Here is a 72,089-nt window from a genome sequence, read left to right on the forward strand (position 1 = left end):
AGCTTTTACTACTTCTGGATGCCTCTTCTTGATGGTTCTGACTCCAATTTCCTGAGCATAACGCAAATCACAAAAGTTCCCTGTGGCCCCAGAGTCGATCATGACCGAGACTCCCTGGATTTCTTGTAGTCCGAATTTCACAGTGAATGAGACCGTAAGATGTGGGGCCGTCGACTGTAAGGTGTTAATCAATTGTTGAGATTCCTGAGTTGACTCATTGCAACATCCCACCAGGGCAACTCCTTCTACTGATGGGATCTGTCTTTTACCCCTTGACTTGTCTTTGGTCTTTTCGGGCATTCTTTCACAAAATGCCCCGAAGTACCACAATACAAACACAACTGATTAGTACGCCGCTTCTCCTTCTCTTCTCTTGACAAGGGCCCCCTGATGGAACCAATTTGCATAGGTTCTTCGCTCGCGTTGACTTCAGACTTATTGCCCTCCGACTTGATCCGGTCTAAACGAGGAACGTAGGGTTTAAAATCCTTCTTTTTCTCGGACCTCCTTTCGAATTGACGGTGGTCAAGTTGGACGACTGAGTCAATCAATTCTGATATGTCCTGCGGCCGCTTCGGTATCTGAGCCAAAGCGTCTTTCAGCTCGTCCTTGAGCCCTCGATAAAAAATTGCTAAGCGCTTTTCAAGGGAGAAACAGCGGCCCTCATCCTCCTAGACCTCTCCGCGGCATTCGACACGGTCTGCCACCGCACCCTAACACGGCGCCTCAGCAACATCGGTATCCAGGACAAGGCGCTGGAATGGATCATCTCCTTCCTCGACGGAAGAACACAGCGAGTCCGCCTACCACCGTACAAGTCAGAGGCCTCCGAAGTCATCTGCGGCGTCCCCCAAGGATCATCACTGAGCCCCACCCTCTTCAACGTCTACATGAGCCCCCTCGCGGCCATCGTACGCAAACACCACCTCAGCATCATCTCCTACGCCGACGACACCCAGCTGATCCTCTCCCTGACCAACAACCCCGCCGCCGCCAGAGCCAACCTGCACGAAGGGATGAAAGAGGTAGCCGAGTGGATGACGACCAGCCGCCTGAAACTGAACTCGGACAAGACGGAGGTCCTCATCCTGGGCTCTTCACCCTCCGCCTGGGACGACTCCTGGTGGCCTCCCGCCCTGGGTTCCGCACCCAAACCGACAGACCATGCACGAAACCTGGGCTTCATCCTGGACTCCTCCCTCTCCATGACCAGGCAAGTCAACAGCGTCTCCTCGGCGTGCTTCAACATCCTACGCATGCTACGAAAGATCTTTTGGTGGATCCCCGCAGAGACCAGGAAGACCGTCACCCAGGCCCTCGTCACCAGCCGACTGGACTACGGCAACGCCCTCTACGCCGGGACCACCGCCAAGCTCCAGAAGAGACTCCAGCGGATCCAAAACGCCTCAGCCAGACTCATCCTCGACATCCCACGATCCAGCCACATCTCCGGTCATCTGAGAGACCTTCACTGGCTCCCCATCAACAAGAGAATCACCTTCCGCCTCCTCACCCACGCACACAAAGCCCTACACGACCAAGGCCCGAGCTACCTCAACAGCCGAGTCAACTTCTACGCTCCCAAACGCCACCTCCGATCAGCCAACCACGCCCTCGCCGCCGTCCCCCGCATCCGAAGAGCGACTACAGGAGGAAGGTCCTTCTCCTACCTGGCCGCCAAGACCTGGAACTCCCTCCCGTCCGACCTGCGCCTGACCCAAGCCCACCTCTCCTTCAGGAAGAAGCTGAAGACCTGGCTGTTCGAGCAGTAGCGGCACCCCCCCCCCCCCAGCGCCTTGAGACCCTACGGGTATGTAGCGCGCTTTATAAGTGTCACTGATTGATTGATTGATTTTCTTCTGGCCAATCCGTTTCCACAATCAATTTGTTGAACTGCGCAATATAAGCCACCAAGTCACGATTCCCTTGTTTGAGGTCTAATAGTTTGTTGTCGATAGCTTGGTTTGCAGTTCTTCTGTCAAAGATTCTCAAAAACTCTTTTTTGAAAAGATCAAAATTGTACAGGGCTGGGACATTGCGGGAGACCAAAGGCATGGACCAGGCAGCAGCATCACCGCTCAAATACGACAGCATGAAAGCAACCTTAACTTGATCTTCTTTAAACACCACTGCCCGACATAGAACATGTAATGAGCACTGGGTGAGAAAAATCTGGGCCTTATGTGGATCCCCACTAAATCTCTCTGGGTTTGCCAATGGCACTACAGGGGCTACTGAATGAACTACTTGTGTGGCTACTTCCGAAGCTGAACCCATACTAGAATGGATTCCAGGCAATGGGGTAGTACCTGCCAACAACTCTTCCATTTTTAATTTAATTTGGTGAGTCTTCTGTTGGGAACGTTTAACCCCCTCTCTTAAAGCTCTATTCTCCTCAACTGAATGAGTTAACTGATTCTGCAACCCCTCCAGAATTCCTGCCAACGCCTTTAAGTCTAACCCCTCTGCCATGTCGACTCAGGTGGATGTTGTTTGGCACTTCAATCTGTCAGGAAGGCCTGATGAATCCACAGGAGTCGACGTTTAGTCCCAACGCCCCTCTGCCTCAGAAGCCACCCGACACTGCAATGTCTAGGTAACCCCTAAAACAGAAGGGAAAGGGGAAGTGGATAAAATAACAAAAGAAAAGAGAGACTGCCCTCGAGTGATGGTGTACACTCGTCGTATTGGTCTTCTGGGTCTTCTGGTAATACCTGTAAGGAAACCCTAATTAAATTTCATGCAATTTGTTTAACATTCATAGTCATATTTTATACTATTAAAACGCTTACCCTTGGACCATAGGCAATTGCTTCTCTCTCACTAATTTTCAACTGAACTCGGGTTTTCTATTGACCTACGTGAAACACAGTATCATTAGCTCTCAAGAATACTTTATGGGAATTGTTTTAGCGTGACTCTATGGTGTTTCTTATTATAAAGATGTACCTGACAGAGTTGAGGTGTGCTCTGTAACATAGTCCATAAAAGTAGTGTTCCGTAGTTCAACAACATAAATTTTGTAGTTCTATGAAGATTCAAAATCCCTAACTATGAGTAAACTATAAGGAAAGAAAAACAGCTTCTGGCGAATAAGTTCAGTCACTCGTAAACGCCTTGAACTGAGGACGCAAGACGTGTCAAAAGCAATACAAATACAGTCTAGAATGGAGCTTGAAGATTCTTACTTCTTGTCCCACGTTGCGCATGCGAATGCTGAATACCTTCAGGTGAAGAAATTGAAGTTTTCTCTGAAAAACTCAGAACTCCGGAACTTCACTCTGACTTCGTGGACGATTTCAGTTGAAGTGCGCAGTTCGTTATCAGAACGAGCGCCTCACCTGCAGCATCTGTTGTGAGCGGAGAAACACTAGACCGGCAACCTTGCACTCTGCCGCGTCCCGTTCCTTCCGCCATGTGTGCGCCGCTATTTTGGAGTTCAATCAAACACCGCTTAAGAAAAATTACTGGGATCACATGACGTCTTTTCAAACGCGAGTGTTTACATCGCGTCTGACCTCCTGACGTGATTTTAGGGGTTTTCCCACTACGTTGACTGATGGCTAGGCAAGTCTTGACAGTACCTCCCTCCAAAATAGGCCCCCCCCCCAGTTTTGGCTTTGTAGGGTACATTCTATGGAAGGTTTGGATTAATCTTGGAGCATGTACGTTTGAAGAAGGTTCCCAGGATCTCTCCTCTGGTCCATAACCTTTCCATTCAACCAAGTAATGTAACTTCCCTCTAGAAATGTTAGAGTCTAGAATCCTGCTAACCTCAAACTCTTCTCCAGATTCTACATCTATGGGGGAAGGAGCCACCTTAAGTCTAACATTTTTTGGATTCTTTTTAAGTAGGGAAACCTGAAAGGCTGGATGTATCTTTAATGATTTTGCAAGTTGTAACTTAACTACCAGTGGATTTATGACTTTTAACACCTTAAATAGTCAGATAAATCGGGGTTGAAACTTCCTATTGCCTTTTAATCTCAAATGTTTAGTGGACAACCACACCTCATCATTCACCTCATAATTTGACCCTGCTCTTCTTTTTTTATCTGCTTGTCTTTTGTATGACTCTTTAGCCTTGGTTAGGTTCTTCTGGGCCTTATCATATGCAACTCTTAAATCGGTTATGACTTCAGTGATTGCTGGCACTGTTTTATCCATTTTGCCCAAAACTAGTCTCGGGTGTCTTCCTGAATTTAGATAGAACGGGGAATACCCAGTAGAGTCATGCACAGCATTGTTATAGGCAAATTCTGCCGACCACAACAACTCGGACCAATTACCCTCCTGTTCCAACAGAAAGAGCCGAAGATACTGTTCTAGCTCCTGGTTGACTCTCTCCGTTTGACCATCTGTTTCTGAGTGGTAACTGGTCGAGTATCGTGTGTCGATTCCAAGACTATGCATGAATTTTCTCCAAAATTTGGATATGAATTGAGTACCCCTATCTGATATAAGGATGTGTGGAATCCCATGGGCCCGTACTATATTTTGATTAAACAGTTGAACTAACTGAGGAGCAGTGGGAACAGCCTTTAGGGGAATAAAGTGTCCCATCTTAGAAAAGGAATCAACGAGCACCAAAATGACCGTATGCCCCAAACTAGGTGGAAGATCTACAATTAAATCTAATGACACAGTATGCCACGGGCCTGGAGCATTAGGCAAAGGCTGTAATAACCCCTGAGGAGCACTTCGATTAGATTTCCCTTTAATACACACTTCACAGGTTGCAACATACTGTCCCACCTGAGCTGCCATGCCTGGCCACCAAAAATGTCGTTTGATTAGTTCCAGAGTCTTTTTGACTCCCTTATGACCAGCAAGACGATCATCATGAAAGCTTTTCAAGACCTTTTCCTGCATTTCTTTGGACGGTAGGTACAGCTTGCCATCATAAAAAGGGAGGCTATTAATCAAGGTTTTCTTGTCGTCGGACATAGACCAATTGGTGAGTTCCGTGGAGTGATTCTTCAAAATTTCTTCTGTAATTTCTTCCAGCTGGATAACTCCTATTACCTTTTCCAATGGAATGATTAACTCTGGACGTGGTGTTTTAGTTTCTTCAGGAGAATTCAATCTTGACAAGGCGTCAGCCTTGCCATTTTGAGATCCCGGTTTGTAGGTGATTACGAAGTCGAACTCCGAGAAATACAGTGACCATCTCAGTTGTCGTGGCATGAGGGTTTTAGTGGACTTCAAAAACTGTAAATTGCGGTGATCTGTGAATACAGTCACACAATGTTTGGCCCCCAACAGATAATGACGCCAATCCTGGAAAGCTTCTTTCACAGCTAACAACTCCTTGTCGGCTATGGAATAATTGCATTCTGGTTCAGACAATTTTCTTGATCGGTAGGCTACCGGGTGGAGTTGCCCAGTTAATTTATCTCTCTGAGATAATATGCCTCCTGTGGCGAAGTCTGACGCATCGGTTTCCACATAAAATGGTTCTTCAGAGTCGGGGTGTTTCAAAATTGGAGCCGTAACAAAAGCCTTCTTTAGAGTCTGAAACGATTTTTCTGCCTCTTCCGACCACTCAAACTACTTTCCCTTCTTTAATAGTCGAGTGATAGGTGATACCTTATCTGAAAAATTGGGTATAAATCTGCGATAAAAATTAGCAAACCCAATAAAACTTTGTATTTCCTTCACACTACTTGGAGAAGACCATTCTTGTATGACCTTAACTTTAGAGTCATCCATTTCCACGCCGTCGGCTGACAACACAAAGCCCAGGAATTCCACTCGATCAGCATGAAAAGAGCATTTTTCCAGCTTAACGTAGAGATGGTTCTCAAGCAACTTCTGTAACACCGCACGTACGTGCTGCACATGCTCCTGGACGTTGTTTGAAAAAATCAAAATGTCGTCGATGTAGACGACCGCAACTCGATCTAAGAATTCCCGCAGGACATCGTTGACAAAGTGCTGGAACGCTGCTGGAGCGTTGCTCAATCCGTAGGGCATCACTTTATACTCAAACAGGCCGTATTTGGTCCAGAAGGCCGTCTTCCACTCGTCGCCCTCGGCCACTCTTACCAAATGATACGCGCCCCTAAGATCAAGTTTGGTGTATATTTTGGCCCCTTTAACTTGATCCAACAGCTGAGTAATTAGGGGAAGGGGGTACCTGTTTTTTACGGTAACTTGATTTAGCGCTCTGTAATCAATGCAGGTTCGAAGACTGCCATCCTTTTTAGGACGGAAAAACAGAGGCGATGACACAGGGGACTGGGACGGCCGGATAAATCCAATCTTCAAATATTCGTCCAAGTATTCCTTCAGGTATACATTCTCGGCTTCTGTTAACGCATAAATGCGACTACACGGTAACACAGCCCCGGGTTCTAGTTCAATTTTACAATCATATTCTCTATGAGGTGGAAGTCTATCTGCATTTTTCTTATCAAACACACTAGCAAGATCACTATATTCCTGGGGAATTTCCTGAGTTATAGTGGCACAAATTCTGTTGTCAAGTTGGGCGAGCTGAGAAGCCGTTGATTCTTCACTTTTAGGCTTAATTCTCGAAAAGCAATTCTTCAAGCAATGTTCGGAAGTCATTTTCACGGTTCTTCGTTCCCAATCTATTGAAGGGTTGTGTTCCGACAACCATGGTAATCCTAAAATGAGTTGGAATTGTGGGGCGTCTATAAGATTGAATCTTATGAATTCACGGTGGCCCTGCAACCCAACCAATTCCAAAGTTTCTGTTTCGTTAATGATGGGACCGGAGGTGAGATTAGTACCATCTACAGCTTTTACTACTTCTGGATGCCTCTTCTTGATGGTTCTGACTCCAATTTCCTGAGCATAACGCAAATCACAAAAGTTCCCTGTGGCCCCAGAGTCGATCATGACCGAGACTCCCTGGATTTCTTGTAGTCCGAATTTCACAGTGAATGAGACCGTAAGATGTGGGGCCGTCGACTGTAAGGTGTTAATCAATTGTTGAGATTCCTGAGTTGACTCATTGCAACATCCCACCAGGGCAACTCCTTCTACTGATGGGATCTGTCTTTTACCCCTTGACTTGTCTTTGGTCTTTTCAGGCATTCTTTCACAAAATGCCCCGAAGTACCACAATACAAACACAACTGATTAGTACGCCGCTTCTCCTTCTCTTCTCTTGACAAGGGCCCCCTGATGGAACCAATTTGCATAGGTTCTTCGCTCGCGTTGACTTCAGACTTATTGCCCTCTGACTTGATCCGGTCTAAACGAGGAACGTAGGGTTTAAAATCCTTCTTTTTCTCGGACCTCCTTTTGAATTGACGGTGGTCAAGTTGGAGGACTGAGTCAATCAATTCTGATATGTCCTGCGGCCGCTTCGGTATCTGAGCCAAAGCGTCTTTCAGCTCGTCCTTGAGCCCTCGATAAAAAATTGCTGAGCGCTTTTCTTCTGGCCAATCCGTTTCCACAATCAATTTGTTGAACTGCGCAATATAAGCCACCAAGTCACGATTCCCTTGTTTGAGGTCTAATAGTTTGTTGTCGATAGCTTGGTTTGCAGTTCTTCTGTCAAAGATTCTCAAAAACTCTTTTTTGAAAAGATCAAAATTGTACAGGGCTGGGACATTGCGGGAGACCAAAGGCATGGACCAGGCAGCAGCATCACCGCTCAAATACGACAGCATGAAAGCAACCTTAACTTGATCTTCTTTAAACACCACTGCCCGACATAGAAAATGTAATGAGCACTGGGTGAGAAAAATCTGGGCCTTATGTGGATCCCCACTAAATCTCTCTGGGTTTGCCAATGGCACTACAGGGGCTACTGAATGAACTACTTGTGTGGCTACTTCCGAAGCTGAACCCATACTAGAATGGATTCCTGGATTCCAGGCAATGGGGTAGTACCTGCCAACAACTCTTCCATTTTTAATTTAATTTGGTGAGTCTTCTGTTGGGAACGTTTAACCTCCTCTCTTAAAGCTCTATTCTCCTCAACTGAATGAGTTAACTGATTCTGCAACCCCTCCAGAATTCCTGCCAACGCCTTTAAGTCTAACCCCTCTGCCATGTCGACTCAGGTGGATGTTTTTTGGCACTTCAATCTGTCAGGAAGGCCTGATGAATCCACAGGAGTCGACGTTTAGTCCCAACGCCCCTCTGCCTCAGAAGCCACCCGACACTGCAATGTCTAGGTAACCCCTAAAACAGAAGGGAAAGGGGAAGTGGATAAAATAACAAAAGAAAAGAGAGACTGCCCTCGAGTGATGGTGTACACTCGTCGTATTGGTCTTCTGGGTCTTCTGGTAATACCTGTAAGGAAACCCTAATTAAATTTCATGCAATTTGTTTAACATTCATAGTCATATTTTATACTATTAAAACGCTTACCCTTGGACCATAGGCAATTGCTTCTCTCTCACTAATTTTCAACTGAACTCGGGTTTTCTATTGACCTACGTGAAACACAGTATCATTAGCTCTCAAGAATACTTTACGGGAATTGTTTTAGCGTGACTCTATGGTGTTTCTTATTATAAAGATGTACCTGACAGAGTTGAGGTGTGCTCTGTAACATAGTCCATAAAAGTAGTGTTCCGTAGTTCAACAACATAAATTTTGTAGTTCTATGAAGATTCAAAATCCCTAACTATGAGTAAACTATAAGGAAAGAAAAACAGCTTCTGGCGAATAAGTTCAGTCACTCGTAAACGCCTTGAACTGAGGACGCAAGACGTGTCAAAAGCAATACAAATACAGTCTAGAATGGAGCTTGAAGATTCTTAGTTCTTGTCCCACGTTGCGCATGCGAATGCTGAATACCTTCAGGTGAAGAAATTGAAGTTTTCTCTGAAAAACTCAGAACTCCGGAACTTCACTCTGACTTCGTGGACGATTTCAGTTGAAGTGCGCAGTTCGTTATCAGAACGAGCGCCTCACCTGCAGCATCTGTTGTGAGCGGAGAAACACTAGACCGGCAACCTTGCACTCTGCCGCGTCCCATTCCTTCCGCCATGTGTGCGCCGCTATTTTGGAGTTCAATCAAACACCGCTTAAGAAAAATTACTGGGATCACATGACGTCTTTTCAAACGCGCGTGTTTACATCGCGTCTGACCTCCTGACGTGATTTTAGGGGTTTTCCCACTACGTTGACTGGTGGCTAGGCAAGTCTTGACAGTACCTCCCTCCAAAATAGGCCCCCCCCAGTTTTGGCTTTGTAGGGTACATTCTATGGAAGGTTTGGATTAATCTTGGAGCATGTACGTTTGAAGAAGGTTCCCAGGATCTCTCCTCTGGTCCATAACCTTTCCATTCAACCAAGTAATGTAACTTCCCTCTAGAAATTTTAGAGTCTAGAATCCTGCTAACCTCAAACTCTTCTCCAGATTCTACATCTATGGGGGAAGGAGCCACCTTAAGTCTAACATTTTTTGGATTCTTTTTAAGTAGGGAAACCTGAAAGGCTGGATGTATCTTTAATGATTTTGCAAGTTGTAACTTAACTACCAGTGGATTTATGACTTTTAACACCTTAAATGGTCAGATAAATCGGGGTTGAAACTTCCTATTGCCTTTTAATCTCAAATGTTTAGTGGACAACCACACCTCATCATTCACCTCATAATTTGACCCTGCTCTTCTTTTTTTATCTGCTTGTCTTTTGTATGACTCTTTAGCCTTGGTTAGGTTCTTCTGGGCCTTTTCATATGCAACTCTTAAATCGGTTATGACTTCAGTGATTGCTGGCACTGTTTTATCCATTTAGCCCAAAACTAGTCTCGGGTGTCTTCCTGAATTTAGATAGAACGGGGAATACCCAGTGAAGTCATGCACAGCATTGTTATAGGCAAATTCTGCCGACCACAACAACTCGGACCAATTACCCTCCTGTTCCAACAGAAAGAGCCGAAGATACTGTTCTAGCTCCTGGTTGACTCTCTCCGTTTGACCATCTGTTTCTGAGTGGTAACTGGTCGAGTATCGTGTGTCGATTCCAAGACTATGCATGAATTTTCTCCAAAATTTGGATATGAATTGAGTACCCCTATCTGATATAAGGATTTGTGGAATCCCATGGGCCCGTACTATATTTTGATTAAACAGTTGAACTAACTGAGGAGCAGTGGGAACAGCCTTTAGGGGAATAAAGTGTCCCATCTTAGAAAAGGAATCAACGAGCACCAAAATGACCGTATGCCCCAAACTAGGTGGAAGATCTACAATTAAATCTAATGACACAGTATGCCACGGGCCTGGAGCATTAGGCAAAGGCTGTAATAACCCCTGAGGAGCACTTCGATTAGATTTCCCTTTAATACACACTTCACAGGTTGCAACATACTGTCCCACCTGAGCTGCCATGCCTGGCCACCAAAAATGTCATTTGATTAGTTCCAGAGTCTTTTTGACTCCCTTATGACCAGCAAGACGATCATCATGAAAGCTTTTCAAGACCTTTTCCTGCATTTCTTTGGACGGTAGGTACAGCTTGCCATCATAAAAAGGGAGGCTATTAATCAAGGTTTTCTTGTCGTCGGACATAGACCAATTGGTGAGTTCCGTGGAGTGATTCTTCAAAATTTCTTCTGTAATTTCTTCCAGCTGGATAACTCCTATTACCTTTTCCAATGGAATGATTAACTCTGGACGTGGTGTTTTAGTTTCTTCAGGAGAATTCAATCTTGACAAGGCGTCAGCCTTGCCATTTTGAGATCCCGGTTTGTAGGTGATTACGAAGTCGAACTCCGAGAAATACAGTGACCATCTCAGTTGTCGTGGCATGAGGGTTTTAGCGGACTTCAAAAACTGTAAATTGCGGTGATCTGTGAATACAGTCACACAATGTTTGGCCCCCAACAGATAATGACGCCAATCCTGGAAAGCTTCTTTCACAGCTAACAACTCCTTGTCGGCTATGGAATAATTGCATTCTGGTTCAGACAATTTTCTTGATCGGTAGGCTACCGGGTGGAGTTGCCCAGTTAATTTATCTCTCTGAGATAATATGCCTCCTGTGGCGAAGTCTGACGCATCGGTTTCCACATAAAATGGTTGTTCAGAGTCGGGGTGTTTCAAAATTGGAGCCGTAACAAAAGCCTTCTTTGGAGTCTGAAACGATTTTTCTGCCTCTTCCGACCACTCAAACTTCTTTCCCTTCTTTAATAGTCGAGTGATAGGTGATACTTTAATAAAAATGAGCAAACCCAATAAAACTTTGTATTTCCTTCACACTACTTGGAGAAGACCATTCTTGTATGACCTTAACTTTAGAGTCATCCATTTCCACGCCGTCGGCTGACAACACAAAGCCCAGGAATTCCACTCGATCAGCATGAAAAGAGCATTTTTCCAGCTTAACGTAGAGATGGTTCTCAAGCAACTTCTGTAACACCGCACGTACGTGCTGCACATGCTCCTGGACGTTGTTTGAAAAAATCAAAATGTCGTCGATGTAGACGACCGCAACTCGATCTAAGAATTCCCGCAGGACATCGTTGACAAAGTGCTGGAACGCTGCTGGAGCGTTGCTCAATCCGTAGGGCATCACTTTATACTCAAACAGGCCGTATTTGGTCCAGAAGGCCGTCTTCCACTCGTCGCCCTCGGCGACTCTTACCAAATGATACGCGCCCCTAAGATCAAGTTTGGTGTATATTTTGGCCCCCTTAACTTGATCCAACAGCTGAGTAATTAGGGGAAGGGTGTACCTGTTTTTTACGGTAACTTGATTTAGCGCTCTGTAATCAATGCAGGTTCGAAGACTGCCATCCTTTTTAGGACGGAAAAACAGAGGCGATGACACAGGGGACTGGGACGGCCGGATAAATCCAATCTTCAAATATTCGTCCAAGTATTCCTTCAGGTATACATTCTCGGCTTCTGTTAACGCATAAATGCAACTACACGGTAACACAGCCCCGGGTTCTAGTTCAATTTTACAATCATATTCTCTATGAGGTGGAAGTCTATCTGCATTTTTCTTATCAAACACACTAGCAAGATCACTATATTCCTGGGGAATTTCCTGAGTTATAGTGGCACAAATTCTGTTGTCAAGTTGGGCGAGCTGAGAAGCCGTTGATTCTTCACTTTTAGGCTTAATTCTCGAAAAGCAATTCTTCAAGCAATGTTCGGAAGTCATTTTCACGGTTCTTCGTTCCCAATCTATTGAAGGGTTGTGTTCCGACAACCATGGTAATCCTAAAATGAGTTGGAATTGTGGGGCGTCTATAAGATTGAATCTTATGAATTCAGGGTGGCCCTGCAACCCAACCAATTCCAAAGTTTCTGTTTCGTTAATGATGGGACCGGAGGTGAGATTAGTACCATCTACAGCTTTTACTACTTCTGGATGCCTCTTCTTGATGGTTCTGACTCCAATTTCCTGAGCATAAAGCAAATCACAAAAGTTCCCTGTGGCCCCAGAGTCGATCATGACCGAGACTCCCTGGATTTCTTGTAGTCCGAATTTCACAGTGAATGAGACCGTAAGATGTGGGGCCGTCGACTGTAAGGTGTTAATCAATTGTTGAGATTCCTGAGTTGACTCATTGCAACATCCCACCAGGGCAACTCCTTCTACTGATGGGATCTGTCTTTTACCCCTTGACTTGTCTTTGGTCTTTTCGGGCATTCTTTCACAAAATGCCCCGAAGTACCACAATACAAACACAACTGATTAGTACGCCGCTTCTCCTTCTCTTCTCTTGACAAGGGCCCCCTGATGGAACCAATTTGCATAGGTTCTTCGCTCGCGTTGACTTCAGACTTATTGCCCTCCGACTTGATCCGGTCTAAACGAGGAACATAGGGTTTAAAATCCTTCTTTTTCTCGGACCTCCTTTTGAATTGACGGTGGTCAAGTTGGAGGACTGAGTCAATCAATTCTGATATGTCCTGCGGCCGCTTCGGTATCTGAGCCAAAGCGTCTTTCAGCTCGTCCTTGAGCCCTCGATAAAAAATTGCTGAGCGCTTTTCTTCTGGCCAATCCGTTTCCACAATCAATTTGTTGAACTGCGCAATATAAGCCACCAAGTCACGATTCCCTTGTTTGAGGTCTAATAGTTTGTTGTCGATAGCTTGGTTTGCAGTTCTTCTGTCAAAGATTCTCAAAAACTCTTTTTTGAAAAGATCAAAATTGTACAGGGCTGGGACATTGCGGGAGACCAAAGGCATGGACCAGGCAGCGGCATCACCGCTCAAATACGACAGCATGAAAGCAACCTTAACTTGATCTTCTTTAAACACCACTGCCCGACATAGAAAATGTAATGAGCACTGGGTGAGAAAAATCTGGGCCTTATGTGGATCCCCACTAAATCTCTCTGGGTTTGCCAATGGCACTACAGGGGCTACTGAATGAACTACTTGTGTGGCTACTTCCGAAGCTGAACCCATACTAGAATGGATTCCAGGCAATGGGGTAGTACCTGCCAACAACTCTTCCATTTTTAATTTAATTTGGTGAGTCTTCTGTTGGGAACGTTTAACCTCCTCTCTTAAAGCTCTATTCTCCTCAACTGAATGAGTTAACTGATTCTGCAACCCCTCCAGAATTCCTGCCAACGCCTTTAAGTCTAACCCCTCTGCCATGTCGACTCAGGTGGATGTTTTTTGGCACTTCAATCTGTCAGGAAGGCCTGATGAATCCACAGGAGTCGACGTTTAGTCCCAACGCCCCTCTGCCTCAGAAGCCACCCGACACTGCAATGTCCAGGTAACCCCTAAAACAGAAGGGAAAGGGGAAGTGGATAAAATAACAAAAGAAAAGAGAGACTGCCCTCGAGTGATGGTGTACACTCGTCGTATTGGTCTTCTGGGTCTTCTGGTAATACCTGTAAGGAAACCCTAATTAAATTTCATGCAATTTGTTTAACATTCATAGTCATATTTTATACTATTAAAACGCTTACCCTTGGACCATAGGCAATTGCTTCTCTCTCACTAATTTTCAACTGAACTCGGGTTTTCTATTGACCTACGTGAAACACAGTATCATTAGCTCTCAAGAATACTTTACGGGAATTGTTTTAGCGTGACTCTATGGTGTTTCTTATTATAAAGATGTACCTGACAGAGTTGAGGTGTGCTCTGTAACATAGTCCATAAAAGTAGTGTTCCGTAGTTCAACAACATAAATTTTGTAGTTCTATGAAGATTCAAAATCCCTAACTATGAGTAAACTATAAGGAAAGAAAAACAGCTTCTGGCGAATAAGTTCAGTCACTCGTAAACGCCTTGAACTGAGGACGCAAGACGTGTCAAAAGCAATACAAATACAGTCTAGAATGGAGCTTGAAGATTCTTAGTTCTTGTCCCACGTTGCGCATGCGAATGCTGAATACCTTCAGGTGAAGAAATTGAAGTTTTCTCTGAAAAACTCAGAACTCCGGAACTTCACTCTGACTTCGTGGACGATTTCAGTTGAAGTGCGCAGTTCGTTATCAGAACGAGCGCCTCACCTGCAGCATCTGTTGTGAGCGGAGAAACACTAGACCGGCAACCTTGCACTCTGCCGCGTCCCGTTCCTTCCGCCATGTGTGCGCCGCTATTTTGGAGTTCAATCAAACACCGCTTAAGAAAAATTACTGGGATCACATGACGTCTTTTCAAACGCGAGTGTTTACATCGCGTCTGACCTCCTGACGTGATTTTAGGGGTTTTCCCACTACGTTGACTGGTGGCTAGGCAAGTCTTGACAGTACCTCCCTCCAAAATAGGCCCCCCCCAGTTTTGGCTTTGTAGGGTACATTCTATGGAAGGTTTGGATTAATCTTGGAGCATGTACGTTTGAAGAAGGTTCCCAGGATCTCTCCTCTGGTCCATAACCTTTCCATTCAACCAAGTAATGTAACTTCCCTCTAGAAATTTTAGAGTCTAGAATCCTGCTAACCTCAAACTCTTCTCCAGATTCTACATCTATGGGGGAAGGAGCCACCTTAAGTCTAACATTTTTTGGATTCTTTTTAAGTAGGGAAACCTGAAAGGCTGGATGTATCTTTAATGATTTTGCAAGTTGTAACTTAACTACCAGTGGATTTATGACTTTTAACACCTTAAATGGTCAGATAAATCGGGGTTGAAACTTCCTATTGCCTTTTAATCTCAAATGTTTAGTGGACAACCACACCTCATCATTCACCTCATAATTTGACCCTGCTCTTCTTTTTTTATCTGCTTGTCTTTTGTATGACTCTTTAGCCTTGGTTAGGTTCTTCTGGGCCTTTTCATATGCAACTCTTAAATCGGTTATGACTTCAGTGATTGCTGGCACTGTTTTATCCATTTTGCCCAAAACTAGTCTCGGGTGTCTTCCTGAATTTAGATAGAATGGGGAATACCCAGTGGAGTCATGCACAGCATTGTTATAGGCAAATTCTGCCGACCACAACAACTCGGACCAATTACCCTCCTGTTCCAACAGAAAGAGCCGAAGATACTGTTCTAGCTCCTGGTTGACTCTCTCCGTTTGACCATCTGTTTCTGAGTGGTAACTGGTCGAGTATCGTGTGTCGATTCCAAGACTATGCATGAATTTTCTCCAAAATTTGGATATGAATTGAGTACCCCTATCTGATATAAGGATTTGTGGAATCCCATGGGCCCGTACTATATTTTGATTAAACAGTTGAACTAACTGAGGAGCAGTGGGAACAGCCTTTAGGGGAATAAAGTGTCCCATCTTAGAAAAGGAATCAACGAGCACCAAAATGACCGTATGCCCCAAACTAGGTGGAAGATCTACAATTAAATCTAATGACACAGTATGCCACGGGCCTGGAGCATTAGGCAAAGGCTGTAATAACCCCTGAGGAGCACTTCGATTAGATTTCCCTTTAATACACACTTCACAGGTTGCAACATACTGTCCCACCTGAGCTGCCATGCCTGGCCACCAAAAATGTCATTTGATTAGTTCCAGAGTCTTTTTGACTCCCTTATGACCAGCAAGACGATCATCATGAAAGCTTTTCAAGACCTTTTCCTGCATTTCTTTGGACGGTAGGTACAGCTTGCCATCATAAAAAGGGAGGCTATTAATCAAGGTTTTCTTGTCGTCGGACATAGACCAATTGGTGAGTTCCGTGGAGTGATTCTTCAAAATTTCTTCTGTAATTTCTTCCAGCTGGATAACTCCTATTACCTTTTCCAATGGAATGATTAACTCTGGACGTGGCGTTTTAGTTTCTTCAGGAGAATTCAATCTTGACAAGGCGTCAGCCTTGCCATTTTGAGATCCCGGTTTGTAGGTGATTACGAAGTCGAACTCCGAGAAATACAGTGACCATCTCAGTTGTCGTGGCATGAGGGTTTTAGCGGACTTCAAAAACTGTAAATTGCGGTGATCTGTGAATACAGTCACACAATGTTTGGCCCCCAACAGATAATGACGCCAATCCTGGAAAGCTTCTTTCACAGCTAACAACTCCTTGTCGGCTATGGAATAATTGCATTCTGGTTCAGACAATTTTCTTGATCGGTAGGCTACCGGGTGGAGTTGCCCAGTTAATTTATCTCTCTGAGATAATATGCCTCCTGTGGCGAAGTCTGACGCATCGGTTTCCACATAAAATGGTTGTTCAGAGTCGGGGTGTTTCAAAATTGGAGCCGTAACAAAAGCCTTCTTTGGAGTCTGAAACGATTTTTCTGCCTCTTCCGACCACTCAAACTTCTTTCCCTTCTTTAATAGTCGAGTGATAGGTGATACTTTATCTGAAAAATTGGGTATAAATCTGCGATAAAAATGAGCAAACCCAATAAAACTTTGTATTTCCTTCACACTACTTGGAGAAGACCATTCTTGTATGACCTTAACTTTAGAGTCATCCATTTCCACGCCGTCGGCTGACAACACAAAGCCCAGGAATTCCACTCGATCAGCATGAAAAGAGCATTTTTCCAGCTTAACGTAGAGATGGTTCTCAAGCAACTTCTGTAACACCGCACGTACGTGCTGCACATGCTCCTGGACGTTGTTTGAAAAAATCAAAATGTCGTCGATGTAGACGACCGCAACTCGATCTAAGAATTCCCGCAGGACATCGTTGACAAAGTGCTGGAACGCTGCTGGAGCGTTGCTCAATCCGTAGGGCATCACTTTATACTCAAACAGGCCGTATTTGGTCCAGAAGGCCGTCTTCTACTCGTCGCCCTCGGCGACTCTTACCAAATGATACGCGCCCCTAAGATCAAGTTTGGTGTATATTTTGGCCCCCTTAACTTGATCCAACAGCTGAGTAATTAGGGGAAGGGGGTACCTGTTTTTTACGGTAACTTGATTTAGCGCTCTGTAATCAATGCAGGTTCGAAGACTGCCATCCTTTTTAGGACGGAAAAACAGAGGCGATGACACAGGGGACTGGGACGGCCGGATAAATCCAATCTTCAAATATTCGTCCAAGTATTCCTTCAGGTATACATTCTCGGCTTCTGTTAACGCATAAATGCGACTACACGGTAACACAGCCCCGGGTTCTAGTTCAATTTTACAATCATATTCTCTATGAGGTGGAAGTCTATCTGCATTTTTCTTATCAAACACACTAGCAAGATCACTATATTCCTGGGGAATTTCCTGAGTTATAGTGGCACAAATTCTGTTGTCAAGTTGGGCGAGCTGAGAAGCCGTTGATTCTTCACTTTTAGGCTTAATTCTCGAAAAGCAATTCTTCAAGCAATGTTCGGAAGTCATTTTCACGGTTCTTCGTTCCCAATCTATTGAAGGGTTGTGTTCCGACAACCATGGTAATCCTAAAATGAGTTGGAATTGTGGGGCGTCTATAAGATTGAATCTTATGAATTCAGGGTGGCCCTGCAACCCAACCAATTCCAAAGTTTCTGTTTCGTTAATGATGGGACCGGAGGTGAGATTAGTACCATCTACAGCTTTTACTACTTCTGGATGCCTCTTCTTGATGGTTCTGACTCCAATTTCCTGAGCATAAAGCAAATCACAAAAGTTCCCTGTGGCCCCAGAGTCGATCATGACCGAGACTCCCTGGATTTCTTGTAGTCCGAATTTCACAGTGAATGAGACCGTAAGATGTGGGGCCGTCGACTGTAAGGTGTTAATCAATTGTTGAGATTCCTGAGTTGACTCATTGCAACATCCCACCAGGGCAACTCCTTCTACTGATGGGATCTGTCTTTTACCCCTTGACTTGTCTTTGGTCTTTTCGGGCATTCTTTCACAAAATGCCCCGAAGTACCACAATACAAACACAACTGATTAGTACGCCGCTTCTCCTTCTCTTCTCTTGACAAGGGCCCCCTGATGGAACCAATTTGCATAGGTTCTTCGCTCGCGTTGACTTCAGACTTATTGCCCTCCGACTTGATCCGGTCTAAACGAGGAACGTAGGGTTTAAAATCCTTCTTTTTCTCGGACCTCCTTTTGAATTGACGGTGGTCAAGTTGGAGGACTGAGTCAATCAATTCTGATATGTCCTGCGGCCGCTTCGGTATCTGAGCCAAAGCGTCTTTCAGCTCGTCCTTGAGCCCTCGATAAAAAATTGCTGAGCGCTTTTCTTCTGGCCAATCCGTTTCCACAATCAATTTGTTGAACTGCGCAATATAAGCCACCAAGTCACGATTCCCTTGTTTGAGGTCTAATAGTTTGTTGTCGATAGCTTGGTTTGCAGTTCTTCTGTCAAAGATTCTCAAAAACTCTTTTTTGAAAAGATCAAAATTGTACAGGGCTGGGACATTGCGGGAGACCAAAGGCATGGACCAGGCAGCGGCATCACCGCTCAAATACGACAGCATGAAAGCAACCTTAACTTGATCTTCTTTAAACACCACTGCCCGACATAGAAAATGTAATGAGCACTGGGTGAGAAAAATCTGGGCCTTATGTGGATCCCCACTAAATCTCTCTGGGTTTGCCAATGGCACTACAGGGGCTACTGAATGAACTACTTGTGTGGCTACTTCCGAAGCTGAACCCATACTAGAATGGATTCCAGGCAATGGGGTAGTACCTGCCAACAACTCTTCCATTTTTTATTTAATTTGGTGAGTCTTCTGTTGGGAACGTTTAACCTCCTCTCTTAAAGCTCTATTCTCCTCAACTGAATGAGTTAACTGATTCTGCAACCCCTCCAGAATTCCTGCCAACGCCTTTAAGTCTAACCCCTCTGCCATGTCGACTCAGGTGGATGTTTTTTGGCACTTCAATCTGTCAGGAAGGCCTGATGAATCCACAGGAGTCGACGTTTAGTCCCAACGCCCCTCTGCCTCAGAAGCCACCCGACACTGCAATGTCTAGGTAACCCCTAAAACAGAAGGGAAAGGGGAAGTGGATAAAATAACAAAAGAAAAGAGAGACTGCCCTCGAGTGATGGTGTACACTCGTCGTATTGGTCTTCTGGGTCTTCTGGTAATACCTGTAAGGAAACCCTAATTAAATTTCATGCAATTTGTTTAACATTCATAGTCATATTTTATACTATTAAAACGCTTACCCTTGGACCATAGGCAATTGCTTCTCTCTCACTAATTTTCAACTGAACTCGGGTTTTCTATTGACCTACGTGAAACACAGTATCATTAGCTCTCAAGAATACTTTACGGGAATTGTTTTAGCGTGACTCTATGGTGTTTCTTATTATAAAGATGTACCTGACAGAGTTGAGGTGTGCTCTGTAACGTAGTCCATAAAAGTAGTGTTCCGTAGTTCAACAACATAAATTTTGTAGTTCCATGAAGATTCAAAATCCCTAACTATGAGTAAACTATAAGGAAAGAAAAACAGCTTCTGGCGAATAAGTTCAGTCACTCGTAAACGCCTTGAACTGAGGACGCAAGACGCGTCAAAAGCAATACAAATACAGTCTAGAATGGAGCTTGAAGATTCTTACTTCTTGTCCCACGTTGCGCATGCGAATGCTGAATACCTTCGGATGAAGAAATTGAAGTTTTCTCTGAAAAACTCAGAACTCCGGAACTTCACTCTGACTTCGTGGACTATTTCAGTTGAAGTGCGCAGTTCGTTATCAGAACGCGCGCCTCACCTGCAGCATATGTTGTGAGCGGAGAAACACTAGACCGGCAACCTTGCACTCTGCCACGTCCCGTTCCTTCCGCCATGTGTGTGCCGCTATTTTGGAGTTCAATCAAACACTGCTTAAGAAAAATTACTGGGATCACATGACGTCTTTTCAAACGCGAGTGTTTACATCGCGTCTGACCTCCTGACGTGATTTTAGGGGTTTTCCCACTACGTTGACTGGTGGCTAGGCAAGTCTTGACACATCCAAATCAGGCGGTCAGGACCACCGACCAGAGGTTGATCAGTCCCATTTAGAGATTGTGTTCCGACATCGTAATCGGCCTCTCAGTAGGCCTTATTTATGAAGGCCTTGCGTCAGTTTTGCGCCGCCGGTGCGTCACTTTTTGTGACACACCAGCGGTGTAAAAAATGAGCCTTGTTGCGCCATATTTAATAAGTGACGCATCTATGTAGATGCGTCACTTTTTAAACCCCTGCGCCACATTATACCTCCGTCAGGTATAATGTATGCAGGGGGGGAGTTCCCCCGCAAAAAGCCTCTTAATAGTGACGCAGTGAAATCTATGAGATTTCACTGCGTCACTTTTAGGACGCTGTTGCGTCAAAATCTTGCGCCTGCCTCACAGCAGGCGTAAGACTGATGCAGGCCCTTTCTGATGGGGCTTGCCCCATGTGAAAGGACGCATTGCTGGAGTTGCGTCACTTTTGTAACACACTCCAGCAATGCATCACTTTGCGCTTACAGATACGTCAGAAATACTGACGTATCTGTAACTCCTTGCGACATGATGCGTCATACATTAAATATGACACATCAGGAATGTCGTAAGGAGTGCGCAGTGAAAAGTGACGCATCGCTGTTTTCACGCAGCGATGCGTCACTTTTCATAAATGAGGCCCAGTGTTTTGAATCTATAGGCTCTCCATTCACCAGCACATAAAATCTGCAGTCTCCTGATTTGAAGGCTTTTGACCTTTAATGGGAGAAAGGTAGATGTTATTAGGTATTTTGGAACATATTTGCACTTTAAAAGAAGAATCGCATGGAATTAAATCTATGTTTCATTAAAAGGTGTGCGTTTTAGGATGGAGGTGCCAGACATTACTGAAAATCACATTTAATACGTGGTCACTGGATCCAGCCCTGTCCCTCATGGAACCTGATAGGAGTACCCAGCAGTTCAATTATTTCCCAATTCTTTACCACATATATTTAACAGTAAGGTAGGAAGTTTGAAGGGATTTGAGCACCTAATAAAGTTGAGAGAAGGGGCTGTCATAGTGAGGCAAAAAGTAAGGATATTCCTATTAGTGCTGGTAAAGAATTGCAGGTATTACTGTACGATTGACAGAATGGTGACATATTTGAAGAGACAAAATCTTCATGCTGGATTTCAGCTTTGGTGTTTGCTAAGACAGGCAATGAAGCTTTGCACTTGTATGTCAAACTTATAGCCTTGAATGAAGGGCTTGGGACACACCATATCAGTCTATGGTGTGGTTCCAAAGTAGTCCCAGGTAGGTAGAATTAAAGATGCACCAGCTCTGGAGGAGAAACTCATGACATTTAATGAATTGTGTGTGACCTTATTGAACTGCGTAGAAAGCAGGGGCCATATTATAGAAAATGCCCCGGAGGAGCAACCGGTGTTTGCACCTGCTTGGCACACCCCTGGGTTACTTTGGTATTATGGAGGGGCTACAGACTCTTGTGCAGCCCCTTCTGTAATATAGATAGTGCTGGCACACATGTAGCACCGGCGCTATCATTAAGGGGCATTCCCTCATTTGTATCGGGGTGTGGCCCCAAGCAAATGAGGGAATCTCTTTGCGTCTGCTCCCGTGCCATATTAAAGATGCGGGCGCAGAGGCAAAGAAGCTGTCAGGAGGCACTCTGACAGTGTGCCAACTAAAAGGTGGCACATTGTCAGTTGGCTCCCTGATGGCAGCCCTCTGAAGGGGTTAAGGGGGTCCTATGGACCCCCTGGACACCTCCTTGCAGGTGGATGCAGTCACTCACTGCACCCCCATGGAAGGGGATCTCTCCCTCTCTTAAAAGTACAGGCGGGTTGCTGCCTGCACAGTGAAACATGGAGCCGCTGCTTCAAAGCTGTTTCGTATTTCACTTGAATGCACTGCCCTGCGGGCAGGGCATTCAATAGAAGACAGTGCGCACTCCTTTTAAAAGGTGCACCCGGCAGCAACAAGGAAAATGCAGCGCAATATGCAATGTGGTCCCTGGAACGCAAAGGGAAAGAGTTTCTTTGGAAACAAGAACACCACAAGGCTTTTGAGAATTTAAAAAGACACATTATCGAAGTCCCTTCTCTGTGACCTTTCAACATTGCAGGATAGTGCATTATAACTGTGGATTCCAGTGCCTATTGCTTTGAATTCATCCTTTTACAAATAGTAGTTATAGAGAGTAACAAGGGTACCCCAATACTTGAACCTGGGGTGGTGAAGTGTTTTTAGGAAAACAATGGTTCTAGTGTGGCCAAAAAGTCCATATAGAAAGTGACCCTGCGGGGGCACTAGGTTTAAGATTAGGAAATAAATTTCCCAACAATAATAGAGACTCCTCGAAAACAAAGAGTATGAGGAGTTCATGATGTAGGGGGTCGACGGCATTTCAATCTAAATTATTCGAGATCATCTTCAGGACATTAACAGGTGAGCAAGCTGAATTGGGAAGGCTGAGTTAATCAGTGTCTTGAGGAACAGCTGCAATTTCTTCTACACTCGGAGCCGGTTAATTATTTTAGGACAAAACCAGGGTCATTCAATGAGCCAAGGAGCGGAGAGCGGAGCATGTCCTGCTGCTAAGACTGCCTGTGCTGAGTGCGAGCAGGGTCACTCTCTATATGGATCTTTTGGTCACACCAGAACCATTGCTTTCCTAAAACAAAAAAACAATCCTTTTACAAATGTCAGGCAATACTGAGTGGGTTGTGCATCAAGGATGTTGAACTTGCCTGAGAGGCGTTTTGCTGCTATCAAAAGAGAGTTACTCACATGTGTTTGGGTCATCACCCACTTCAGACACTTTGGGCTCCATTAGGATGGCGGGCGGATTGTAGTAGTATTGTAGTAGTATTGTAGCGGGCGGAGCACAGAGCTCCGCCCGCCACAATACTAAAAATACAGGATGTGCCCGCCACTGTGGCGGGCACAACCTGATGGTACGTGCGGGACCCCCGCCCTTAGGGCGGGCGGTCCCATTTGCGGTCCCATTTGCCCGCCCGCCGTCCTAATGGGGCCCTAAATTTGGGGAAGCAAGGTCATCATGAAGACTGACCAAAAATCGTGAATACATATTTCCACTCCTAGAGAAGGCTAAGTCTCAATTACACGAATAACGAGACCATGGTCTAAGTTACAAGAGTACTGTTATGACATTTTCTATGTACCAAGCAAAAGAACAAACCAGCTGACTATTTGTCACGTGTTCCCTGCCCAAATGTACATGAGTCTGATCATGTAAGGGGAATTGTTATGTTATGTTATTTATTTATTTCTATAGCGCACGGCTACTCAAAAAGAGTGTCCCGGCGCTTTATTGGAGAAAGAGACAAAACTGCAACAAAACAACATAACACCAGATAAAAGAAAAGAAGTGTGGGCCAGAGATTCACAGAAGACCGGCTACTGAGTGACCAGCCAAGTTTTAAGGCCTTTCCTAAAAGCCAACAGGCTGGTGGCTCCCCGCAGGGCCAGTGGTAAAGAGTTCCACAGCTGAGATGCCAGCAATCCAAAAGAGCGGCCTCCGAGGCGCGCTTTCTTTACCCGGGGGACAACAGCAAGGTGCAGGGATTCCGACCTCAGAGACCTGGTCGGATGATAAAAGACCAGTCTCTTTTGGAGGTACTTAGCTCCCTCCTTGTGAAGAGCTTTATAGGCCAAGGTCAGCGCCTTAAAGGCGATCCTCTTGCGGACAGGAAGCCAATGTAAAGTTGCCAACAGGCCCGAGGCCCTGGAGCGCCTACTAAGGCCAAAGATTGCCCTGGCAGCGGCGTTCTGCACCACTTGGAGCCGCTGCAGCAAGTACTCTGGAAGGCCCAGGTAAAGAACGTTGGAATAATCCAACCTGGACCCAATCAGAGCCTGGACTGTCAGCGTCCTATGCTCCACTGAATTGGATGTGTTTGCATGTTTTGGGTATGCAAATGTTGTGTATGAGAAAGGTCTTGGTGAGGAGAAAAGGTAAAGTTGAGGATGCTAATTATGTTTTACTTAACCTGGTGAAGAAGTATAATGTTGACAGGTAGCCACTAACCAAAGGTTTGACTGATCCTTAGCATTCTTTCCTCTAAGTTGCATCAGAATTGAGTGTAGTGAAAGACTATGTCTTACGTAATGAAAAATGCATTCCATCAGAAGAAATGTACGAGTAACTTCTCCTGCTTTTGGCACCAAAGACATATAGAGATGTCTGATCATACAAATCAAATGGGTACTTAGTTTTGGTGGCCAAGGATGAATTTAGAAGCAGACTGCTTGATCAGAGCGTGTGCTACTTGTTAAAAGAATTGTAAAATAGTTAGTCCTCCAATGCAACTGGCCCCATGGCCTGATTGTGCCTGCCAAAAGTTATATTGGATAAATCTTGGCTGTTTAAATGTCTTCCAAATTAAATGCAGCATGCTCTTGTCTTGGTTGACTATCACACAAAATGGAAAGGCAGAGGTCAAATGTGTAAAAAAGATTACCGTTAATGAAGCTCTTAATTTTCTTAGAGAAATTGTCAGTAGTGTAGCGGGAATTCCGTTCTCCTACAGAACTGTGCATAGAGACCTGGAACCTCGGTGAATTAGGATGGCCCAAAACTCACCTCAGTACCCAAAATCCCCTTACCGAGCTAGCTACAGTGTCTCATTGGTCATAACAAACTCCCAATGCTTAGACAGACCAGAACATGAACTTAGAGTACCTCAGGAATCGTGGAACACGTGAACATTCTTTCGTTATATAATCATCACAAACCAGAACGTGGAGTAAAAGAGGACATGTGTATATTTGAAATATTTATTTACTAATGCAAGGTTCTCAAATGCAGTATCTTGTATAATACTAACAAACATATTATAAGCAACAAAGTTATCAGCATAGTTATCAGTCCATAAAAGGCGAATGGTGAGAGCATACTAATATGCTGAAATGAATAGAAATTAACAATGTCTAATTCACACTCTCCATATTTAGCATTGTATTTTATATCTATGAAGGACTCATTTGGGTTTTAGCAGGGCGGGCCCATACCTTAAAATCTCAGTGGCAGGACGATCACATCACCTCCCACCAGCTCTCTGCATGCGAAGCATATTTAGTGTGTTTTTGTGCGTTCAGCATCACAATATAAAATTCTCCTAGAGCCCGATTTTGGCAGCAGCATGTGTATTATGTCTATAACGGTGCGAAGATCAGACCTTACAACAACACTGGGTTAAGTTATCCGTGTAGCCTTCAGCACTCGGTGTGCAGACAGAGTGCAGAACAAAACTGATATCAGAGAAATAACATATTATTTCTCTAGTAAATCACGAAGCTCTTCTGGGTTGAAAGCTAAAACAACAATTATGTGTCATGTTCAAAAGTGAAGCAAGAATGAAAAATGGCGTGCAAACATTTAATAAACTCATGCTAACTTAACACAATATGTAGAAAAGTAGCTATATGACAGTAGAGAAGCTTGCAACCGAAAATTGAGTTCAACTTTCCTCACATCTTCTGTGCGTGAAAGTTGAACTACATTCACTTTTGTCAAAATAACATTGATAATATCAGAACTGCACACTATGACCCTCAGATCAAGTTGAATACTTCAACAGATATTTGAAGGAATGCATATATCAAGGGCAGGACTGGCCATGGTGGGCATCTGGCTTTTTACCGGTCGGCTGGAAGGGTGGGAGACGGATCTTGAGCGTTGGGGGCTATTTTTTTGTTACTGTGGGTCGGTTTTGCAGAAGTGCTGATATATTGACCCCAGTAGCAAAAGCAGCAGTGCTGGGACCAGTTTAGTGCTTGACGCTTGCCCCTTCCCTGGCGGTGGGGGCCGGTACAACAAAATCGCCAGGGCTGCTTTGGATTCCCAGTCCGGCCCTGCATATATCTGGCTAGTCAAGGCACGATTCTGTTGATTGAAATAATCAGGGAACGGGTCTGGACCTACAGGATTTTCTCTAATTCTACTACTGGAGTTCTCCTTTCGACTTATTGCGAGGATGGTTCCCAACATGCAGTGTGTACACTGGTGGAACAATACATGTTTCCAGAAGCGAATGGAAAGAGCAAATCTAAAGAGATGGACGTATAAGATACTGAGTATGTTCTACACAACTGAAGTTAAAGCAACTCAATAGCTCTGTTCACTGAATCAATGTACCCATCTTTTCTGTAGGAGATCGGGTAAAAATCTGGTTACCCAGACATACTGGCAAAGGAAATGCAAATACTCTAGATCTGTCCGTGTTGTTAAATCAACATGAGATAAATAAACACTTAAGAGGGTAAATGCTGGTGTTCAAGGGGATCACTGACATAATATCGAGGGACATTATATCGACTATCAAAAATATTGTTGACAAAATATCGACGGACAGAATATCGAGTTGGTATCTACAAATAGGTAAGTACAAAAATATTGAGTAAAAAATATTGTTTACAAAAAAATATTTTATAAATATATTGACTATTAAAAACAATGTAAAATTAAATTAATATTAAAAATGAATTACTAAAATATACTTACAAATACTTAAATTAACTTATAATAATTAAATAATTAATGAAAGTTATAAAAAATGTTTTAAATCATATTTGTTAAAACATATATATATATTAACATAATATAATTAAATAATATCCAATATTATTACCGTACAATAGCGGAAGTGGAGAAGTGTGGCTCAGGGCTTAGAGGCGGCAGACCCGGAAGCTGAGATCGGCCCTGGACCAGTGTTCAATTCCCCGCCCCGACGGGGTTTGGGCTCAATAATTCCACGGACTCGATAATTCTCGCTCCGGTGCCTACTCGACTCACGGGTTCACACTCTGCGACTCTGGGCAATAGCTTGCTTAATCTCCACAACGGCCCCTTGCGGCGGGATGCCTGGCTTTCACCTTGTGGATACCCTGCCGGGGTATCTCACAGGGGAATACCAGGACGGGTTCCCTAAGCAAGCGCATAGATGCCTGCGATGTGGGCGATTTGCGCTATATAAATACATGTACATTTACATTTACAAGTGTAAAAATTACTATTCCCGCAACAGTAGGGAAAGCGTTGGATAGCGTAGGGATAAAAAATACTATTCCCACTCCAGTGAGTACAACAATAGGGAAAGCGTTGGATAGCCTAGGGGTAAAAATTACTATTCCCACTTCAAAGAGTGCAACAGTAGGGAAAGCGTTGGATAGCGTAGGGGTTAAAATTACTATTCCCACTCCAGTGGGTGCAACAGTAGGGAAAGCGTTGGATAGCGTAGGGGTAAAAATTACTATTCCCACTCCAGTGGGTGCAACAGTAAGGAAAGCGTTGGATAGCGTAGGGGTAAAAATTACTATTCCAACTCCAAAGAGTGCAACAGTAGGGAAAGCGTTGGATAGCGTAGGGGTAAAAATTACTATTCCCATTCCAAATAGTGCAACAGTAGGGAAAGCGTTGGATAGCGTAGGGGTAAAAATTACTATTCCCACTCCAGTGAGTGCAACAGTAGGGAAAGCGTTGGATAGCGCAGGGGTAAAAATTACTATTCCCACTCCAAAGAGTGCAACAGCAGGGAAAGCGTTGGATAGCGTAGAGGTAAAAATTACTATTCCCACTCCAAAGACTGCAACAGTAGGGAAAGTAAATACTTCATATATTATTTAAAAAAATATAAATTAATATCTATAAAAAATTAATTAAAAGTAATTACCTATTTAATATAATATAATAATTAATCTATTAAAATTACTAATTAACATTAATTATTACAATTAGTTACCTATTAATACAAATTAATTACAAATTAACAATTAATTATTTAACAATTAACAATTAATTAACAATTAATTCAAATTAAATACAATTAAATAAATTTAATTATTTAACTAAATATAAATAAATTACTTCCCACCCTATTCCCCTATAAATCCACAACCCGCTACAGAAAATAAATTAGTAAAATTAACATAATTAGCAATTAATCCATTAAATTAAATTAATTGGCAATTAAAATGTAATTAATTACCCATAACAACTTAATTAACAATGAATTCTAAATAAATACCAATAAATAATTTTACATATTTAATTAATTATAATTAAATTACTTCCCACCCAATTCCCCTATAAACCCACAACCCAATACAGAAAATACATTTGTAAAATGAATATAATTAGCAATTAATCAATTAATTAAAATTAATTGCCAATTAAAATTTAATTAATTACCAAATATAAATTAATTACCAATTAATTAAAAATTAATACCAATAAATACATTTACATATTTAATTAATCATAATTAAATTACTTCCCACCCTATTCCCCTATAAACCCACAACCCGCTACAGAATTAAATTACGCAAAAATTAAAAAACAAAAGTCATTAATGAAAATTAATTATAACATAAATACACACTTTTCACACATATAACAACATAAAAAACACTAATTCGATATTATTAAAAAATCGATAATTTTAATAACCTATATTATATAATTCGATATTTTAACTTTCTTTATTTTTAACATTCGATATTACAATACTTACCTTAAAAACGATATTTTTGATGTCTATATTCTGTCCATTAGATATTTTGTCCATTCTATATTTTAAACTCGATATTATGTCCATTCAATATTTTGTACTCAATATTTTGACTGTTTACCATTCAAGGAGAATGTCCTGGTGTATGTAAAGTCAAGTCTCTGTTGAACCTGGTGACGATACTGATTGTCACAGCACTGTTAGTGGGGGAACATTTATCCACTGACATCCCTGTTCAAGATTGTCTTCTGGAGTTGGTTTGTCTTTTAATGCTGATTGTGCTCAGGTTACACCTAAGTCTGATTTCCAAATGCCCTTGAAATCTGCACAGCCTATTGGTGAAAATGGCACTGTTGCTGAACATGTCATGTACTGACCTAGAAGTAGAAAGCATTACTGGAGAATTTTGCGGGAATGTATTTTATTCACAGATTTTCTGTCTTTTGGACATTTTCTTCTTTCACTTTTTTAAGGGGAAAGGTGTTTAATATATCAGTGTCACTTCCAAATGTTTTTTATTCCCTCCCTTTTTCCCTCTACTTTTCTTTCCTTGTTAGAGTGCCTTTGAACATTTACCCTAAACTTTGTATAGAGACCCTAGTCTAAGCAGTTCATCCTTTCCTCTATATCGTCTAGTGCTTCCTTTATCGACTGACAGCACTTGCTCTGTGCTCTCTGTGTCATCTCTCATCACTTCAGAAAATATGTACTAATGACACAAAAACTGAAGAGAGGAATGCTTGCAATAAGCCTAACTACTGTCCACTGTCAATCTGCAGAATAGAATTCCAGCCTATTGTTCATTTGCCCACCATGCCATCTCAGTTTGGAAACAGCCATATGCAAATCAGCCTTGACCTTGCTCCAATAGGAATAGGCCAGACCAAACTACTAAGTCAGGTCCTCCCCTGTCCGGGACACAAGCAACCCAAGACCGGTTTCAGTTTGGTGTAGCTTGGTTCTGGTGCCACAGTGAGCAAGGGATGCATATATCAAGGGCAGGACTGGCCATAGCGGGCATCTTTCTTTTTCCCGGTCAGTCGGAAGGGTGGGAGACAGATCTTGAGCGTTGAGGGCTGTTTTTTTTGTAACTGTGGGCCGGTTTTGCAACATTGCTGATATATCGACCCCAGTAGCAAAAGCAGCAGTGCTGGGACCAGTTTAGTGAAGTAGCAGTGCTTGACGCTTGCCCCCTTCCCTGGCGGTGGGGACCGGTACAACAAAATCGCCAGGGCTGCTTTGTATTTCCAGTCCGGCCCTGCATATATCTGGCTATTCAAGGCAAGATTCTGTTGATTGAAATAATCACCCTTGGCCACTTAGAGTGGTACATCAAACACACAAAAGATGATGGGAGGAATGGTTTCAATAAATCTAACCAATGGCTATCTCTCTGAGTAGCATTCCACCTTATCGTTCTTTTGCTCACCATGCATCCTCAGTTTGGACACAGCCCTATGCAAATCAGACTTAACCTACTCCAACAGGAGCAAACTAGCCTGAAGTCCTTGGTTGCTTGTGTTCTGTGTCAGGGAAGACATGTACTGGCAGTTCAAGCAAAACTGTTCCAATTGGAGCAGGGTCAAGAGTGATTTGCATATAGCTGGGTACAAACTGAGGCTGCATGGTGGCTAAAATAACAATGGGCTGCGATGCGGTCCAAGTAATTACCAGATGCTGAAATAAAATAAAGTATTCCATCCACTTTTTTATATACTTTCATATTTACTAATGGGCAATTGAAGTGGATCTGGTACCTGCACTATTAATTAGGGGTCCAAAACGTTTAGACTTTCTTAATAGTTTCACTGTGCACTTCGGTGTGTGAGTACCTGTTCACTTGTTTAATTTAATGAAACAGTCCTGAATAGAGAAGATATTTTTAGAACTTTCCTTGGACACTGTCCTTGAGAATTCATAGAAGGAAGACATAAAAAATCTGGCACTTGTGTCGGTAATGCCTTGGCTCAATGTAGTACTGGCGCAAAAAACATTTTGGGGTATATTTATGAAATTATCACACTGCCCAGAAAGTCACCTTGCTGCATTTTACTGCATGATAGGGAAAGGGAAGGAACACAGCATATGTAGCAATATATGGCGCATTCCTATCATTTCCCAGCGCTGGTGCACAATCTGCTGCCTAGCTCCAACACGGGTATCCTTGCAACATGGTGCAAGAGTGCCTGCATTGTAAGCAGGATTGTGTTTGTGCTAGAAGGGGCACCTTTTAACACAATAACAATCCCCTGAGGGGTAGTTTCCTCTTTCTATGTGTGCTGTAAAATACGGCACACATAGAAAGAGGAAGTAATGAGAAGAATTACATTTCTCCTTGTTACGCCTCACCTGGGAAAGCATAGCATTGTGACACATTTCCAGGTGTACCACTGGTGGAAAATCTGGGAATGGGCTAAAATCCATTGGTGGATGTGTGGGAATACCCACGCTCCACCGATGGAACGCCTTCCTGGGGCAGAGTAATGCAATGCAGTAATTTGTTCTGCGTTGTGGTACTCTGGATTTCTCAAGCCACACAAGGTGGCCTTGTGTGGCTTGACAAATCAAACTTAAAAGTTGCGTCACTCTTACTCCCCATTGCGTGGTGCAAGGACGATGTAACTCCTACATAAATATGCCCCTTCATGTCTTTCAAGCACTCAATACAATGGCGTTAGGACTATAACTGTCTGTCATTCCAGAGGATATGCTTGATGAGCCAGTGTAGGGGGCTGAAAGAGGCCAAAATGGTGATTGCAGTTTGGCAGGATCAAAAACCAACTTAGAGGGTAAAATGAAAGACATTGTAAAGGGCCTGTGTGCATTATTTTATTTTTTTTAATGATTTTTTTTAATGGTTTTCCAGTTTAAGCAAACAATTTGTATGATGCTTGGGTAGATACAAATAGTGATACAGCTATTCTCTCTTTAATATGTTTTTGTTTCTTGATTGAATAGGAAAGTGTTTCACCGCGGACCCCAGCTTTGAAAGCATCCCAGACATTTTGAATGGATGCACTACTTCTGTTAAAGAGAAAAAACTCTTTGATCCATTTCCTCATTGTTTCAATATACACTGGGTCTGCTAATAATTTCCGATCAAATGACCAGGATCTCACGATTAAGGCACACTTGCTCTCCGTCGCTATCTCTATTAATATTGGGTTATGGTCAGAAATTATATGGGGGAAAAATTTCAAATACGATACTATTAATTAATCCTGAGTTCACAAAAAAGTAATCTAATCGTACAAATTTCTGATGGGGATTAGAAAAAAAAGTAAAGCCAGGTGAGAGAGGATTTTTTGCATACCCCACATCTCTTAAGCCATATTCCGTTGCTAAGCCTTTGACTGCCTTATATGTCTTCTTTTTTAATCCTGGATATACAGAATCACTAGATATGTCTACCCCCCCTTCGGGATGCATATTTAAGTCTCCACAGAATATTACAGAGGGTGGCCAGTCAGCTAATTCTAGACTTAGATAATTCAAGATCTCGGGATCATCCGAATTTGGGGCATAGACTGAGCATATTGTCCATAACTTAGCATCTATCTGAATCTCTATTATCACCCATCTCCCATACTGGTCAACCTTAGTACGTTTTAAACACCCCCTTCCATGCCTCATAAGAATTGCCACACCCTTTGTGGTAGTGCCTTGCCTAGTACAGGCAAGTAGCTGCAACCCCAGATCTTTAAACAGATGTCTACTGCTCCATATAAGATGTGTTTCTTGGAGACAGATTAGATCTATTTTCATACTCTGTATAATCAGGTTACAAATCCCCCTTTTTTTCTACTCTTAAACATGATGCTGCTATAGTGTGTCCTTTTCAATGTAAATCACACACTGTTCTGATGTGGGACATGAACTTGTAGTTATTCAGTATATGATAATTTAGGGATACAAGGCTTTGTCTTCAGCACCATCACCTTCACCTTCCTCAGAACCTTAACTTTCACCTTGAAGACCGCTTTGACCCAAACTGTATTGCCCTTCTAGAAAGTCTCTGAAACCTTGGCCTCACTAACAAACCCACCTACACCGCTAGGCAATTATTGGGCCTGATTTTTTCTTCAATCAGCAACATCACATTCTGGAAGTCAGTATCTATGACCTGGATAGACCACGTCTTCATCGGTTTCATCATACCCATCCTGCACCATCATGGACCTACCCCCCAACCACAACCACCCACCACAGCTGAAAAGCATTACATAAGAGGATTGGGCTTCCACTCTCTCAGAGCACCTACCCAAGCAGGGCCGGCTCTAGGCTCATGGTGGCCCTGGGCAGGGATCGTAGGTAGGGGGCCCGGAAGAGCGGGTCCGGGCGGGGCGGAGCGCGCAGGCCAGTAAAGAGGGGAGGGGGTCAGGGAGTTTAGAAGTGGAACAGAGCCGGAGGCCGCCAAATCCCTGCCAGGGGCCACCACGCAAATATGTATCCATCCTCAGAGGATTAATATATTAAGGATATATATTGGCGTGGTGGCCCCTGGGGTTTGGTGGCCCTGTGCAGGTGCACAGCTTGCATATGCCTAGAGCCGGCCCTGACCCAAGCACATAAGCAACTTGCTGAAAGCCACCAAGAACATCAACAGTTGGATCAACTAATGTGCCGACACAATGGCTCACCTCAAGAGCAATCCATCAGCAAGAGCCCAACCACAGGGCAGCTAGTTTACAGAGGAACTTAGGCTGACAAAATGCCACTGCAATCAACTGGTGTGAAAATGGAATAACAGTCCAGGCACCGCAGAAAAAGGCATCTTCAAACAAGCCCTAAGTTGCTACCACCCGCAGATACAGAATTCCAAGTGCACCGTTCTTTCAGATCTCATCAATGCCAACACAATTGCCGAAGGAAATCTTCGCCATCATCAAAGTCTCCACCATTCCTCCTGCTGCCTCCAGCAACATCACACGCTCGCAAGACCTTTGCAACAAGCTTTCTGAATAATTCTGCAACAAAATCACCTCCATACTCAGCAACATTGACTCTCAACCGAAACCCCATCACAGTTGCAACTCAGCTTCCCATCAGAGCCAAGGAACAAACACTGACCTCGTATCCTGCCATCAATACCATCAAAATCACTGATATCATGAATATCATTCACTCTGGCCCCTTCTGACCCTTGCACTCACCATGCCTTCACAAAAAGACTCCTATCAATCAGTGAAGCACTAACACCCATTCTTATTGCCTTAATTGACTCAGCCACATTCCCGTACACCTGGAAACATTCTACTGTCATGCATCTGCTCAAAAGACCATCTGCTGAACCAGCCACACTTTTCAACTATAGACCCATCTCCCTCCTCCCATACCCAGCAAAGGTCTGAGAGAAACAAATCAACTGATGCCTCACTACAACCTCAGCCACCAACAACTCCTCGATGCCATGCAGACCAGCTAGAGCCTAACCATAGTACAGAAACAGTATGCATTGCTGCCATACACAACAGCTGCAGGATTGTTGACAGGGGAGACAAAGCAGCCATCATTCACTTGAACATCTTCATAGACTTTGACATGGACTCACACCCCATCCTCATTAGTTGACTGCACAAGATTGTCATCCAAGGAACCACTTTCTTCTGGGTCTGCTCCTTCTTAATGGATACAACACAAGCTGTCAGCCTGGCACCTTACTACTTGAAAGCCCACAAACTCATAGGTGGAGTGACTCAGGGTTCTTCACTCAGCCCCACTCTCTTCAGCTCAAACATGATCCCTCTGGTGAACGTCAAAGGTGCACACAACATCAGTGTCCTCTCCTATGCTGATGACACAGAACTCACACTCTCCATCTCGGACAAGATCACCAACACAAGAAACAAGTTCACTGCCTGCATGACCAAAGTCGTCACCTGGATGAAAGTCAACTGTCTCAACACTGATAGGACAAAAGTTGTGATCTTCAGCAAGAACACCTTACCCTGGGAATCTGATGGGTGGCCTGTCCAACTCGGACACACACCCAAATCCAGAACCCATGCCAGGAACATTAGAATAATTATCTACAGCAAACTAAATATGACTGCACACAAAATGTCATTAAGGATTGCGTTGCACCTGTGGTAGGGGTAGACGTTTAGTCTCCCTGCTATACTCTGCTATGCGCAGGGACTCAACTCCCCCGGTGGTGCCAGCTTGGGGGGCTTGGGAGGCGGACCTGGGGGTCGAATTGGATCCAGCCCAGAGGAAGCGAATTGGATTATTGACTCGTAAGGTTTCCTGCAATGCGCGCTTCAAACTAATTCATTTTAACTTTGTGCATCGCACTTATATGACACCTGTCTCCCTCCACCGCATGTCCTCAGATAGAAGCCATAATTGCCCTAGATGTGGTGCAGCAAGAGCGGGATTCCTTCATCTGGCCTGGGAATGCCCCTTTGGTTCATGATTTCTGGCACGAGGTGGTGGGTCGCATTAACCGGATTACACATATTCGGTTGCAACTTGACCCGCTTCATTGTTTACTGGCGTTAGTTCCCAAACCCAGGAGGAAGGGACTGTCTTACAAATTGCTTCAACTGCTTTTGGTTCTAGCGAGGAGACGGGTGGCCATTACCTGGATGGGCCAGAGGGCCCCTGAAATACCTCTATGGTTGCGAGATGCCAGGGAATGGGCCTTGGCGGAGGAGACGCATATGCAGCGCACTCGCAGAGACGTGAAGCTCCAGGAAGACCTGCTCGCCTGGAGAGTCATGTGTATCGAGGGGATGGGGGAGGACGATTCGGACGCCACCAGCGCTGAGTTGTTTTCCTCCGCTTCCTCGGAGTCTGATGAGGGGGGGGGGGGGTTGGGTGAGGGAGATCGGGAAGCGATGTAACAGTCTCCTGGGCCATGCTTCCATTCCATGCTGGATATGTTTGACTGTAGCCGTAATTCCCAACTGACCGCAGTGTACTGTTATAACCGCGGCCTCCTTGGCCCTTGCATTTATCTCCTTCTGTGTTCGGATCAGCGCTAGTCTTGCCACTCATGGGGGGGGGGGGGTTTGTTAGTATTTATAGTTATATAGTTTGGTATTGTGACTTCAAAAAATGGCGTAGTCATTGATACTGTCTAACTGATATTTGATGCATAAGTGCACGTCCTCCTGCTTGATTATGGGTTCAACTTGTCGCCGCCCTGCCTCCGGGATGTGGGCTGTACGTGGCTGTGTACTCATCGTGGACCTGGCCTACCTGTCCATATCCTGTCAACTGATTTGATGACTGTATGCTATGTGCCTTATTTGATACTTTCGCCGCCAAAAATAAAAATTAAAAAAAAAGGATTGCGTTGCACCATGGCAAAAAAATACCATGGCTGATGTATACTAAAACTCGTTAAAATGAATGCTCTGCAAATACTGATTTTAATAACCCCTCCTAAATACTTGAGTATGACTAGAAAAAATTGAAGACTAGTTGAATGGAATCACAGACGTGGTTAAGGGATTCAAACATGAAACCATTGACAAAGGCACACTTGGATAGGACTTTTGGGACGGGGATACCCTATTATTTATTACAGGTCACAAACACAAAGCATAGATTTTACCTTACTAGACTAAGAATGGGATTAGCCCATTTGTAACAGCTTTTCCATCGATGGGCAAGTGGAACTATAATCTTCCGAATTGCCCATGCAATGGAAAATCAGACCAGACAACGTTGCATTTTATCTTATTTGGCGGTTTTTATAGAGCTACCAGGAAGAGTCTCTTAAGTCTATCATTTTTAAGGAGAGACTGTTCACATATGAAACTGCCTTTGAGTATATCTGTGGCCTGGCAAACATCAGAGTATGCAATGCAGCGGTGGTTTACATTATGTATATGGTTATTTGGGGTTCGCTGTAGGGATTCCTTTTGATTTTTCTCCCTTTTAAAATGCATTTTATTGTATATTTTTGTGATGTGAAGATGTCTATATTTTTTAGGATGCTTTTATGGTTGTGTTTTTTAAACCAAATAAAGCTTGTTTGACTTTGACTTTGAATATGACTGCACAAATCAACGCTGCCACTGCATCCTGTTTCTACACCCTTAAGATGCTGAGGAAGAACTTCAAATGTATCCCAAGCAACACTAGAAATACTGTCACTCGCGCCCAACAGCAAATTCAGATTGGGAACACCAAGCAACTCACTAGAAGACTACAAACCACCCTGAACTGAGCATACAGACTCATCCTCAAACTCCCACACCAAACTCAAGTAATGCCATCCCTCAGGGAGCTCCACTGGCTGCCGATACACAAACTTGCTTAATTGAAACTCTTCACACACACACACACACACACATGCAAGTCTCTACACAACTCAGGCCCCACCTACCTGAACAGTTGCATCTCCTTCTACCAACCACCTAGATGCCTCTGCTCTGCAGGACTCCTACTCGCACACATCACACACAGACACAGAACCAGATCAGGAGGACAGACATTTGCTTGCATCGCTCCTAACGTGTAGAACAGCCTCCTATTCCACATCACAGCATCCTCCTCTCTTCTTGTATCCCAGAGGAAGTTGAAGACTTAGCTTTTCAAATAACCAACCTACCCTAGCCAGGATTAGGCACACACACACACACACCCTTTGTGGCGGATAGTGCGCTTTACATATATAATAAATAAGGTACACATTTTATTTACTGGCATTTGGAAAAATGTTTGTATGTGAAACAGTGCCTGGAAAGTGGATGGAAACAGGGTAAAAGCTAACATTATATCTGGTCACATCTTGGTATAACCAAGGAATCCCTTCCTGACTACCGAAGCATCAGATGCATGCCATGGAAATTACCCTTTCTTGCAGTCTCACTCGATGGGAAGTTGCTGTCATATCGAGGAACTCCTCATCTTCACTACTAAAAAAAATTAAGGGGTTGCCAGGAGCAACCCTCCTTCTGGAGACTCACTAATTAAGAGGAAGAAATTATAAAGTAGGTATGCGTGTATGCATCTATTACTGTACCTTTCACAACACCTCTTGCTTATGCAGAGTTTGAAAGGTGTGAAGGTAAGTTCAATGACCTTCATAATGAAAACTGTGAATTTCTATTATTCAGACAAGCAAAGCAGAATAGTAAGACCTACAAATAATTAGTGATGTTCAGCTGAAGAAATGTTTTCTTTTGTTTGAGGAGCGGTGTAGTATTATTTAATGATATGTGTGTCACAAAAACTAACACCATTTGCTTTTCAAAGTGTAGTATGCGGAAACATCATAAATATATGCTCGTGATGTGGGACGTCTCTTTGCTATTATTGAATATGATAGCTGAAATTGTATATGTTCAATTTACCCGACCTAGGTAACACTTTATTGTTGATCTTAATGTTGTTAAAAATATAAAGCCAGAGGTATGAGAATTGTATGGCAAGACCTAAGGCTCCTATTATGCCTTCTCATCTTGCATTTATTTTTACAGCAGCCAAGATAAGTGTAAAACTACAGTTCCCAGAGACCCAGGTAAACAAACTGGCCAATGGGAACGAAAGAAAAACGAGACCACATCACCAATGACAACATCATAGCCAATAGAACGTCACATCTGACTGCGTAGCTTCCTATAAGTGACTTCTCTTTTGCTCTCTAATACAGTTTTGTTTGCTTAGTGTATTTGCTAGTGCTTTGTTGCTGTTGTTTTTTTATTGCTGCTTAACAGTTATTGCCGCTCTGTATTACCTGCTTTGTGCTCGCGCAAGTGCTCCACTTTCAGCGTGGACTCGCTCCGTTTTGCCCCCCCCGCCCCGTGAGTGTGCCTTCGGTGGTTTTGTCCGTTGCGCACTTCACCACGCTGTGTTCACTCACGCTCGGGCTCACCTTTCCATGCCCGGAGCAGCGTCGAGCGGGGAATTTGGTTCCCAGTTTGTTTATTAATCCTTTCTGGCCCCTCGAGTCTCGGTGCGGCCGGGACCACCTGGCTCTCTGAGCTCTGGAGACTCCTTTAGTCGAAAACACGCCCCTGGGAGTGCTTCTTTCCTTCTAGCCACTCCCTCCTGCTTCTGGGTTAACCCTTGCCTACCTCTCCTTCCTTTCAATCATTTTTCATATGGAAACAGATAGTTCCTCAGAGCCTGAGCAACCACATGAAGAAGGCGAAGCCTTTAAAAAAGATTTAAATGAACTCATTAACTCTTCAGTGGAGAATGCAGTTGAATCATCCATGAGACGCATGTCTAAGGGCATGGAAAATTCAATGTTGAGCCTCTTGTCCAAGGCACTTGCCCAGTCTGCGGTGGATAGCAGACATAAAAAGCTGGTTTCCTCTTCTGCGTTGCACGCTTCAAAATCTGCGTCACTTTTGACTGGCGAGGTTTCCTTGCGCTTGACTGAGGACAAAGTGCCTCCCAGGTCTCCGGTTCCGGAGGGGATCTTAGGTGCCGAGGGCAAACGTAAACATAAAGCGAAGCACGCACAATTGCCACAGAAATTGGTATTTTCCACCATTCTGGACACTGATGACGATATGGATGACGCAGATGCTCTTTTTTGTCTGTTTGATGTTTCTGACCCTCCCTCCCCTCCCTTCAAAAAACCCAAACTTGATTCTTTTACTTTTGACCCTGTTTTTGATTCAGAAGGGGTTCCTATGTTTGACCCTTCGTCGATCCACCACCCAATTCCACTGAATGGTTGCCCGCCTCTCACGTGGGAGAGTACTTTACGGCCAGGTTACGCCTTCCTTTGGAGGCCTTGGTCAGGTCCAGATTGAAATTCCAATGTCCCAAGCCCTCCCTTCTGGATGAAGTTACCATGGTTTCAGCCATTGACCAACCCTTACTTACCTTCTTTTCCAAATTTGGTAAGGATCCTCGCAAGGGGGTGGGCAAAGCCAGGTCCACTTGCCAGGATAAACTACTTCACGTTGTGGGTCCTTTGGCGCGCATTTTTGATATGGCTGAAGCTGCTTGCTTAGATGGTTTGGACCTTTGGGCCAAAGACGTTTCCGTGTGGGTCCTGCGAGCCTTTTGCCTACTGGGGAATGCCAATGCCGCCTTTACACATGAACGCCGTAAGGGCCTTCTAATCAAGTTGGATCCAAAATTAGCAAACTTGGCACCCCAAGATCCAGGCTACAAAGCTAATGGTCTTCTCTTCGGAAACTCTTTGGTTAAGGACCTTAGTAGATTTGTGTCCTTTTTTGCGTCTCTAGATAAAGCTCAACAGTCAATAATAAATATTTTTCTCACGCCAGATTTTTGGACGGGCTGGCAGAGGCAGGAGTCGCTTTTCCATCCGTCCCTATAACAATCAAGGCTCCAGAGGGTCCTACAACAACTCCTCCCAGGAATACAAACCCCAATTCTACCCTCAGCAGGGTAGAGGCTTCCGCGGTCGAGGACAGACGAACTACCGCAACAGTCACAACAATCAACAAGGTATGTCTTTCACCTCTTCCTCCTGTAGGAGGCCGCTTAAAACTGTTTCTTTCAAAATGGCAAACAATCAGCACGGACCCTTGGGATCTAAGCATGGTTCAAGGCTATTTTATAGAGCTCTATTTGCCGTCTATCCAGACTGTGTTTCCCCCTCCACTAGTTTTCTCAGACGAAACGTCTCTTCCTATCTCATCAGAGGTTCAGTCCCTCCTTCAGAAACAGGCCATTCAAAACTCTCAGTTCGATCCTTCCAGTTTCCTAAGTTCCATCTTCCTTGTTCAGAAAAAGAACAAAAAGCTGCGGCCAGTGATCAATTTAAAGTGGTTCAACCAGTTTGTGGTTTACTGCCATTTCAAGATGGAGACTATCCTTCACTTGCGGGATACCCTGCGTCCAAAAGACTGGATGGTACGGTTGGACTTGAAGGACGCTTACCTCTCTGTTCCCATTCATCCTTCTCACTCCAAGTTTCTCCAGTTCCAATGGTCGGGCGTGATCTACCGCTTCACCTCTCTCCCGTTCGTTCTTTCCGCAGCACCCTGGTGCTTTACAAAACTATTGAACCCAGTAGTGGCTTTTCTGAGATCTCTCGGGATCAGGCTTATCATTTATCTGGACAACATTCTGATCATGAATTCAGACAAACAACTCCTCCTGTCAGAGCTTCACACCACTCAATCCCTTTTTTTAGATCTGGGATTCCTTCTCAATGTCGAAAAATCGATGCTTCTTCCTCAGACCATCAAGTTCCTATGCTTCTTAGTAGATTCCGCCGCTGCTTCTTTTCTTCTTCCCCAGTCAAAGGTCTCTATGATAAAAGCAGAAATTCCAAGTTCTTCGGACGTCTCTCATTTCTCTGAGATCACTAGCGAGGATTGTTGGCCTTCTCTCCGCGTCCATTCAGGCTATCTTTCCAGGCCTCTTCATTATCGGGCTCTTCAGCGCCTAAAATCAGACATCTTCGTCAAGGTTTGGCCTACGCCAATATTATTGAACTGGACCAGGAAACTCGTGTAGAGCTTCATTGGTGGATCCATCATTTAGATGCGTGGAACGAGTGAACTATCTTCGCCTCAGCCCCAGATCTTATGTTAGAATCAGATGCCAGCCTGTCGGTTTGGGGCGCCCGCTGTGGTCCAATTTTGACTTGCGGTACATGGTCTCACGAGAAGTCAAAACTGCACATCAATTGTTTAGAGATGCTTGCAGGATCCTTAGCAATACAAAGCCTTTCAAAGAACAGGGTGCGCTGGTCCATCCTCCAGCGTATGGACAATGTTTCTGCGGTCCGCTACATGAACCATCTAGGTGGCACCAAATCAAAAACGCTAGCGGAATTGGCCTGGAGCCTTTCGGAATACTGCCTTCCAAATCTACTTTCATTGACAGCAGAATACCTTCCAGGAGATCTCAATGTGGTGGCAGATTGGCATTTCGATATCTGCGAGACTCCAGCGACTGGAGGCTGCTTCCATCCATCTTCCGATCGCTGTCTCAAAAATGGGTTTGTTTTTTTCATATCCCTTTGCTTCCCATCTCAATACTCAGTTAACCCGCTTCTTCAGTTGGCGTCCGGATCCTTCAGCCCTAGCTACTGATGCGTTCCTTCAGGATTGGTCTCCCCACTTCAATTATGCTTTCCCTCCTTTCCTCATGATCAGCAGAGTTCTTTCCCAGGTTTATCGTCAGTTGTCCTCTCTGGTTCTGGTAGTCTAGTTTTGTCAATCTCAAATTTGGTTTCCATCTCTGTTGGAGATGACAGTAGATTTTCTAGTTCTTCTCCCGGCCCGCGAGGACTTGCTTCTGAGTCCTCTTTGGTTACAACACAATCTTATTCTGGACAATTCTCTGGTACTGTCTGCCTGGAAAGTTTCAGGCCTCTCCCTGCTGACATCCTCATTTCACAACAGGCTTCTCTCTTTATCTGCAAAGCCTGCGCTCCAGGGACCTCAAAAGCTTACAAGTCCGTCTGGTCTCTTTGGGCAAGCTGGTGTCTGGAAAGGCATATCGATCCCCTTTCAGCCCCTTTGAATTTTGTGGTCAATTTCCCGCAGGTAAGTCCTACAGAACAGTCAATTTGTATAGGTCTGACATTTCCCTTAAACATTCCCCTATCGACGGCAAGCCTGTAGGTGCTCATCCTTTGATCTGTCGTCTTCTGAAAGGAGTGCACTGTTCCAAACCTCCGTTGGCTAAGTATACCAAGTTATGGGATGTTTCTGTGGTACTTAAACTGTTTTCTGACTGGCCAGATAATGCTACACTCTCATTGAAAATGTTATCTGCTAAACTCACCATGCTTTAGTGCCTTGTTTACATCAAACGTGTTTCCGATGTGAAAGCTTTGGATATTTCATCTTGTCCGTTTTCCCCTACGGGAGTTGTGTTTCAGATTCATAGAAGAACTAAAACTAATTTAAGTTCAGTGTTTTACCCTTATTTCCCCTATCACCCTAAATTATGTGTAGGCCAATGTTTAAAAATGTATGACCAAAAGACTGCTAATATCAGAACTCCCTCCCACTCCCAGCTTCTTATTTCTTTTCTTAAACCTCATATGCCCGTCTCTTCTACTACTTGGCCCATTGGGTGCGGTGGGTTATGTCCCTTGCAGGCATTGACGTCTCCGTTTTCGGAGCTCACTCCACCAGGGGAGCCATGGCTTCTAAAGCCTTTTGGGCCTGGCTCCCGTCTGGAGGACATTCTGAGATAAGCAGACTGGACTAACGACAGTGTTTTTAGAAGGTTTTACTGCAAACCTGTCGATACTCTGGCTTCTTTGGTGGTTGACATGCTTTGAACAAGTATAATAGGAGCCTCCGGTCTTGCCATAAAATGTAGAGTTTCTTAGTTGTTATGACGGAAAGTCTTAATTTCATTAAAGACACGGAGGCGAGTATTATCCCACCTCTACACTACTAACCTGTGTTCTCCCTCCCTTCAGCAAATCTAGCCTTGCGCCTGCATCTTCGTAAGGTTCCTGCTCATCAACGGATATGGTCTCCTCCCCATCAGTTCTCCTCTCCGTCCAGCTTGGTGTCTTCTTCGACGAATCCTGCTGGTCGTTTCTCCTGGATGGATGTGGCTCAAGAAGTTTGCTCCTGGAGTTTGCCTAGTTCTATTGTCTTGGCGATTGTTCCTTTGTTTTATGACTTTATCTGAGCTGCTCGTCAGCGAAAAGAGAAAGCTACACAGTCAGATGTGACGTTTTATTGGCTATGATGTTGTCCTTGGTTATGTGGTCTTGTTATTCTTTCGTTCCCATTGCCTAGTTTGTTTACCTGGGCCTCTGGGAACTGTAGTTTTACACTTATCTTGGCTGCAGTAAAAATAAATGCAAGTTAAGAAGGCATAATACTCGCCTCCGTGTCTTTAATAAAATTAAGAAATTCCGTCATAACAACTAGGAAAATCTACATTACCTTTGCAAAAAGTGGTTTCAAATTGTGCAGAAACGTTTGAGAAAAGAATGGAATTTTGCAAACCAACCTATGTAATAATAGGTTGGTTCCCAAAATTCCCATTTGGAGTGGGTCAAAATCTAGCCTACCTCATTACCATTCATGAGGTAGGTCGCAAATTGTGACTAACTTCTATTTCTTAGAAGAAAACAGGGCTGCATTTAAGAAACAAATAATAATTTTCAAAAAGTTTGTTTGAGAGTAGGCAGTGGTCGCAATGACCAATTCCTATTCCCCAACAAACCTTTTTTTAACATGCACAAAGGGGAAGGGGTCTCCGTTGTACATGGGTTAACCCATCTCTACTTGAAAGTCTATAACTTTTCAGTGTTTAGCAACCAAATTGTAGATACAAAACATCAATACATTGCATTGCGAGCTGGAATTTGAAAGGAACTCCTAGACACGCTCCTTCCAAATAGTGATTTGTTATGCATTTCTAAACCCATTTTGTAATTCATAGCCATTTACTATCCACCAACATGCAAAATGGATTGAGTACAGAACCAGATATCTGGCCTCAAGGGCCTCATGAACTACATTACATTTACAAAAAGGGATCGCAAATTGTGCACTGACTTTTTTTAAATAAATAGTATTTTGTGAACCAACCTATGTAAGAATACGTTGGTTCACAAAATGTGGAATCTCAGAGGGCCGCAGAATGACTTGCCTAATTAACCCCCTGTGATTGGCTACAATAATAGGAATGGGGCACTGCAAGAAACGACAGACTACCATCTTTGTAATCACAGTCCACACCAGCTTCCAATTATTTAAAGGTACCAGTACAGCGTTTTATTAAAAAAAATACTGAAGTGTTTGACTTTGAAAACTTCAAGAGGAGCAGACAAGAGTCCCCAGAACCACTGCCTTCTTCCACGGTTTCCAAGAGAAGAGGCCCCGGGGTAAGGGTGGGGGGGACTTCACCCCCTTTGCCAATCAATTATCGTCCTAACTTGGGGATGGATCACTCGTAAATGGTTTGAGACCACAATTGTGTTTGTAACCCATTGACATGTTCCTGTCCGAAACAGAAATAGGCAGAGCAAACCTCCTATTTACAATTTGGAAAGGATTGCATAAGTCCTTTTACGAGTTGCAAATACTTTTCTGGCTTGCGAAAAGGTTTTTTGTGCATAAAGAAGAGCTCTTTTACGGTTGCATACCCGATGATTTTGCAAATCAGAGGGTTTGTGTTCAGAAAAAGGATTTGTACATGAAGCACCTAGTTCTTTATTTGCTGTTTTGACAAGTGAGCACAGAGTCTCTTGGATCCCTTTAAGTGCTAGCATGAGATGGGAAGCATAACAGCCAAAACATACTGAGACTCAATAACCAAAACGAAGGCAGACACAAACTCACCAGTCATTGAAAAAGCACTTTAAGTTGGAGGCCAGAACTATTGGATTTGCCAATGATTGCTATGTGTTTAGATGCTGTTACATCCGGTATGGGCATGGCATCTATATGTTACCCTGATTCTTGATCCACGTTGTTCTGTCAGTAGATGACGGCTTGTAATGATAGCACTTGTTTTAGCTAAGTTGTATAAAAGGGTGAAACAGAGAGCATGTGTGTGGATACATTTGTGGATTAACACCACACAAGGTGAAATGATATACTTCCAGACTATGCTGTTGTGGAATGGAGCTGATGCGATGTCTGCTCAATGTACCTGCTCTGCCTGCTCTTCCTGTTCCTCATCCTACTCCTTCACAACCTTCACCTGCCTGTGGAGAAGATGTGCTTCTTAAATACAGGCTGTTTTCGTAAATTAGTTGGAGAGACCAGCGCTGTGCCTGGTGCGGCTGTCTAGAAGCACTTGGAAAAGACAGATCATTTCGAAGTATTTTAGTCACAAGAATTTCGATCTGACCAATATCCTACTCACAGAACTCAAAAAGACGAGAATCAGGTAGAAAACCTGGTAACTTACCTACACACTTGAGTCGGAAAAACTCTTCTTGATACAGCCGGAGATGCATTTGGGTCCTTGTAAAATGTGGAATCCGGGCTGGGGTGTGAATTTGAAGGTGCATTTCAGCTCCGACCGTCCTTGTCTGTGCCACTCATTTCTGTTGCTCCTTGTTGTAAACTGAAAGCATTCACTTATAGATCAGCATGTTCATTGCCACCGTGACAAAGTAACAGTGGTAAAGAGTGAGAAAGAATCCTGAAGGATGTCGGGTTATATCTGGCGTTCCCGCTAACAGCAAGGAAGAGTTAAGTGGAGACAATATAGTGCGTGCACCGGGACCTTTTAAATGTTCCCGATTCAGCAGTGTCAAAGGGATCAAAGGTGCAGATTCCCTGAGGGACAGCTGCATAAGAGGGATGGTGACGTCAAGGTGAGGCAGATAGAAAGCCGGCAGACTGTATGTTGTTGAGCAGACATGTGTGGCAGCATACCGTGAACAGCTCCGGCTGTAGGGGTCTTACAATATCTGAGTTCTAGGGGTAACTACGCCCCAAACTCTAATTAGCCCGCAGTCTAGGCTGAATAGAACCCATATAGGGACACCATTTCCAGCTGATAGAGATATTGAGGCCCCAACTCTTAATATGGCTTCATATTTGAAAACCCAACACCATGGTGGGACACAAGTTGCCAGATTCATGGATAGGGTTCCTTTATAGATTCCCTGGAGAGATGCCCCAAAGAAAACCAGTGGGGTAAGACTGGCTTATCTCCCATGGTGGATTTTATCTGGCTATTTAACAATGAATCCACACCAGTAAACAGAGGTTATATTCTCAGTTTATTCTCGGGAACTAGAGGCATTAAAGTTGACAACAAGTAAGGATATTTTAAATGTGAAGATTAATGTACCTGAAACTGTTCCATATTCTAGGGTCACCTTTTGCTCCCTAATAGTGGCCAATTTGGTCTTGAAAAATTGTGAAAATGTTTTAAAACGAGGGCTCGATATAACTTCTGTTAATGAATTTGAGGAATACCAAAATACAGGCCCAAAAACCCATTATTTGAAAGTTTTTTGGGCTACCAATTTAGTGGTGCTGAATGCATTGGGCCCGATACCGATTATCCAGTGGGCAAATGCAAAGATATAGTGGTTTCCGTGGACAGGAGGGGGGCGGGTAGTGAATGTTCTGCCCAATGTACCAGTTGTCCCTCAGGCCTTAGACATAGAAGATGAATCTTCCCAATGGAGTTGGGTTGCAAGACCCCTAATAACACTCATCCGGAAGCAGTAAGGAGTGATTCGTTGAGGTAGCCTGGTTGGCTACTCTTGTCCTAGAATATGTCCGGTTTGGGTCCCAATGAAACAAAATTGAGTTCTTTGAAAATTATGAATCCTTTAATTATATGCCTACAACAAACATGGTCATGCAAAGATTTTGAATGTGATGAATATTTAGTTTACTCTTGCTATGCTAGGCGTTCGGATAGGAGTCATGCCAGTGGGGGGGTTTCGATTTTACTTAAAAAGTCTAATAACTGAAACCAAAAGGTTTTTTTTCACCCCTCAAACCTATGTATATGTGCAAAGTTGGCATGTCTGGGAGAATCGGGCAGGTCCACTTCTTTCCTCGTAGCGAATATGTATGTCCCCACTGGGAAAAATTCAGATCACTCTTTGCGTGCATTTTTCTCTTTTAACCATGATATAGTTATCAGGGAAGAATGCCCCCTAGTGACATTAGTGGGGAATTAAAATGCCCAAATTTCAAACTCTGCATCGGGGATCTATGCAAATATAGACAAAGAGGAAATTTGGCACATTCCTGAAAGTTCATTACCAAACGAAGTAAAAACAGATAAGCAGGGGTTTGTTTTGCTTGATTGTATTAGAAGCTTAGATATTGTTATTTTAAATGGGAGAGTGCCCGCTGACAAAACTGCACATTTTACTTTTCACTCACAACGCACTCAGCGCCTTTTAGACTATGTGATTGTGTCCTACCAAATGTTTGGGGCTTGTGATTACTTCCTTGCCTGCCCGTCGATATGTCCAGTATTTGTAAAGCACAAACAATTACCCAAGGGTGTCAAGGCGCTGTGGGCCTTCGGGAAGATTAAGCCAGATATTGCCCAGAATCACATGGTGCTGCGCTGATCTGCCACCTGCGCAGGGGATCGAACAGTGAGCCCCCGGGTTCAGGAGTCAGTGTCCCTGAGCGCTGCGTCAGGGCAGGGCTTCCTTTAATAAAGCAAACGGCCGGTCTTTTTGGATGCAAAAACATCCTTGAAGTAGGCTCAATTGTGAAGATGGCCCAAGTAAAACAGAAGGGTTTAACTCACTTTAATATTATACCCTTCTTTGAGGCTTAAATGGAGAAGATTTGTAATTTAAGTTCTACATCTTTGATACCTCGCCTGGGTAAACAGGAAACGTCTCATATGATTTCCTTAAAACAAGCAATTAATCATCTTGTTCGAAAACAGCATATACTTTTTCTCACTGACCGGCAGCGGGAAATCGATTGCCTTAAGCGAATGAAAAGATGTATTATGCTTTGTGAAAAAAGAAGGGAGCTTGATGACAAGTGATGTGACAGGGGTGAGACGGCCAGACATGCACCTCATGTTATGCCCCAAGGACGTGTGAACAATGCTCTCTCACCTCTTTTTCTGCAGCAACCCGAATATTGGAGACTGGCGAACACCGAGATAACATGACCTGACCCGTAGGCTGTGGGGAACACTGTTTCTTTAATTGAGCCGAGTTCGAACAAAGCCCGCCCCCAGCAGTGACGCGATCACAGTAAATACCGGCTAGACCCATCCTGAAAGTGTGTGTTACACCCGGAGGAGAAGAAGGAGATGGCGAGGGAAGCGAAGGATTGAGTGTCATAGAAGGAGAATACGGAGAGAACAGCGGAGGAGGTGGAGGGAAGAAGGAGGAGGTCGGAGAGGACTCAGGAGCGGAGGCGACCCGAGGAACACAGAAGCCAGGAGGCCCACGACAAGGCGTTTCGCCCAGCCACGCTTCACGGGAAGCATGGCTCCCACAGGTACGTGAGCGTATCCTCAGCTGGGCAGGTAGACAGGGTTTTAAACCACCCTGCATCCCCTATCCCTCTGACTTGTTTGGCACAACAAAGGGATGTTGGTTTCTTTTTCTTTTGTGATTCCTCACTCCCTTCCCTACCACTGTACAGAACGTAACTCCAGACCGACGCAAGTCTATTTCTTTCCTTCTTTGTTATCCTTTGACGGCAACGACGGCCGGTCCGGCGCCTACATATCCCAGAAGCCCTCTGGTGGGGACGAGAACAGGACTGGAGCTGTGGAAGGAGCGGCTTTCACCAAGGGAGAAAGATACTGATTCTCCCCTATCTTATTATCGGACTAGAGTACGCCGCCGGCGTTTGTTAAAAGCAATAAAACCTTCACTACCTACTCCTACCAGTCCCGTGAGTCCTTACATCCCGCCACAAGTGGATTGGGCTGAGGGAAGCTGCAAGGGCCAAAGACACAAGAAAGTGTTAACGCTTGACTGCGGAACACTGCGATTCAAGGCAGAGGGCACTACCCATACCAATTCCAGAAAAGGCCTGGGTGGATTACATCTACCTATTATATGGGAACAACAGCCCAGTTTCATCTGTGATGGCAGATGGGTCAAACTTTATTCTATTGAATTGACTTAATTTAGTCCCCCATCAGGAAAGGATGTGGTAGGTTATAAAAAGAATGCAAGAACATCCGGTGCACAAGGGCCGGATGGAATCCCAATTGCACTAATTAAAAAGGAACCAGAAGCGTGGGGTGATTTTTTAGAGCCACTCTTTAAATATTGCTTTTTTATTAATACAATCCCCCCCCCCCCTCTTGGAAGGGGAGCATTATAGTCCCCCTGTATAAAAAAGGACTAAAAACGGTTAACGACTAGTTTTAGACAGATTGCCCTTCTGGATGCCTCAGGCAAATTATTTGCAAAAAGCATATTAAGCTATCTTCAACAATGCGTTTATGATCAGACTATCCTTCCCCCAGAACAAGCTGCTTATAGAAAGAACCATGGCACCTTGGATAATATAGCGGTTGTTCAGACAATTGTAGAGAAATATGTTTTTGTCCGAGGAATGCCAATATATACAGCTTTTATTGATTTTTCCAAGGCGTTTGACAAAGTGGTCCACCAAACGCTCTGGAGAAAACGCGTTCTCCCTGGCATAGCATATCATCTTTTGGGTCTGATTATGGAATTGCACACAGACACGTGGTGCCGGGTTCTGATGGGAGGTTCGCAGGGACGATTATGTAAAATTAGAAAGCACAATGGGCTCAAACTGGGTTGCCTATTGGCACCACCTTTATTTTCTATTGCTGATCTCCCCGGCACTCTGAACACGGAAAGGGTGGATGCCCCAAAAATTGGTACAATGTCCGTTGGCTCTCTATTATACGCAGACGATGTTGCAATATTCAATCTAATGCCTATCGGCCTGTAACGCCGGCTAGATGCCTTAAGTAAATATGCAGAGGGTCAATTCTTGAACATCAACACCGCAAAAATCAAGATTTTGGTATTTCGTAAGAAGGGGCTTAGAATGAAGAGCATGTTAAGATGGATGCTTGGTTCCGAAAAATTGGAACTGCTTGACTCGTACCTATATTTGGAGAAGGTTTTTTCCAAAACTGGCCGAGAATTGGAGCATATGAAACATTGTGTCAGTAAAGCTGTCTCCCAGGCAAGTGCACTATACAGAGTTTATAAAACTTGCAAGAGATGCCACTTTGGCCATGTTTTAACCTTTTGCACTTCTCCTCGCACAGCGCTCTGACAGCTGACACGGGCGGGTGACTCTTGGAAAACTAGAAACGCCATTGGCCAGATTGAAGGGCACGCCCCCCTGCCAATAGCCACGCCCCTCTCTAGTACAAAGCGCGCGCTGAATACGAGCGCAGCGCTTTGAAAGCAGTATCTCCTGAGGCTCAGCCGGGAGAAGGAATCTCTGTTCACTTTTAGCCTGTGATCATTTGTGTATGTTTAGTTTTTAAAAACGACCTTTTGCACTTCTCCTCGCACAGCGCTCTGACAGCTGACGCGGGCGGGTGACTCTTGGAAAACTAGAAACGCCATTGGCCAGATTGAAGAGCACGCCCCCCTACCAATAGCCACGCCCCTCTCTAGTACAAAGCGCGCGCTGAATACGAGCGCAGCGCTTTGAAAGCAGTATCTCCTGAGGCTCAGCCGGGAGAAGGAATCTCTGTTCACTTTTAGCCTGTGATAATTTGTGTATGTTTAGTTTATAAAACGACCTTTTGCACTTCTCCTGGCACAGCGCTCTGACAGCTGACGCGGGCGGGTGACTCTTGGAAAACTAGAAACGCCATTGGCCAGATTGAAGGGCACGCCCCCCTGCCAATAGCCACACCCCTTTATTTTATTTTTCCATAAAAGATGTGTCCTTACAGGAAGCGCAGCGGACGAGCGCAGCGGGCGCGACGAATGCGCGCCGAAGGCTCGCCAAAGGCGAGCCCGTCTGCGCCCCTCCGCGACAGGCCGGGACCAGGGGCCACAACCCCTGTCTCTCCAAATACCAATAGACTAGGCAAATCTGCGCTGGTATACTCTCGTGGAGAGTTGCTCAATCTTAATACTTCCATACCATCCTATCATTCCCATTGTGCTATAATTGGACCCTCTAACACCTTGGGCCCCTTTAGCTGTCGGAACTGTAGATGGAATAGTAACCACACGGAGTCTCCTATATCTGAAGCCACTCCTACTCAGGATTACTCATGCATTTATGTCAATGCAAGGTCCCTCCCCAAACACTCTATTGAAATATGGGATATGCTACAGGATATCAAACCTGATTTTGTTTTTATCACGGAGACTTGGCTCGGTGAGCACAATACCCCGGATATTACTGCAGCTCTACCTAATGGGTACAAAATTATTAATCTAAATCGATCAATTAAGAGGGGTGGTGGGGTGGCCATGATATTTAAAGACAGCTTCTCATGTCGTCAAGAAACAGTCACACAACTAGGTAAACATGAAGTTCTAATTATTTCCATCTCTATTAATACTCAGGTGATCCTTGGAGGTGCGATCATTTATAATCCCCCCAATAGTACAATTGACTTTAGCACCCAACTCCTGGAACAAATTCTTCCAGTTTGTCTCAATCATAAAAACATTATAGTCCTTGGTGACTTTAATGTTCATTTCGATCTACCTGATAACCCTCTAACTAAACGCCTCGCTACAGACATGGAAATTATGCAATTGACGCAGAAAATAGCTCACCCCACACACAGAGCGGGGCACATGTTAGATCTTATATTTACTAACATAACAAATACTAACATTACAAATATAACACCTTTGACATGGACGGATCATTATAGGATAGAATTTACATTAAACCTACCTATAAAAACTAAAAGACTGTTAGTTCAGTCGACTAACTCTACTAAATGTTGGAGTAAGCTCTCTATGGAAAATTTTAAAGAAGAGTTTTTTTATAATCCCAACTCTGAAACTGCATGTGAGGAAGAAATTTGTCAATTGCTTGGCAACATAGAGAAAGCGCTGGATCATTGTTCACGGACCCGCGCAATTGATCGATCTAGACGTAAAATCTCTGAGAAATGGTATGGTCCAGACCTAAAAATTGAAAAAAGAAAATGTACTACACTAGAACACAAATGGAGAGTAAGTAGAACACCCGAAGACAGAGCCACTTACAAACATCAACTGAAAATATACCATACAGCCATACGTAAAGCAAAGAAAGACTATTTTTCCCAAAAAATACTAGAGAATAAAAACTCCTCCAAGGAGCTTTTCAAAATAGTAAAAGAACTTTGTAATCCCCCTAGTCTCACATCTAACTTGACTCCTTCACAAGAAAATTGCTCAAAAATTAGTGACTTTTTCTGTGAAAAAATTTATAAAATATATGCTTCTTTTACAAATAACAGCCAGGCCTCTGTGGAGTATCAGACTGATTCTACTCTGCAGGCCAGCTGCTCTACTTTTGGCCCTTTTTCCGAAGACGAGGTTAGCAAAGCCATGTCAGAAATCAAATCAGGCTCGCCATGGGATGTTTGTCCATACTATATTTTTTCTCAATTAACACCTATAATTTGCCCAGCAGTTACAAAAGTTCTTAATCTGTCCCTGGAGCAAGCTGTATTCCCAGAAGTTTGGAAAAATTCAGCTGTAATTCCATTACTAAAAAAAGCTGGCGCGGATATAAACGATCCAGCCAATTACCGTCCCATTTCACAGCTTCCATTCCTATCTAAGGTTTTAGAAAGATTGGTAACAAAACAGCTATCAAGTTTCCTGGAAATCAATAACCTACTAGTCGTCTCCCAAACTGGTTTTAGATCAAATAACAGTACTGAGACAACGCTCTTGGCTGTGATGGACGATATTCGAATGCAGGTTGATAAAGGCAAAACGGTCGCCCTGATACTACTTGATTTATCAGCGGAGTTTGATACAGTTTCTCACAAACTGCTAATACACATGCTAGCCGCAAAAGGAATACAAGGTAAAGCCCTGAATTGGCTGGAGTCTTTTCTATCGAATAGATCCCAGTCCATCTGTTTAGGTAACTTTACCTCTACTCCTCGGAAGATCAAATATGGGGTGCCTCAAGGAGCAACATTGAGCCCAACATTGTTCAATGTATATGTTTCCTCATTGGCGTCGATGGGCAAGAAATGGGGCATTAATATCTGCTCTTACGCTGACGATACTCAGCTGATGGTAACCCTAAATGATGAAAATGACGCCAAAAATAGACTGCACAACTGCTTGTCAGAGCTATCCAATTGGATGCATAGCCACTATTTGAAACTAAATGCTGACAAGTCAGAAATCCTCCTTTTCGGCGGAGCAAAACAGCTTTGGGATAATTCTTGGTGGCCAAATACCTTAGGCACTCCACCAAATCCAACCTCGTCTGCTAGAAACTTGGGAATCCAGATGGACACTACTCTATCTATGAAACACCATGTCACCACAATATGTGGCAAAGGATTTGCCATACTAAAAATGTTGAAACGGGTCTTTCCCTGGATTCCACTGGAATGCAGACAGATCCTAGTCCAGTTGCTACTAGTTAGCAGGCTGGACTATGGTAATTCGCTATTTGTTGGTATGTCGGACTATTTATTTTCAAAACTACATTTGGTCCAGAATGCTGCAGCTAAGGCTGTCTGCAACAAAAGAAAGTATGATTCAGCTACCAACTGCTTGAGAGCCTTACACTGGCTGCCTATGAGACAAAGAGCCTCTTTCAAAATGTTATGCATTGCCCATAAAACTTTACACAATACTGGCCCTTACATTCTGCGGAAAAGAATTAAGTTCTATGCTCCAGCGCGGAACTTACGTTCACAAGCCTCAGCCGCCACCACACGGATCAAGTTATCCAGGATGGGTGGACGCGCCTTTACGCACATTGCGGCCAAATGTTGGAATGATCTGCCCATCAACCTCCGACTTACGGACTGTTACCCTATCTTTAAGAAAAAATTAAAAACTGCATTATTCCCTATATCAGAATAAACAGTGGTCTCTGGTAAATTGCCCATGGTTTACTGCTCAATATTGCAGCGCCGTGATATCCTGGTTGGATGAATGTTGCGCTTTATAAGTACACATAACAATAACAATAACAACAATAACAATGTTTTATCTTTTTTAAGTACAAAATCCCTCCCTTGTTAATATATGCTTCCGAGGTGCTGGACACAAATTATTGGCTTCTTTCTATAAGGTGGAAGGGTGAATCCTGCGGCAAATTTGTAATTTAAACTCCTTGGCAGCCCCACATGCACTGCGCCTCAAATTTAGATTAGTTTCGCCCTTATCCTATTCTTGGCAACAGTTCTTAGGTGGGGTAATTCCCTCCTTTTGGTGTAGGAGGGCACACTTAGGGTCGCCCTGAGAATAGAAATGTTTGACACGTAAAAAAAATCAACGTTTTTTAGGTCCTTTGTACATGGAAATGATACATTCGGCCTTAGTTTGAATTCTGCTTCTCCTATGTCCAAATCTGTACTGAAACAATTTCTAAAGAAGTTTAGATCCCCTATTAGTTTGGCGAGAGACGTGGCCTACAGCCAGTCCAGGTCCAGTAATGAGGCGGTCATAGGGAGTGCTCTGGGGAATAAACCACAGCCTTATCTAACTTGGAATATCTCTCACGGAATCAGAATGCTGATACTCCTACTGAGATTTCACTTGTTGCTGCTAAGAGATGTTACCGGTATCTGGGAGAAAGAGAGAAGAGAATTTGTGAATTATGTCAGCTGCAAATCCAGGATCTTAATCATGTGCTTTTTGTATGCCCAAAGCTGCAAAGTGCTAGGCGATTTTTTTTGAGCCAGTTATCATTAAATACAATATCCACTCTGCCCAGGAGGCACGATCTTTGGTTTTGTCACCAAATGGCTTGCTTTACGGTATATCAATTAAAAAAAAATATTTTTGGCTACTTATTAGGAATTTCTTCATTGTCTTATGTATTTATAGCACTATTTGCACATTTTTATTATGTCGATAAATGAAATCTGCTGGTTGGTTACTTGTCTGTATCATGTATTTTAGCACTACTTGCACTTCTCTCAGTGTGTTTGATATAAGAACTTCCATAGCAATGTATAAGGAAGACATTTGTATCGTACATAAAGTTTGCCCCACACTCTGTTTTTCCGACTCCCACCTCAAGTGCCCTTCCCCCACTTACTCCCTGTGCCTCCCACACCACTGCTCCTTCCTGTGCTCCGGACTAGTCCCGTCCACCTCTCACTGCACTCCTTCCCACCTCTCAGGGCCTACTTAATGGTGACCACAGCACTGATGCTCTGCTGGCACACAAAAAATGCACCATAGGCAAGTCCGCCTGCACCTGTATGTGCCTGGACAACAACAAGTGTCATAGATTCTGGTCCTTCTGCCTCCATGCGATACTCCACAGAGCTCCTCAGGTCTCTGATCCTGGGAAGCCCATCCATGCGCTGCTCCATGTCACATGGAATGAGCATTCGCCTGCACCCACTGACACTTTACCTGCAACACCACACCCACCAAGCCAACGTCACTCACTAACAGCACACCTTCCATACCTACCTACAAACACACCTCATGGCAAGCTATCATGCATGCTGCTCAAAACCTGCTCTCTCCCCACACACTCCATTGAAATTGATACATGCTACACAATGATGCCTGAATCTCCTTCTCCCTTATAGAAAAATGAGTGACCTCCGAGTCCGCACCCAACATCGTCACAAAGATCCTAGCAGGATATAGACTCACACAACGAGACAGCCAACACAGACCAGGAGGAGGAATTGCAATTATATTTAAGGACTCCTAAAACCGCACTACAAGCACAGAAGCCACAATCCCCTACATGGAGCAACTGCACTTCAACCTACAGATGTCAGCAAAGTAGACTCTAAGGGGAACCATGGTATGTATCCCACAAGGACCTTCACCCACTTTTGCTGACAAAATCACTGATTCATCACCCCTTTAGCCATTGATTCCAGCAACTACATATTACTCAGAGACTTCAACTTCCGCCTAGAACACAAGTATGACTCCAACACCATCAAACAACTCAACCTGGGGCTGACACAATACGTCACTGTCAGACACACCCTCAAACATGTTTTTACCACTTTCAACAACATTGAAATCACCACTATCAGTCTGCTCACCTGGACCAACCACTCCAACATCCAATTCTGGATCAGCTTCCCTCACCTAACAAGCTCTGCCACCACAGAAATGGCCAAACGAAGCTGGAGCAGCATCTAGGACTCCAAATGGGTAGACATCCTGCGCCTGAATCAACCAACTTCCACCAACGACCTAAACATCAACATCAAAGATATGGACAAATGGATCACAAATGCAACGACTCCCTGACAGCCCATAAACACACCGTACATAAAAGAATATGGAAACAAGCTGGCTGGTACACTGAGGAACCCAGTGCTACAAAACAGTACTGCAAACAACTGGAAATGAAATGGAGAAAGAACCACATAGAAACTGACAAAAAGACATATCAGTCAGCCCTCAGATGCTAACACACAACCCCTGTGATTTAGCAAACCACAAAAAAGGTGTTGGACATTGGGCCTTTAGGGTCTACTTTAGAGTTTGATGGATGGGATCTTGTGTCACAAAAGATAATTTTCTAATCCCAATTTGGATGGTGGAAGAAATGAAGATGAACAATGCCCCTGATAACCTTATCCAAACTTATCAACTCAGCCTAGGTTACCTCTACTGATTATCCATCAATGAAGAGACTAATAGAAGCCTTTTAAGGTCATCAAACACTGCACAAGTCCAATCCAAGAGCTTTCCATCCCACAGTCAATCAACAGGTGCTGCACCACAATCACTTCTTAATCAAAAATAATTTACAAAATCACATCCCACATTGACACAAAGATATATCTACTACCTCCCATTCCCAATTGTTACAATCACTAAATGGACAACCTCAACCTCCCATTACACACTGAACTAACCAACATACAGAACTCACACACAGCTACCTCCTATGAAGGCAACGTCCTACCATTAACCATCTTTAAATCCCTTTGAGACAATGCTTGCAAATACACAATATTGTCAATCCCTCTGTCAGAAAAACAGCCTTCCCGGATAGGCTCACAATCGAACTGATCCCCCCTTTGCTATAGAAACATAGAGACATATTTACCACAGGGTAGCAAGCCATGTGCTATGTTGAGTGAATGAGAGAGAACAGAAAGACACCTTATTTACAAAGTCATGGAGCATTTCTGCTCTCTCCTTGCGCTGGAGAACTGTGTGCAGCCTAGCACCAACCCAGGCACCATTGCACCATAGTGCAAGGGACTGTGCATTACAGACACGATTGATTTTGTGCAGGAAGAGACACCATTCTGCACAAAAACAATTTGTAGAGGCATTTTCCTCTTTCTGTGTGAGCTGCAGAAAGCGGCACATGTGGAAAGAGTAAATAACAAGGAGAAATAAAAATATTTCTGCTTGTTATGCCTCACTGGGGAACGCATACAGTTTGAGACTTTCCCAGGTTAATTAGCTTTAGTAAAATTGGGAATGTGCCAAAATCTGCGGGTGGATGAATGAAAACACTGATGCTCGATCCGTGGAACACCTTCCAGCTTGAAATGTAAAGTGCTGCAGTGCAAGCAGCCACGTTGTGTTACATTTCTTTACAAAGCCAAGCGAGGCAGCATAAATCAGCCTTGTGTGGCTTTGTTAACATTACTGAAGCCTCAGCTTTACCCGTGCGCACGGCAAGAACAATGCAATGGATTGATAATTCTGGGCCTGAACCTGGTCCAGACTACGTCGCCACCTTCTGCTGATCACCTAAATAGCCTTCACTAGAAAAAGAAATAAGAAAGCTCCACCCAAAAACGGGAGCACATCAACAAGAACAATCTTTGAGAGTAATGCAAAGCAGCAGTGACGCAGTTACTTTTTAAATAATCAAAAGTGCCATCCTCAGCAATGGCTAAGCAACACCGGCCTCTTGGTCAACCACTAAGTATTGATTCACACAATGGAAATATGCATCAGCTTCTCCAACACAGATCTGCATTGTTTCACCTCTTACATCATCACGCACCACAGATCACAAGTGGAAGAAAAATCCTGCCCTTCACCGTATGTGGGGCATATTTATCAAGAAATCGCACAGCTGTTGTACCTGGCACTTTTTGAAGGGTTATCCCCAAACTTTTTGCATTCTTTCGACTATTTTTGTGACCTTCTTTTAGTTGGCCTTAAGACTCTGAGCACTTTATCACTGCTAATCAGTGCTAAAGTGCATGCACTCTCTCCTCTAAACAAGAAATGGTTGGTTTATTCCTGTTTGGCATATTTGATTTACTTATAAGTCCATTGTAACATGGTATACCATATACCAAAGACCTGTACATTAAATGCTTCTAGTGGGCCTGCAGCACTGCTTGTGCCACCCACATAAGTAGCATTTCCAACCTGTCTCAGGCCTGCCACTGCAGGGCCCGTGTGTGCAGTTTACGGCCACTTTGACTTGCCATTTAAAATTACTTGCTAAGCCTTAAAATTCCTTTTTATTATCATTAGGTCACCATTGAGGTAGGCCCTATGTAGCCCTATGGGCAGGGTGTTGTGTAGGTAAAAGGAAGGACATGTGCCTATATGAGTGGCATATCCTGGTAGAGAAAAACAGCCTATTTCATTTTTCACAGCTGTGAGGCCTACTCCTATAATAGGCTAGCATTAGGAATTTCCTTGTATACTTTTAAGTGGTGATTTCTGATCAAAAAGGAGTGGCCTTGCCATGTTTGGTATGTTTAGAGTAGTGGTGATAAATAGCACTTACGAGTATAGTTGGATTTTACATTAGTATTTTAGAAATGCCTCTTTTAGAAAGTGGGCATTTCTCTGTGTGTATGACTCTTTGTGCTTTGCAGCCTGCCTCCAATGCAAGTCTGGGCTAGGATGATAGATACACTTAGTGCATATTTTGCAGCCAAAACACAAGAAGGGCTTGGTGTGACAGGGGATACATCTGTGTTCAACTGCATACTGATAATCATCTTGTGCTAGGAAATGGATAGGTGGTTCACACTTTACATTTGCATTGGTTGTGTCCTGAACTCCCACAAACGGCTAATTTACCCCCTACTGGGTGTCTGGAGCCAGGGCTGGGCTGAAAGGGATTGTTGCTGACATCTAATGGTTCTTTTTTAAGTCACCCCTTCATCAAAGACATTTTTGAATGCAAGTATTGGGGCTCTGGTCCCATGTTTTTAGACATGGCGTGGACTTTTAACCACATGCTGCTGGCTCTACATTCTACATATTGCCAGAGTTCTGCTGTGCTGCCAGGAGGAACCACCAATTGAACTAGTTGCTTTGTTGTGCTGGCCTGCTGAGTTGCTGGAGGGACTGCTACTCTGCAAATTGACTCTATGTGTTGGCCCGCCTGCCTGCTACTCCACATGGGCCCTCCAGTGCTCTTCAAGGGTTTCTTGGATTGCCTTCTGTTCTCCCGGAATCTCAGGATCATAAAAGACTCTGCACCATTACTTCCTTGTTGTGGAACTCTGAGTACGTCAACATCCAGCTTCTTAATGACCCAGCACTTTATATGGCTTTGAGTATATGGGCTGCCTAGGAACAGCTTGTATTACCAGCCTAAAGCCCTGCGGGATGCCTGTCATAACCGAGCATCCAAAAGTGGTTGTCCTGATGCCGCAGTGCCAAATAGTGACTACAGGCCGAAGCCCCCGTGTATAGGAGAATTACTGGAGGATTGTGGTGTCTTTAGGACCAGTGTGTCTCTTGACCTAGCCTTCCGTGGTCCACCTGTGACTCATGCTGCCCCAGCTGGGTATACTGAGTCTCTGATCTGCATCTCGTCTGAAGTCACATTATCCTGGTAACAGAGGCACATCAGCACCACCTCGCCCAGCTCACAGGGAGTTGGAACAGCAGGCTCCACCTGTCGGGAGGTACTGCTGTCCCGCGCTCATTCACAGGCAGCCCGGTGTTCGCAAAGGAGGCTGCACTGTGGTTTTAGAAGCTGCACAATGTGGTAGAGGGCAGCTATCTTTGCCTTCTCTGCATGGGGGGACCCAGCGAGGCCTCCTCGCTGAATCCTGCAGTTTGTGCCTCCTCCCCTACCTGGTGGAATTTACCTTGGGGGCACTTGTCTGTTGGTTAAGCTGTACAGTGCGAAACCTCGACAGAGACCCCGGACTGTTGCAGGGTAGCACCGCAAGGAACTTTTCCTGACTTTAGGGGACAGTGAAACAAGGATTACCGCATCCTGTGTAGTAGGCACCCAATGGGCTCCAGAGTCCTGCTCTGTTTTATAATACAATTGTTTTGGCTAAACCATAGTGATTACTGTAACCCAGCTAGAAGGAGTGCAGGGATTCCTGTGCCTATATGTACTTACAATTAATGATGTGGTTTTCTGCTGCATTGCATGCCCTAAGTGTTTCTTGATCTTGATCTATGTCGTTTTTGCCTTGCATTTTCCAGGTTAACAAGTACTGTCGGAGTAATGACATTAAATGCACAGTGTTGTACTTTACCCTTTTTGCAGGGTCATCCCTGAACTTTTTGCCTTCCTCCTGTATTTTTTCTGACCTGTTGTTGGCTGTTTTATGACTCTGGGCACTTAATCACTGCTGATCAGTGCTAAAGCGCATATGGTCTCCCTATTGTAAATTGGTGTATGGAATAGTGATCTCTGATTGGTTTACTTGTCAGACCCTAGTACAGTGGAATTAGTGTGCCCAGGGCTTGAAACCAAATGCTGCTGGTGGGCTTGCAGCACCGGTTATGCCACCCACAGAAGCTGCGTGTTTTTAAATAGGGAGAGTATGTATCCTAACTTGGAATACATACTCTCCCTATTTAAAAACTCTCAATTCTTAAAACTCTAAAAGGTCCAGAGTTTTTGTGCATGTTTCCGCCGTATACACAAGAATCTCTATGAAAATAGATATAGTCCTGGAATCCCTGGACCTTCCATGCTCATTTGCTTTGCACAGAAGCTGTGTGTAAAAGTGTTTCTCAGTTCTGCCATTGCAGAGCCTGTGTCCAGTCTGGTACTGCCATGTTGACAGTGCAAGTGCACCCACTTGCCAGTCACTAAACCTTCCCTTTTCAGCATATTAGTCACCCCTATGGTAGTCCCAAGGGCAGGGTGCATTGTAGGCAAAAGGTAGGACATGCCCTGTTGTGTGAGGCATGTCCAAATAGTTAATTACAGCCATATTCGTTTTTCACTATTGCAAGGCTACCTGTTCCCTATAGGCCAGAATGGGCAGTTTGATTATTACATCTTATAATCCTAACTGACTCAAGGAACTAGGAGGAAATTCGAGTTTAGTGTGCATGAACTCAGAATGATAAAATAATACATCTTTTAGTGGAGTTGGTTTTAACATTATGTGTTTGAAAATACCACTTCTTGAAAGTAGGTATTTTCTTGTCTAACCATCCAAGCCTGCCTTTGCTAGGTTGTGTATTCCTTGTCTGGAGTTTGAGTGACAGGGGCTGGGGGATTCCAGGAGGAGGGGTGAGTCAGCACATGGCTGAATAGAGCTGAATAGAGAGATCTGCATGTAGATGGGTGCGAGAAGTTGCACCTGGGACATGAATAGGGCTGTGCCTTCCCTCCACAATGCTTTCTCCACCTCCTGTGGTGTGTCTGATGTCCCTGCCCTGCACTGTGAAAGAAAAGAAGGAGTCATGTAAACAGAGTGCTCCAGGACTGACCAGAACAGGTTTGGACTAGGCAAAGGCTTCTCTGCCTTCAGAGAACAAACGGAAACTGTGTATAAAAAGGGGGACCCAGACCCCAGAACTTTAGATCACTTTTGGGGAACAAGAAGAAACCTTTGCTGAGGAGAGGAACCAGAGAGACTGAGGAGAGACTATCCCTAAGCGTGAGGGATTGGCCTGCAGTGGTTGCCTGACTGCCAAAGAAAGGAAAGAGGAACTTTGTGTGTACTTCTATCAACTTGTAAAGGATCTCCAAGGGCTTGAGATAGAGCTTGCCTCCTACTGAAGTCTCAGGGACAACAGACTTCCCCCACAAGCTCCCCAAGAGTTCTTTGGGAGTGCTACAGTTGTGTTGGGCTTTCTGAGGCACTGCATGTTGCAAGGAGCTAGAAGTGCGACTCATGAAGAAGAAGCATGTTGCCGCCACAGCCGCTGTCGTTGCATCGCTGGAGAAGAGGATTGACATCGCATCAGACGCCGCTGGCTCGACGGAGAAGCGTGTCACCACCGCTGCAGATGTCGCATCATCGCCGAAGCGCCTCACATCGCCGGAGAAGAGGACCATCAGGCACCGCCACATCACCAGGAAGCGTGTTGCAGGGCTTGTCGTGGCTTAGAAGAATCGTTGAGTCGCCCCATGGCCGTCGGGCGTTCACGCATCGTGTCGCAATCAAGAGAAGATGCCATTTTTGTTCATTGCACCGGATCTTTATGTCATCAGGGCACTGCTGGTCGCATCACCACGGAAGCACAGTAAGAAACTGATGCATCACCTCCTCCCGCAGAGAAGAACCGATGTATCCCCTACGCATCAGTAGGGAACCGACGCATCACCATTTTTGCATCACCTTCCCTGCAACACTTTTGTTGTACAGCGTTACGCATCTTAAGGTACGTTGAACTGAAAGTGTCGCATTTTTCATCTTAAGAGAACTGAGCTAATTCTACCATTTTTGAAGTACAGTATTGTGGATTTTTGTCGTTTGTGGTCTTGTGTTAAGTCTATATAAAAATACTTATTTTTATACTACAACTTGTGTGGTGTCCATCTGTAGTGTTGTCACTGGGTTCCTGTATGTGTTCACAAATGCTTTATACACTGCCTCTGAGATAAGCCTGTCTGCTTGTGCCAAGCTACCAAGGGGGTGAGAAGGGGTTATTTTAGCAGTGTACCCCCTTACCCTGACTAGACGCAAGGGTCCATATTTGTCAAAGGTACCTATCTCTGCCAACCAAAGACCCCCAAATCTAACACACAGTATTTATGATTCATGTCATTTTGGTCTGGTTTTATGTACAATATACTATACATTTTTAAGATAATCCTGTGCAGAGTCTCTTTTATGTGTAGTCATTGTGTTGCTGTGTGGGTGTGTCGCGCAAACGCTTTACACATGGCCTCTGATGCTAAGCCTGCCTGTTCTGTGGCAAGCTACAAGAGGGTGAGCACAGGTCAACCTTGGTGTATAACTGACTTGCCCTGACTAGAGTGATGGGTTTTGCCTGGCTTGTATCCTAGCCAACCAGAAATCCCATTTCTAACAGCAGCAAGCCACCTTGCTGCTCTGTGTGATAGGGAAATGGCAGAAATGTGATATATTTACCATTATAAGGCACATTTCTGACTTTTCCTTGTGCTGACGCACAATTTGCAGTCTAGTGGCAACATATTGTAAGCACAGTTATATTTGTGCAGAAAAAAAAATCCTGTGAGGCATTGTTCTCTTTCTATGAATGCTGCAGAATGTAGCACACATACAAAGAGTAAAGAACAAGGAGAAATAAAGATATTTCTCCTTGTTTTTCCTCACCTTGGGAGGCATAGCGATTTGACGCCCTCCCAGGTCTACCAGTAATGGTAAATCTGAGAATTTGCCAACTCCATGGGTGGATGTGGGGGAACACCAAAGGTCCACCATTGGAACGTCTCCCTGGGGCAGAGTAATGCAACACAGTGATTTGTGCTTATCAATCCTCACAAAATCTTACTTAGTAGTTGTGTGTCCCTTGCGTCCCATTGCATGGTGCAAGAGAGACGCAACTGCTTGATAAATATGCCCGTCAATTTGTGCATGGACATTCTCAGATCCTTATTTACCAGCATAATCAACATCCATCAATGCACTGACAACACTTAACTCTACTTTAATATGTCCTCATTAAAAACATTCAGTGAGCTAAAATATTACCGTACTTATTTCAAAATTGAATATCAATTACCTACAGGAAGCTCAACCCAACAAAGCTCAATTACTTCTATTTGTTACAAACAACCACATATTAGAGTGTGGCTAACTAATATGAAGCGAGACAATTACACCTCTCAGCTGTCAAGCAATGCAACATCACTTGGATTCGCTCATCTTCAGAGTACACATCACCAGGAAAACCAATTTAGCATTCTATTAACTTTATTTGTACTTTGATAGGTATAATGCCTTAGATAAATGTACAGGTTCCTGGGAAAAAGAGACAAAATCCCAAAGCCTGATGTTGCGTTTTAAATGTCGGATTTTTAGTCGTTTTTTTTCTTTTTCATAGATACAAGGCGAGCAAAGAATCATTAAACAGCCGACATGAGTTTCGCCAGTTTGGCCGGCAGGCCAAAGGCTTTTTCAAGGTTGATTGAAGAAAATAATATAAAGCTTGAAAAAGGATAAGATAGAGAAGAGGCAAAGTAACCCATGTTAGGTAGTTGATAATCCGGTGAAAGTAAAAAATAATCATAAAGAACACATTTAAGGTGCACCATAGTGGAGGGAAAGGTTCAAAAGTGATGGAAGTGCCGAAATGGAAAAAAGGAGGGGAGGCGGGGGACTGAAAAGATTCAAACTCAAGGTATAATTGTATCCCAGTAGATATATGGTGATTAACAAGCAGAGATGGGAAAAAGAGAGGAAAAGAGAGGGGGGAAAAGTAGGTCAGGAACAAGGTAAAATAGCATATATGCCATCTCTGTGCCATCACATATCAAAAAGTATAAGCATCTAATATACTAACAGAGTAAAGTGCAACCGCATCTTGGTACAATTACATCTATGCAAAAACACAACAATAAAAAAAAGCTAGGCAGTCACTTATTCACATATGGTAGAGTACACGTATGCTGGAAATCAATAGTAAACCGAAAAGGTAGCATGTAATTAGTGCAAAGGTCCTTTGGAGGAGTCTTCGTGTTTATACAGTAAACTTATCAAATGTCTAAATATAACAGAGGAAAAGAGTGCATGGGTATGCGTCAGTGGTTGAAACCATGAATGGAGTGTAAAATAATGAGGACTGGAGCTGCTCAAATGAGTAGATAGCGCGGTTCACAACTTATCAATTAGTCTTTATAGATAGAATTGCAGGTTCTGTTAAAGAAAGCAAGGAAGGTAAAGGATTCAGCATAACAAAACAAGAAAGGGAAGTGATGACAGGCAAGTCAGTTTGAGGGGAGCAGAATAAGGGAAAGGTGTTCCCGAGGTAATGAGAGTCAGAGTAGCATATAAAAAATCCACGTGTGCCATAATGGCAGAAAAGAGACATTATAAAAGACGATCGCCAAAAGGAACAGCTGTAATCGGGTATCATAGTGGAGTTTAGCCTGGCAGTCGAACAGCCGTGAAGAGCCAGTATGCAAGAGAACAGACTTAAGGCAGGTAAGAGCAATGAAAGGGGATTGTGAAGAGACCCGTTGCCAAAAACCGGTTATAAAGGGACTTACGAGAAGGATACAAGTTCTGATCATGTCATGGCAAAAATCAATGAGAAAATCCAGGTCTCTGCAGTCCAGGAGATCGGGAGCTCCACTCTTAGTTCTATATAAACTGTGACACAGACATACTCATTTAGGTTGGATAACTGGCCTTGAGCACGTGCTATAAGCCTTTTTTATTTAGCAGGGTCATCTGACTGATGACACCCGTGGTGGGTGGGTGTTCATTGTGTGTAACAACATGCTGAACACTAGAACGTATCCAGTGCGAAAATACATCCCTCCCGAAATGTAATGAAGGTCCAAACAAAATGAAGTCCGAACCTGTAGGAGAGAATACAAAATTGCAAACCAAACATAACTCAATGCAGATGACTTCCATATAGTCTCTGCGCTGCTGGTCGTCTGCCGGCGAGGGTATCCTTGCAGCCGGGACCATTAGCTCTCCTTTGCACAATGTTCAGGTGCCCTGTGGATGTGCTTCTTTTGTACTGGCACAGTGGAAATGTGCTTTACAGTCCCTTTCTTCTGACACCGCAGTCTGTGAAAAGTGCGGATGGAATGATGGTGGATCATTGGCGTGCTGCTGTCCACTGAATAATCCTGGTTGAGGTGTTTTCTCCAACTGGTGGCTGTCTCCAACAGGCTCTGCAGTTGCAGGATATCCCTTTCACGGATATCCCTCTATCATGGGTGTCCCCTCTCACTGAACGACCCGGAGGTCCTTTGCTGCCAGGCTTCCACTGGACCGGTGTGCTGCCGCTTTGTCGCTCCAAGTTCATTGGAGGAGTCGCTAGGGGTCCCTTCTCCGTGTTCCAAGCTCCACCTGAAAAGGGTGTTGTTGGCACTTGTTCTGTCGCATGCTACTGTTGTTCGCCCTAGATCTCCAGAGCAAGCATCAACGGTCTATCTCTCGTTTTGGGATCCGCTGCCACCAGTGTCCCTGAGGACCCTGCCCCTTGGATAGCCACGGTTCTGTGTCCGTTCCATCCCAGAGGTGGTTGTTACCAATGGACCGGCCAGCTCGCCTCTGTGATTTCTGGGTTATCTTCGGGTTCGCACGTAGATGTGTGCTCCCAGTGTTGTTGATGCTTTCCAGGTACTGTGTTTGGATGTCCATGCATCTTTTCACTTTTCCCCATCGAGTTTTCTCCTTCTGGTGTGTGTTGTGGTGTTCCGTCATGCACACTTCTTTGCTCTTCTCTTTTCCACTACGGGTGTTCCCCTTCTAGTGTGTGTGTTGTGTTGGTCTGTCATGCACACCTCTTTGCTCTTCTCATTCCCTCTCTTCTTCCTTCGTCGTGGCGTCCTGTCACTCGGTATTGGTCTTCTCTTCCTTCCTTCGTGACTCGGTCTGGTCTTCTAGCTGGTTGTTCGCTCTACCCAGGCTTCTCCGTGTAGCGTGCACTCCACACGCTTCCCTCTGGTCTTGTCCAAGCATTAGGACACTGTCTTCACTTCACTCTGTGACTGGAAATGTCATTGCAACCTTCTCTCACTCGATAACTTCTGACATTTAGTTGATTCTGTTAGACTTGGCTTCAGTCTTCTACCTGGTCCTCTTCGTGGAAATCTCCTCGTTTTTCTCTTCACAGATGTCTTCTCCGTTCTTTTTGTCGGATGACTTTGTTAGATCTCTTCGCTCGCTGACTTCTTGCAAGCCAGCATCATCCTTGAGACCAAACTGGCAGGTCAGCTTCTTCCTTTCATGCGACCAGACTGGCAGGTCGGCTTCTTCCTCCATGCGACCAGCGGGGCAGGTCGGCTTCTTCCTCTATGCGACCAGCGGGGTGGTCGGCTTCTTCCTCCTTGGGACCAACTGGGTGGTTGGCTTCTTCCTTGCGACCAACGGGGCGGTCGGCTTCTTCGTCCTTTCGACCAGCGGGGTGGTCGGCTTCTTCCTCCTTGCGGCCAACGGGGTGGTCGGCTTCTCCTCCTTGCGACCAACTGGGTGGTGGGCTTCTACCTCCTTGTGTATCTTCATGCTGCTGGTGGTCTGCACAACCGCTCCGTCGTCTCTCCGCAGTTGCAGTGCTTCGGCGCGCTTCTGACTGCGCTCTTTGTTTGCTTCCTTGGGCGCACTTGCTGTGCGCTCTCTTGTCTTTTATTCCTGGAGCTGTAATCACTGCACTCTCTCCCAGCTCGGCTTCAGTGCTTCTGGCGGGCTGCGCCACCACTCCATCGACCTGCTCCTGGACACTCCCTTTTGCGCACTAGTGGCTGTGCTCTTCTCTTCTTGGGGTTCCTCGCGGTATCGCTTTATCTGATTTAAATAGCCACAGTTGCCCCTGCGCTGTGGTCTTATTCCCTTAGTGCTTTCTTGCGTTTTGTCTCAGTCACCTCAAAGCTGGGTAGTGGCTTGATGCCACTCTGGCATGGCAAGACTCTTGCGCACTCTCGTGTGTACTTGAGAGTCCCCCTTGTCCGGGGTTGGCTTCCTTTTCTTTCAGCTGTCTTCCCGTATGCCTTAGTTTTGGTGTCCTCCTGCACTTGTATCAGTATTCGTGAGGTGGTTTCAGTTGCACCCTACTGACGCTCATTGGGTGTGGGCGTGTTCCTTCACTTCTGGGTGGCAGCTGCTCTCCCTGTGCCGCACAACTCACTTCCTGGCACAATGTTGCCTACGAATTTCATAACCCATGTCCTCTAGTGCACTCCCTAACGTGCACCGTTTCTGTCAAGCAGTCTCTTAGTTCATTAAGTTATTTTGGGCGGACTACTCCTGTTCGGCCACTAGATGGCAGGGAAGCGCTTTCACAGGCACCGGCAGTCTTCCTCCATGCTGAGGTCTGCATGCAGTCTCAGTCTCTGTCGATCTCCCATACTGCCTGTCTTGTGCATGGGGATGGTGCCGCCTGAATCCCCCCTGCAGGGGGCTTTCCCCGGGCTAAGTTGCTGCCTCTTTTGCTGTCCGGGCAGGACTGCGCCTTCCCCGCAGTGAGTTGCTCTATTGTTATTTTTTTCTATTGCTCGGACAGCCGCCACTGCTTCTGCTGCCTCCTCTCTCCTTTCCCTGCCGCTGCAGCCCTTCACAGTTTATAGGCTGCGCGGGGAGGGGCATGAGCTGCTTCTAGGGCTAATGCGTGTGTAGTAGCTGGGTGGCACTGTTCACTGTCGCTGTGGGTGGGCTCCGCTTTGTGCATTTACGCCTGGCAGCCCATGTAATTGAGGGCCGCCTGGGCTGGTTTTATTTCGGCATTGCTCCGACAGGCCTCGGCAGCTCTCCACATGCTGCGGGCCTTTCACTGATGCCTCTTCACCTTCATGAATTTTCTTGCAGCCGTGGGTCGCACGATGCCTCTGTTTTCCTCTCGCGATCCTGCCATCGCTACGGGCCGCGCAGGCCTCGTGCTACGTCTCCCCCTTTCACCACTGTCACTTACGAGGGGGGGTGTCAGCGCCGCTCCTATCTGTCATGGGCTCTGCCTTTTTCACTTATGCCTGACAGCGCATGGCATTGAGGACCGCCTGGGCCAATCTTCTCTTGGCATCTGTTCGCTTGGCCTCGGCAGCTCTGCATACGCTGCAGGCCTTGCTCTCGGCTGCTCAGTCTCTTATCGCATGCACGCCGCCGACCCAGTGCTATCTACTCATCCTCCACCCCACCGCCACAGCCTCACTCACTTCACATGCTGCACGGGGCTGGGGCCGGAGTCTCTTTGTGCCTTACTGGGGTGCGCACTGGGCTGGATTCACAGTGGCGATTCTCCGGATTCTTGTGCATTTACACCAGCGCGTGCACACCTCCGGCCGGCAGGCCTTTTCTTCCACGAGGGTGGGCTCCACGTGGTTCTCCACTTTGCGAGGGCACCCTGTTGCAGCAGATGCGGGTGAGCTCCGCTCGGCTTGCACTTCTCCCCCGGGGCACTTCCCCCAGGGGCGGCTCACAGCGGGCTCATGAGGTGCGGGTAGGCTCCCGGTCATCTCCTCATCTGTATATAGGCCCGGGGCTCGTCACACGCCCCGCGGGCCTCTTGTCGACTGGCGCCGTTCACTAGGGGGGGCAATACCACCTGGCAGCTCTCTCCCCCTTTTCATCTGCTGGGATGCTGCACGCACAGCCACAGCCCCCTCGTCGCCAATGTGGTATTTGGGCCCTAGGCCCTCATACTAATAAAAAGAGGTGACACGGACACACTCATTTAGATTGGATAACTGGCCCTGAGCACGTGCGCTCAGGCCTTTTTATTTAGCAGGGTCATCTGCCTGATGACGCCTGTGGTGGGTGGGAGTTCAGTGTGTGTGACAACATGTTGAACACTAGAACTTATCCAGTGCGATACTACAGTGACCTAAGGCTAATGTCACGTTAATGGAGAAAGAAAAAGAAAAAGCACTGGATTCCAAAAATCAGTGAGGAAAAATAAGAACTCTGCCAAAATAAGAAAGGACCTAGACATGTGTAAATTAATGCTTACGGAGCTGGGTTGTGGAGGAGAGAGCGTAAAAATGTGGGAGCCATTAAATTAATCATCAGAAAAATTAGAAAGAAAATAAGTAGAAGAAAGTGAACGTGAAAAAACAAAAAGGTTAACATAATGAGAAAGAACAAGAGTAGAAGAGAGTAATAAGTAGAAGAAAGTAAAGGTGAAAAAACAAAAAGAGTAAAGTAATGACAAATAACAGGAGTATAAGAGAGTAATGGAGAGACAACAAATTAATAAGCAGAAAATTTGGAAAGACAATAAGTAGAAGAAAGTAAACATGAAAAAATAAAAAGGGTAAAGTAATGAGAAATAACACGAGTGTAAGAGATTATTCAAAGGGAAACAGGAAAAAAGAAAAAGGAAAAACGACGGGAAGACATAGAAAGAGGCAGAAGTTCTATAATGTATCTCATATAAAATTGGAATTGGAATTGGAAGCGGGTTTATAGAGCGCATAGCTACCTGGAGGTATCCCAGCGCTGGACTCATAGAATTAGCTCGGGAGCAGAGGGGACCTAAGGGAACATCCATGTTTTCAGGAGCTTACGGAATGTTAGTAGGTCGGTTTCCCTGCAAATGTTGAGGGGGAGGGAATTCCAGAGTTTGGAGACTTGTATGAGAATGAGCGTCCTCCTGACTGCGCCTTCTTGATTTTGGGGACGTTTGCTAGCGAGAGGTGGTCGGATCTGAGATTCCTGTTGGCTTTGTATGGTTTGATCAGGGATTGCAGAATTGGGGGGCCCTTGTCTTGTAGAATTTTATGTGTGATACAGAGGGTTTTGAAGTTGATTCTCTCATGTATTGGGAGCCAGTGTAGGGAGCTTAAGGCAGGCTTAGCGGAGAATCGTTTTTTTGTGCCTGTGAGCAGCCTAGCCGCTGAATTCTAGACAAGTTGAAGTTTGTTTATGCAAAAACACACAGAGGATGCTAAGGGTCTGAGTAAAGCTAAAGATATCTGTACACTCAAATGTAGTGTGTGGAGGACTGGTCAGTGTGTGGAGAGAAAAAGGAAAAATACCCATCAGCCCACCCATTGGTGGAGTCTCATCATCTGGGTTTTTGTGTAAACTGGTATCTACTAGGTGCCTCACTGAACGTATAGTGAGGGGTTCTAGTATTAGATCCACCAGTGAGAGAGAGAGCCAACAGGATGTGGTGGTAATTCTGAAGGGAAAAGGTTGCAGTGCTCAAAATGTGTGTAAAAGATAATAGTGAAAAGAGGTGTTTAAGATTGCCTGTTATGGTGCCAAAGGTAAGACTTTATTGAGGGGGTCATCATAACAGCAAGATTAAAAGCAGAGTGATGATAGTGTGTCAACAAATACTACTATCAGTAGATGGAACTATATAGTCGACATGTTTCAGCCTAACATGGCTTTCTTCAGGACCCGTAAATATTACACTACTGCGACAGTGAAAAGTAGATAAACTTTGCTGAACTATGCAGGAAGAGACCTACCGTTAGTGGAATGCTATATGGTAGTCTAAAATCATGGTTAAAAGAATTCTCTCCTGTAAAAAAAGAACAAAAATGTGTCCAAACAGATATAGTAATTTGAAAAACAACAATACATATATGTATGTGTAGACGTGTAATAACATAAGATCAATGTTCATTCAGCATTTTGTGAAAATGACTCACCCAAAAAGTTGTATGGAGATAGCCTCACCTCGCCTGGCACTCGCTCAGGTTTAAGAGGCCCCGCTCTAAGAAGTGAACTTTAAGAAATGGTACAATTTCAAGACTTTCAAGAAATGGTACAATTTAGGGAATTACGACATACGCAAACTGTTTGTTATTATTATATATTTTTTCCCTTCCCCTTCTTCTTAGAGCGGGCCTCTTAAACCTGAGCGAGTGCCAGGCGAGGTGAGGCTATCAAAAAACACACAAGGGATGCCAAGGGTCTAAGTGGAGCTCTAGATATCTATACACTCAAAAAGTAGTGTGTAGAGAGGTAATCAATGTGTTATAAGAGAGAAGAGTGTTAAGAAAAGGAAATATATACCCATCAGCCCACCCATTGGCGGAGTCTTGTCATCTGTTTTTTTTTGTATAAACTGGTATCAACTAGATGCCTCACTGAATGTATAGTGAGGGGTTCTAGTATAGGATC

The sequence above is a fragment of the Lissotriton vulgaris genome, chromosome 3_2, assembly GCF_964263255.1.
Source record: "Lissotriton vulgaris chromosome 3_2, aLisVul1.2, whole genome shotgun sequence".
NCBI lineage: Eukaryota > Metazoa > Chordata > Amphibia > Caudata > Salamandridae > Lissotriton > Lissotriton vulgaris.